The sequence below is a fragment of the Hyperolius riggenbachi genome, chromosome 12 (genome assembly GCF_040937935.1).
Source record: "Hyperolius riggenbachi isolate aHypRig1 chromosome 12, aHypRig1.pri, whole genome shotgun sequence".
Taxonomy (NCBI): domain Eukaryota; kingdom Metazoa; phylum Chordata; class Amphibia; order Anura; family Hyperoliidae; genus Hyperolius; species Hyperolius riggenbachi.
Genome location: NC_090657.1, coordinates 158,265,625 through 158,337,713, shown reverse-complemented (window position 1 = coordinate 158,337,713; position 72,089 = coordinate 158,265,625). Strand labels below are relative to the sequence as shown.

At 47.5% G+C, this 72,089-nt stretch overlaps 2 protein-coding genes across 4 annotated transcripts in view; both read right to left on the bottom strand.

The window, feature by feature from the left end:
• NPEPL1 (aminopeptidase like 1) overlaps positions 1-1,523 on the bottom strand; it is a 41,117-nt gene extending 39,594 nt beyond the window's left edge. The window contains exon 1 of the mRNA XM_068262157.1: positions 1,263-1,523. Coding sequence (XP_068118258.1) covers positions 1,263-1,412 — 150 coding nt within the window. The 5' untranslated portion in view covers positions 1,413-1,523. The remainder of the gene's footprint in view (positions 1-1,262) is intronic.
• Positions 1,524-26,126: 24,603 nt separating this feature from the next.
• Positions 26,127-54,126, bottom strand: STX16 (syntaxin 16). Of its 3 annotated transcripts, XM_068264266.1 has the most exons (9): positions 53,848-54,126; positions 45,142-45,153; positions 41,874-41,981; positions 36,460-36,600; positions 34,275-34,437; positions 31,524-31,615; positions 31,149-31,292; positions 30,986-31,066; positions 26,127-30,233 (listed from the first exon to the last, which is right to left on the bottom strand). In XM_068264266.1, exons 1-9 carry the CDS (start codon positions 53,926-53,928, stop codon positions 30,129-30,131), a joined length of 927 nt encoding a protein of 308 aa, XP_068120367.1. In that variant the 5' UTR covers positions 53,929-54,126; the 3' UTR covers positions 26,127-30,128. The 3 variants fall into 3 exon arrangements, with proteins under 3 accessions (XP_068120367.1, XP_068120366.1, XP_068120368.1); XM_068264265.1 differs by lacking the exon at positions 45,142-45,153 and having other exon boundaries at positions 53,809-54,126; XM_068264267.1 differs by lacking the exon at positions 45,142-45,153.
• Positions 54,127-72,089: the final 17,963 nt, after the last annotated feature.

The window sequence follows — 72,089 nt, the reverse complement described above, 5'->3', positions numbered from 1 at the left end:
AGCGCGCAATGTAACGCGTGTGAAGATTTACGTGCACGCAATCGCAGAGGTTTGCATGTTAATGCGCACACGTGAATCTTTACGCGCGTAAACCTTCACGCTCATCACATTGTGAGCTAAACACGTAGCACTGTCGTGCTATGCGTTAGCACGGCTTTGTGAATCAAGCCCCATATCTCTCTGTCTGGTATACCATACCACTCCATAATCAAACCAGCCGGTATACCACACCACGCCATATCTCACCATCCGGTATACTGTACAGATGCCATATCCCACCAGCCGGTATATTGCACCACGCCATATCTCTCCATCCTTTATACCGCACCACACCATATCACACCGGCCTGTATACTGCGCTACGCCATGTCTCACCATCCGGTATACTGCATGCCGTATCCCACCGGCCGATATATGGCACAATGCCATATCTCTCCATCTGGTATACCACACCACGCCATATCTCTCCGGATGGTACACCGTACCCCACCATATCTCTCCGGAAGGTATACCGCACCACGCCATATCTCACCAGCCGGTATACCGCATTACGTCATATCTCATTGGCGGGTTTACCTCACCACGTCATAGCTCACTGGCAGGTATACCTCACCACGCCATATATGACCAGCAGCTATTCCACACCATGCCATCTCGCTCCAGCCAGTATACCGCACCACGCCATATCTCACTGACGGGTATACCGCAGGAGTTGCATGGAGAGGACTGGAGGCTGCAGAGACCCCCTGGCAGGGAACTTGACAGCAATAACACCTAAGGGAGAGGAGACATGACAGCAATAACACATGAGGGGGAGGGGCATGACAGCAATAACACCTGAGGGAGAGGAGACATGACAGCATTAACACCTGAGGGAGAGGAGACATGACAGCAATAACACATAAGGGGGAGGGGACATGACAGCAATAACACCTAAGGGGGAGGGGCATGAGGGGGAGAGGACATGACAGCAATAACAACTGGGGAGGAGGGGCATGAGGGGGAGGACATGACAGCAATAACACCTAAGGGGGAGGGGCATGACGGGGAGGGGACATGACAGCAATAACAACTAAGAAGGAAAGGCATGAGGAGGGGACATGACAGCAATAACACCTGATGGGGAGGGGGATGGTACATGACAGCAATAACACATGGGGAGGGGCTGCCCTTCTGCAGGTCACAGAGGACAAGCAGTCACATGACAAGAGAGGAGATTAAGCCACTTCCTGTGGGGACCGAACGTGAAGGAAGTCCCTCACCTCCTCGGTGACTCTGGGCTGCAGCTTCCCCCGCACGTCGTTCCACACGAGCCGCAGCAGGTTGTTGAGCTGCCCCAGGATGAGGAGAGGCCGGCTCTGAGGGTCTCCATCCCCAGCACTGGCCGCAAACTCCAGCCTCACCCCCGCCATGTCAGACCGCGCTACTGAGCTGCCTAACCACTGATGCCTCGTCCCTTATCATGCGGGAAGCCCGCCCACACCTACTGCCATTGCTATGCCCCGCCCCTCTGTCCGCCCAGACCTCCTGCCAGGTTATGCCCCGCCCCTCTGCCCGCCCAGACCTACTGAACCCTCTGCCAGTTTATGCCCCTCCCCTCCGACCATTCTGCGTTCCACGCTCCGTTCTGCTATAACTTCCGGTGGAAACTAGTCACACAACTTCAGTTCCGTGTGGAAAGCGGCACACAGCGTTCATCTTCAGTACAGTATAGCGTTTAATGATGGGAGGTTTGGTCAATAGACGTTGAGAATAAGACACAAAAGGACAGGAGCCCAATATGGTGCAGTATGTTTAGCACTTGAACTGGCAATGTAAAGAAGAGAAATTGGGTACTCACAAGCAAGGGTTGCCAATCGAAACCACCTCCGTCCTGCGCATGTGGGGATTGGAATGCCCTCCCACACTTGGGTTGTATGTAGGTGGAGATAGAGATTTCAGTGGGCACTCTCTCCAAAAGATCAGTTAGGACCAGCGGCCCATCACTCCTGGGGATGGTCAAACAACAACACGGTTTATGAGTCACACACTCGCTTCCTCAGGTAAATAAAGTACCAAAAGGGCTAAGCTCAGTGATAAGAGGCGCCCAGAGTTTCTGAGCTTAGCCCTTTTGGCACTTTATTGACCTGAGGCAGTGAGCATATAAACTCACGAAACGCATTGTCTGAAATTGTGCAATAAACGAATCTTATCCTAACTGTGTTAGGCCCCGTTCACACTTGCGGTTGTTTGCCAAACGGACCGGATGACCTGACCGGATCCGGATCGGAACCGTACGGTTCTGATCCGGATCCGGTCAGGTTGCATCAGGTGTCCATCAGGATCCGATCCGGATCCGTTTGGCAAAAGTTACGTTAAAAACAAAAAAAATGTTGGGGTCTGGGAGGTCAGCAGAAGGGGGACCTGTGGAATCAGGCCCTCTGCTGTTTAGCACTCACCTCCACCTGCGACATGCTGCCAACATCTCCGGATCCGGATCCAGCTGTGCTGCTCCACTCCAAAATGCTTGCCCATGTGTCCCCATCCAATATCGCCGCAACAATCCCCATAGGAAGTGGGGTAGAACATCCGGATTTCTCAGCCAGTGTGTTGTGCGCTCTCCGGTTCCCATTGGTTTGTATTGGCCGGATGGTGCAGTCCGGCTCCGCCCCGGATACGGCTGCCGGAGGAGCCGGATGAAAAAATAGCGCATGTTGGAACGGAGGCCGGAGTCCGGATCCGGCCCGGCTCCGGTTCGGCAGAACGGACGCATGTGAACGGACGCATAGGCTTTCATTGCTATGCCGTGCGTCCGTTCCGTCCGTTCTGCAAGCGGTGCGGCTCCGGCACGGCGATTCCGGAGGGCCACCGCAAGTGTGAACCGGGCCTTTAGACATCTAATTGAGGTAAGATACCTTTCATTTTTTACATTGAGATATTAACGCTCACTACACATCACCCTGGGCACCTTTCATCTAGTCTAGAGAGATGGTCAATAAGATGCAAATAGTTCAGAGTTAATGGTAATTGTATGCAGCGTGTGATTGGACCCTTCATTAGATATGGTTTGTGCTGCCCAGGATACATACGAGTATCCTGCATGGACTTTTTTTATTTGGAGGGGGTGGCACGATGGCTGGGCTGGCTGGCACGGCCCTCTTGGGTGATCAAAACTGATGTTTGTATGGTGAGCTTTAGATTTTGCCTAACTCGGGTGATAAAATAAGGCTAACTTGTTGAGCAGTAGTAGATATCAATCAGAACTCAGGCTTTTGAGCTGAGCAGATTTTCAAAATGATGGTGCTTTTATTAAAGATAAGTTACCTGCAGATGTACTTGGCTAGTTTGCTGGCATGCTTTAATCCTTGGGTGCTAGCAAGCTGCTCCTGTGTAGACAGATCACAGACAAATCATTTCAGCCCCCATCCTGTGTCTGGCGACTTTACAAGCAAGAGAAGGAAGAAGAGGCAGGAGAGGGAGAAACACGGTGTGTGCAATTACTTATCTTAGTAGAAACACTGTGTGTAATTCCTTATCTTAGTAGCTAAGCATTGCTGCAGACTAGAGCTTGTATTTTACAGACAGGAAGTTTTGAATCAGGATAATACCATTTGTTTGCTAGTTTAAAAGAAAAACGGTAAGCTTTCAGCTAGTAGTAAGCCTACTTCAGACTCTATTCATGTTGACTGACAATGTTAGAACATACAATCAGGCGGTAGAGAGGGGTTTTTTTATTTGCAAATATAAGTTTCATCCAGATACATTAATTACGAGGGATCTTGCAATGATTGGGAGGGTTTTTTTATTTGCAAATATAAGTGTCATCCAGATACATTAATTACGAGGGACCTTGCAATGATTGGGAGGTATTTATGGCAAATAGATAAGGGTAACAAGCACCACTTTTTTTTCCTGGTTTCTAATAGCTATGGGAGCAGCCAAGTTCCCTCCTCCCCTGCTAGGTGCTTATTCTTTATCCACAGGGAAGGTGTGAAGATAGCATCTGTAAGGGCGCGATTCCACTAGAGCGGCGCGCGTCTGCGAGACGCGAGCCGGCTCTTCTGGGTCTGCGGGGAAAGCACACGAATCCCATCAGCCGTGCCATGCACGGCTATGGGATCCGCAGCCTCCCGCGCCGATTCGGATGGAAAAGCCGGCCGAATCGCTAGCGGTAGCGATTCGGCCGGCGTTACCATTGCACCCTATGGCAGAGTTTCCCCGCACTATCCGCCTGCATGGAAACTCTGCGGTTTCCGCTCAAGTGGAAATGCACCCTGACTGTAAACTTTTTGAAGCACAGTAACCAGTATCTTCCCCCCTCCCCTTCTCCCCATCCCTCCAATGTGTGCAGTAAAATAATTACAGCAGTCCTTATCGTGTACGAGAGGAATCAGCGCAGGAGACTTGGGCGCAGGATACAGCCAGTATGGCTGATCCTGCTCCTGCACAAATTCCCATCCACGTTAAATACTATTCCCCCTCCAGGCCGCCATGGATGGCGTGGAATGAAATAATTCCACTTCCAGCAATTGCTGGAGGCCGAATTATAGTGTTTTATACATAACTTCAGGTCCGTCTTCTGACGGCGCTGAAGTTACTCCCTGCTTCGTCCAAGTCTCCTGCGCTGGTATGAAAGTGTTTGGTCCTTATCTGCCTGAAATTTCTTTGGTCAGACAGGCCTGGGAAGTAGGAGGAAGTAGGGTAATAAAACGCCTCTGCTAAACTTTTACATGTAAAAAGAAGAGGAAAAATGTATGTTTTTGTTTTATTTTAATACAGAGACACTGTTTCCATGCATCTTTAATGTGCTATTGAGGTGCCCTGGATGCTATATAAAAAAAAAAGTTGTAGTAAAAAAAATGCGTAGTAACACCACTGCATAAAAGGCTTTCTCAGCCTTGTGTCTTGGAATTAGCTATATCTTATGTTCCTCATGATGTCACTGTAAAAACTGCCTACCAAATCTGTATTCTGTACAGCCTGCAACCCTGTATTGATCTGAGACATATCTACACGCTTTGAGTCCTGTGGGAGAAAAGAGCTTTGTATTGTTATTGTATATGAGTATTATATGATAATAGCATGTTATTATATTACGATATTGTATTTTATAATAATAATACTAACATTTGTATAGCGCTTTTCTCCTGTCGGACTAAAGAGCTGCAGCCACTGGGACGCTCTCAAGGGGCCACCCTGCAGTGTTAGGGAGTCTTGCCTTGAACTCCTTACTGAATAGGTGCTGACTCTAGCCATGATTCCAACCCTGGTCTCCTATGTCAAAGGTGGTACCCTTAAAGTGACACTGAAGCGAAAAAAACAAACCCTTATGATATAATGAATTTGTCCTGTAGTACACAGGGCCGGATTTACATCACAGGAGCCTATAGGCACAAATGTCCTGGCACCCTAGACTCCACCCTACATGAATCTACAAACCCCTGCTGAAGCGCACCAAAAGTGTGCTGGCTGTCACTTCTGCTTTACTTCCCTTATCTGTCATAGGTATCTACAGGTGTCCCTTAGCATTAGGTAGCCAGAGGTACCCTCACTATTAAGTAGCTAGAGGTGCCCCCACTGAAGGGAGATCTTATCAGTGAAATGCCGAGAGCAGGTTGAGTAACCTCATTTACGATCAACTCGAGACTCTGCATAAGGAAGGAGGGAGGCACTAGGGGAGGGGAATTAAACGCCTTTCCATCATCAGGCGCCTGTAGGCACGTGCCTACAATGCTTTATTCTGCGTGCGCACGCGGCCTATACTAGCCACCGTGGTGACGGACGTGGACGCTTAGAGGGAGGCACAGGAGACAGCGCAACGCAGCCGACCCGGCGGCCAACGTTTGGGGTAGAACCCATAAAAACTCTGTGCGAATACCCACGGCTTGGTTTGTAAGTGTGCATTTCTTTTATAATTAAATTGATTTTACATTTTCACGCTGTGGGAGCTTTGGTATGTCTTATTTGAGGTGAAGTGAACTAGTAATAGCGGCTTGGAAGCAGAGATCAAGTTATCCTTATATGGCAGGGGGCAGCCAGATGACCCCATAAGCGCTGAAGACTCATCTGGCAGAGGGTCATAGTATAACGGTGAATGGCCACTGCTTGGGGTGTGGTGGTGGTTCTCTCACTGAAGTGGACTATCCTTCCTCTGCGTTAGAACAGGATACTGATCTGTTTACCTGCTGTCTGGAAGGACTGTGTGCTAGGACATTTGAGCACAGCTTTGTTGTGTACACTTTAAAGGATGCCCAAGGTGCGACAGAAAAACTGGCATTTTTCTTACCTGAAGTTTCTTCCAGCTCCCATCCCCCACCTCCAACAGTCTATCGGGTCCTCCTGATCCCACCAGTGTGCCGCTGTCCATCTCCATTAGATCCAGGAGTCGCAGCTTCTCCAACGCACTTCCGTGGTCGGAACCGCTCTGGGTTCATAAAGAATTGCACTTGTGCAGAATACTCAGAAATGGGAACACAATCTTGCACACAAGAAACCAGGACCACACATGCACAGCCAGCGATCTTTCTGAGGGGTCAGTGGCATCCTGGAGGGGACCTGGTGGGCTCTGAAGTACCTGATAGACTGTGGGAGCTGGAAGAAGCCTCTGGGATGTGCAGCAGTAACTAGAGTCTGAAGCCATATAAATTACCTCTTTTTCGTGCCCAGTTATTTTAAGCATTAAGATCAAAGCTGATTTGCTGCATTCCCGAAGCAGAACGATATATTTATCCCCCCCCCCAAAAAAAAAAATCCCCAGGGCATTCTAGCTCTGGCTCTGCGCCAGTCAATCTTTGCCTCTCTCTGTCTTCTTTCACTGAAAGGGGCGGGGAGAGGTGGAGATTGACTGGACAGGAGGCAGAGCTACAGTGCAAAGCTCTGCCTGCCCCGGGCAGCAAAATCTATGACCTGGAAAGTCATGGAATTTTGCCCTGGGATTTTGGGGGTATAAATACCTTGTTCTGCCGCGTTAATGCAGCAAATCAGCATTGATCTTACCGTTTAAGATAACTTGGCAATTAAGAGGTCATTTATATGGCTTCAGACTCTCTTTAAATCTATTCAATTGTACACAGGAGATTATCCACACTAATCCAGGTATATGAGCAGGACTGACTGAGGTTCCTCTGAGGTGCACAGCATGAGATGCCCCACACACATGGCCTTTATTCATTAAAATCACTTTCTAATAAATGGAAAATGTTGTAACTTTTATTGGGTTAAGTTGCTAAATAGTGGACAATGCAGAAGAGATTGTAGTGAAGTATAACAGAATGCAGGATGATTGAGGATAGCCACTTTTACAGTAATTTTCCAGACTTCAACATCAGAAACGCTTTCTATTTCTATATATTGCTGTATGTATGTAGTTCCTCCCCCCAGGGATGCTTAGCCTAGGCTGTTTAGCTATGTGGAATTCTCACCCTAGAGAATTCTGGGAGACCAGGCATTATTTACACTGGCTTCAAAACTCTAAGTAAAAATTAATTGCCTCAGAGCTGCACCGGCCAGGACTATAGATGTCATCTGTGATCAGTTTCAAAATGTAACTCAGGGTGCGGAAAGAGATTACAAGGGGCGAATACAGCGGTGTTACTCGAGGGGAGCAGTACCTACGATCGCAGGGGGGGGGGGGCCAGAGCTGTTGGTGGCCTCAACTACTAACCTTCCTTCCTCGGATATAGGTTATTGTGCTGACCCCACTCCTGTTTATCCTTAACACCACAAATACAGGCACCCCACAAGGATGTGTACTGACTCTACTCCTGTTTATCCTTTACACCACAAATACAGGCGCCCCACAAGGATGTATACTGACTCCACTCCTGTTCTGCTTGTACACCAACAACTGTAACTCATCCACCGGCTCTGTTAAAATATAAGGGAAGATGCCGAGAGCCCAGTATAGTGTAGTATGTACTGTAAATTGGGTATGGAAGGTAAGTATAGGTAGGTTATACTCACAAACAAGGGTTACCGTCCAGGTATCCACTATGAAGGCAGGTGAGGAGATTAGACCTGTCCCCACTCAGGATTAAGAAGTCACTCTCTGTAGCTCGGGAAAAAAGAAGAATTACCCTCCACCAGGGGTGGAAACAACTGCAATAGTAGTACAGAGGCGCCAACAGGGTAAAAACAATATTTCTTTAAAATGGATAAAATAAAGTAGGTAGCGATGGACTTACCCCTCCAAAACAGACACAAAAAATTGCCATTTTAAGCAAAAATCAGTTTATTTTCATACTCCGAACAAGGTCCAACGCGTTTCGCAGGTATATCTCACTTCCTCAGGCAATAAATAGGAGCATATCAGTGTTGACAGAAGACAGGATGCCAAGTACTCATACAGACAGCCGAGATACAAAACAATTATATATAGAATATTTTCATAAAACGGGCTTTAAATTAAATATATATCTGTGCATATGCGTGCTCATATTTCTCTCTCTCAACACAGCTCTGTCAGGGGGGAACCTCTGATCTTCCAGTAGCGAGACACTGTAGATCAGGGGTCTCAAACTCGCGGCCCGCGGGCCATTTGCGTCCCTCGATACAATATTTTGTGGCCCTCGCCGCCAAAAGCTTCCTTATAGTTCGCTTCAGTGCTCCCAAGTAATCCGCCGCATCCCCGCTGCTAAACGGCTGCAGAGCCCCCAAATTGCCCGGGGGGCAATCCGCCGGCATTTCCTGGAAGGGGCAGAGCTTTCAGCTTCAGCTCTGCCCCTCCTGACGTCAATCGCCGCCTCTCCCCGCCCCTCTCTGTGAAGGAAGAGTGAGAGGGGCGGGCAGAGGCGGCGATGCGCCGCGATTGTGAAATTCCTTATGCGGCCCAGCCTCATCCTGACTTTGCCTCCTGCTGCCCCCAGGTAAATTGAGTTTGAGACCCCTGCTGTAGATCCATGGGCCACAGAGATGTGGATCTTAAGTTCATGGCTATAGACCATATACCCAAACCAAGGAGGGGGGGAGAGATCGGGTTCTGCTTCTTAAAAAGAGGGAGGTCATGTGGATCCATAAACTGGGGTCCCTACACCCACATGGGTTAATTAGGGACTTCGACCTGCACTTATACATATAATGTCATTTTTTTCAGATTGTACTTGGTCATTCATATGGATTGGATGACACGGCCTGGACACAGATACAGAAAATTGAATTATGGACTGATACTTATAAGATAAGTGTGAACCCAACACTTATTGCTTGATATTTACACTGCTGATTTGTTTGCTTTTTAGTTTATTGTTTACTCCCTTGTTAACTCTGATGGGTGGATACCTGTCATGTCATTTCCTGTGTGGGCAGGTATAAATTTGAATGTATTGCATTTATTCATTTGGCATTGAGGAAGGTTGGGAACAACTGAAACGTCTGCCTGTATCATATTGTTTGTTTGCTCAATAAAAGAGCCGTGTGCTGCAACTCCTCGGTTCGTTCTTATATGACCCAGAGGGATTGGGCTCCCTCAGTTGCGGGCACACACACAGAGATTAACCTGTGTGAGCTGTTGATCCCCCCTGAACTTGCCCTGGTTCAGCGTGCTTCACTTTTCCTTCATTACGGTGACTATACGTCCCGCTTTACCCGGGACGCGTCCCGCCTTCGGGGGGCGCTGTCCCAGGCTGCATGAGGTCCCGGGAAACGTCCCGCTGCTGCGTCCCGGCCTCGGGACTCTGGTCACCGTACATGAACTAGCCGCAGCGTCTCATAGACGCTCTGCTAGTTCATGCCCCGCTCCAGCAGCCTGCATTGTGCTCCGGCAGGCACAGGCAGAGCGGGGCTACGGGAAGATGGCGTCCGGAGGCGGAGCCCTGTACTGGAGACAATTTGTGTCTCCAGTACAGGGCTCCGCCTCCGGGCGCCATCTTGCCGTAGCCCCACTCTGCCTGTAAGAGGAGAGCGGGAGATTGAAGGAGAATCGTCCGGAGGAGCTGCACACACACCAGAGGCCAGCTGTGTGAGGGGACTTCTGTCAGGTGGGTACATGCTTTTTTTTTTTCCAGGTAAAATGTGCCCCCATTGCGTTTTTGTGCTGACATGTTTGCCCCAATTGCGTTTTTGTGCTGACAAGTTTGCCCTCATTGCGTTTAATTTGTGCTGACATGTTTGCCCCCATTGCGTTTAATTTGTGCTGACATGTTTGCCCCCATTGCGTTTTTGTGCTGACATGTTTGCCCCCATTGTGTTTGTGTGCTGACATGTTTGCCCCCACTGCGTTTGTGTGCTGACGTTTGCCCCAATTGCCTTTTTGTGCTGATATGTTTGCCCCCATTGCATTTATTTTGTACTGACATGTGTGCCCCCATTGCGTTTATTTTGTGCTGACATGTTTGCCCCCATTGCGTTTATTTTGTGCTGACATGTTTTCCCCCATTGCGTTTATTTTGTGCTGACATGTTGCCCTTCAATGCGTCTATTTTGTACTGACGTTTGCCCGCAATGCATTTATTTTGTACTGACATGTTTGCCCCCATTGCGTTCATTTTGTGCTGAAATGTTGCCCGCAATGCGTTTATTTTGTGCTGACATGTTTGCCCCCATTGCGTTCATTTTGTGCTGATATATTGCCCGCAATGCGTTTATTTTGTGCTGAATTAAATGTTGCCCGCAATGCGTTTATTTTGTGCTGACATGTTGCCTGCAATACGTTTATTTTGTGCTGACATGTTGCCCATTGCGTTTATTTTGTGGTGTCCGGGGTAACTGTTGCTGCATTTATTATTTAATGGTCATAGTAAGCTATGTTTGCTGCTTTGGGGTTATGGTATACTATTAAATAGCATCACACAGTTTCTGCACACCCATGATGCGAATCCTCGTTTGACCACATCACGGCGTAAACACTGCTTTCTCATGCCTCGCTGTTACATCATTAGGTTAGCTCCGCCCATAGAATGTCATGGCCACACCCATTTTTCGGCGGCACCACGTTAGTTGGGGCAGCAGTCCCCCCCAGACGCCCTGTCCCAGGTTGAGCCTACAAAAATCTAGTCACTCTACCTTCATGGAGCCTGCACCTACCGTTCCTGTCAGTGGTGTCTTTTCATATACTGAGGAAGAGACATCGAGGATCCATACAGAGGTTGCAGGATCACGTGACTTCCTTACGCAAAAGACATCATCTGTCAATACCCGCTCCTGGGAGAAGCTACTCAAGTGACAACTTGCACTAGAATTGCATTGTGTGACCCTGGCTGAGTACCACCGGGAACGCCGTATTCCACGTGGTTTACGAGTCAGATTGACTCCTACTCTGTTTGCAGACTCAGAGGACTTCAAAACTCTGTTCGCACAGATATTAACTAAGTGCTCCTTCGATTTAATCACGCTTACTATATCACAGATCCAGAAAGAACTGCAAGTGATTAAAACTAAAGCGGCAACTGTGGAGGCGGAGCTTCGCGGTACACTCACTCCAGAGGAGTTCACCGCCACTAAGCAACGCCTCTACAACACTTTGTCAGACCTCCGGGTCACCCTTCAAGAGCGCAAGTGCACTAAGTTTCATCGAGACCAGGAGGATTATCGTAGGAACCAAGTGTACTACTGGAACTCAACGGGCGGGCGCGGTTGGCGCACGGACCGCGCACCCTCTACTTCGTCCATACCCACTTCCAGTTCCTCCTCCTAACAAGCGGGCCGTTTTCTAGGACGTGGTCGTCAACAACAGCTACGTCGGCGCAAAACAAAAGACACCACCACAGAGCAGGGAGGAAACACCGCTGGACCCGCTTCAGTCGCATCAGCCTTGCGCGACCTCCCCCCCCCCCCCCCTCCAGAGCGCAGAGTAACATGAAGCCAATGCTGCTAGGAGCCATCATGAACCTCTCCTCCACTGAACTTTCCGGAGATGAGGTATGTGTGCTTAACAGGGGTCTGGGCTTTACCCCTAGAACTGCTATGGATACGTTTGTATTAAAGCAAGATGTCTATAGACTTTTTAGACAGATTAGACTTAAAGCACACTTTTTGATGAAACCTGCCATTACTAGATCTGTTGCCAGCTCAGCCTTGAATTATAAACAATTCCAGCTGTTTCCAAAGAGCCGCTTTGTGCCTCCAACCACTTATGTGGGGGTGGTGATGTTTGTAAACAAAGTGACTGCGGACATTGATCGATAGATTAATTCACACGGCAGAGACTATGCTGCTAACAATTTGACTATGGGAGAGAGGTCAGCTTTATTCCACCTCAGCCAACAAAGAGATATAATTTTAAAACCTGCTGATAAGGGCAGGGCCCTGGTAGTCATGGACTATGGAGACTATGAGGCAGATATACTACCCCAACTTTCTGATAAAGAAGTCTATAAACAACTACCAAGTAACCCCGCCCCCCACCTTAAAGAGAATCTGTACTCTAAAATTCTTACAATAAAAAGCATTCCATTCTATTCATTATGTTCTCCTGGGCCCTCTGTGCTGTTTCTGCCACTCCCTGCTGCAATCCTGGCTTGTAATTGCCTGTTTTAGGCAGTGTTTACAAACAAAAGACATGGCTGCTAACCAGAGTGTGATAGGCTGAGAGGAGAGCTTGGAGAGGGTGTGTAAAGCTTCTGCCTGTTACAAGCAGTGCTGCACATTCCAGCCTGAGCCCGACAGAGGAAAGAAGATTATTACAGAGACAGTGCAACTAGAAAAGGCTGCAGTATGCCAGAGCACATTAGAACAGGTATAGGAACTTATAGGATAGAAGAAAGAAGGCTCAACATTTTGTTACAGAGTCTCTTTAAGACTGTTTTACGCAGCATTTTGGACAGTGCTGTCCAACAGGTGATCACCAGGGACCTGAGTGACTATTTGTTACACATCCAATTACTCCAGTTTTATATACCCTGCCTAATAGGCCTGAACGATTTTATGAAAAGATTGAATTGCACGAGTTCTGTCAGAAATTGTGATTTCGATTTGATCCACGATTTTGTGCACTGTCCCGGGCCTGGCCACAAGGATCAGTTTGCGTGAGCAGCGCCAGCAATCTAGAGCCTTTCCCTTAGTTCTGTGAGAGTCCGCAGGGCAGGCTATGGCCAGTTATCAAGCCTGGTTGGTGTGGAACCACAGTTTGGCTTATGAATAATATCACCAGGGCCAGTTCTAGACTTTTTTTGCCGCCTGAAGCAAACTTGTGGGGATGCAAAGAATTGTCAGTTAAGAAGGCAATATCATATCAGACGCTGTGCACACTGCAGCTGCCATATAATTATTCGAAGTAAAAACAAACAAGTCCTGAAAGCTACCAACAATCCAAAGAAGCTTAGGACAACATAATCAACTAAAAACTAGACTTTTCACTTATCTGGACACCCCTGGCATAACCACCTTAACCAGGCAATCATCATACAATATAGATTGTACAATTTTGCCACAGAATATGAGCAATCAGATTGAATAAAACAGACAGTTTAGGCGAGATATATGGAAAAGGCAAGATTGTACAGTCGGGATCACTTGATATATGGGCAGTCATACACCAGCTTCTCACCCTCAGCGAGCTGTCCTCCCCTCCGCTGTTGCCCCTAGTTGAGCCGGTCCTTGTGACGTCATGGACTGTGTCTCCTCTGGGCAGGATTGGCAGGCGGCAGCTGGTGTCTGATAGGTGTCCCGGGGCTTAGTGTCACGTTGTGGGCATTCTCTCCCACAGGTAGACCATAAAGTCTCTGAAGCTTGGACTGGTGGGTGCTGGGCTGAGCGGAGTGACTTCGGGGGTCCAACGCGGTAGATAGAAGTGTGGGCGGAGCCGGGCACCTTCTCTTCTGTCACTTTACCACCCATCTGAGAACGGCTGTGGTCTAATAAGGCGGCAGCACTGTCACACAACACAGGGATGAGCGAGGAGGAGGTGGCTGCTTCTCCGTCTCTTCTTTTTTTTCCCATGTTACATTTCGCGCACTAGGTGGAAGGAGATGGTAAAAGCAGCTAAGCCATCGCTACTTAAACGGAGCGGCAAGCTTTAAATGGACTGTGTGGCTGAACTGTTACACTGTAGCACAGCGGGAGGGATATCGACAGAAATCGCCGCTCTGACGATCACGGACTCAAAATGATAAATCTTTCAGGCCTACTGCCTAAGGTCCACAAGAACTCTGAAAGACCCCCGGGACGTCCCATAGTGGCGGGCATAGAGTCGATTTTCAGCCCGTGTGCCACACTATTGGACAAAGTGCTGTCCCCACTGGTACAGACCATACCATCCTATATTCGATCCGAAGGTATCCGGGCATGTCTCGAATTGGCTGAATCGGCTGGGACATACACACAGCAGCAATTATCTTTCTTCAGTACTTTGTTACACTTTGTACTGGAGAACAACCATTTTCTTTTTAAGGAGACTTTATCTCCAGCTACGAGGGACAGCTATGGGATCCAATGTGGCACCATCCTTTGCAGCGGTATTCATGCACCACTTTGAGAGCCGTTACGTCTACACTAATGAATTGTACGCCAAGCACTGTGGCGCTTGGTGGCGTTTCATTGACGACATATTTGTGGTGTGGCAGGGCGACAATGGATCCCTTCTGTCCTTTCACGATGACCTCAACCGATTCCATGCCAACATAAAGTTTGAAATCACATGATCAGTTGGAGTTGAATTTTCTGGATACCACAATCAGACGACATGGAGACATCCTGGTATCAGACTTTTATCAGAAACCAACTGATCGCAATCAGTTACTCCACTTGAGAGTTTTCACCCACCTGCTGTCTACTGTTCAGTAGCAAGGAGCGAATTGCTCCGGGTGGATAGAATTATTACCGATCAAGGGGTTCTTCAAAGTAGGAAGCAGCAGATGGCTGATAAACTCTCAGAGCGGGGGTATCCACCTGAGCTCATCCGGGAGGTACGTGATGAGATTTCTTGCCCCCAGGGGGACATTGGAACAATGAAGGCCAACCGTGGAGCGACGCTGCCCTTTGTCTGCCAGTTTCACAGTCTCTCCAATAGTCATAGTGTGCATTAAGAAACACTGGCACATACTGGACAGCACATATAAAGAGATACCTGAATTTTGCTCACCGCCAATACCTGCCTACAGACGCAATGAGACTGTAGGGAGCAGATTGGTGAGGGCTGACATTCCTCCCATTGTGTTTGAGACTACCAGTTTTCTGGGTCCGAGACATAAAGGTTCATTCCCATGCCTCTCATGCAGTGGGTGCCAACATATGATTAAACATATGATTAAAGGATCTACTTTTGGGGACAACTTTCAGATCAGACATTTCCTCACCTGCCAGAGCTCCTTTGTTGTATTGTTGACTTGCCCTTGCGGCTTGAGATACATAGGGGAGACCACACAAATGGTGCGTGATCGCATCTGTCAACATAGGAGCTCTGTCAGGGGGGAACCTCTGATCTTCCAGTAGCGAGACACTGTAGATCCATGGGCCACAGAGATGTGGATCTCAAGTTCATGGCTATAGACCATATACCCAAACCAAGGAGGGGGGGGGAGAGAGATCGGGTTCTGCTTCTTAAAAAAGAGGGAGGTCATGTGGATCCATAAACTGGGGTCCCTACACCCACATGGGTTAATTAGGGACTTCGACCAGCACTTATACCTATGTCATTTTTTTCAGATTGTATTTGATGTGATTCATATGGATTGGATGACGCGGACTGGACACATATACAGAAAATTGAATTATGGACTGATACTTATAAGATAAGTGTGAAACCAACACTTATTGCTTGATATTTACACTGCTGATTTGTTTGCTTTTTAGTTTCTTGTTTGCTTCCTTGTTAACTCTGATGGGTGGATACCTGTCATGTGTGGGCAGGTATAAATTTGAATGTATTGCATCTGTTCATTTGGCACTGAGGAAGGTTGGGGGCAACCGAAACGTCTGCCTGTATCATATTGTTTGCTGAATAAAATAGCCGTGCGCTACAACTTCTCGCTTCGTTCTTATATGACCCTGAGGGATTGGGCTCCCTCACTCGCGGGCACATGTAAAAATACAATAAAAATACGCGTTACCGCATATCTACGCGTGCGGAATGCGCACCCACCCACTCAACAGGAGACGCTGGTCAAAATCTCCCCAACAAAATGTATATGACCTGCCAGTATGTCAGTTAGGACAGGCAGCATTTTGAGAGGAGGGGGGATTAATCATGGCTGTTTTATGCCTATTTAGGGAGATACCTCATTTTGAGCATAAAAAAATATAAAGGTTATAAAGGAAAAATCAACATAAAAGTAAACATTAAAAATCAATGTGATGAGAAAAATAATTAATAGACAATAGTACACTAGTAATAAAAGAGATAGAAATGATGAATAGTGTAAAACATAACATAAGACCATTAGACCAATAAAAATAGTAAATTAGTACATTCAATAGTAATTATAAAAATAACTCAAATGTGCAAAATGGCAAATGAATGATTTATACACTGCGAAGGATTGTTGGGCATGGCCCCATGTACAGTTTTAGACTGGGTGGTTTAAAAGTTTAAAAAGTCTAAAACTCAAATGGTCTAAAAGTTGGATGGGTCTAACAGAAAAAAAAGTGAAAACATGGCAAGGAATGGGTATAAAGCCATAATTATATAATAAAAGACACATTAAATATAAACACCACCACAAATATACATAAACATATGAATAAAAGAGAGGACCATAAAAAAGGAAAATCATTAATATAGTCTTTCTAGCTACTCGTTGAGGCCGCTAGGTGTGAGGGTATTTAGTAACTGGATCCAGTACATTTCGCGTTTTTTCAAATTGTCAAAGGCATCTGGGAGTGCATGGTTAATGGTTTCGATTAGGGTGATACAGAACAAATCTGGGTTGCTATTGTGCACGGTGGTGAAGTGTCTCGACAGGCTGTGTATTGGGAAGTTGTTGAGAAAGTTTCTTTTGTGCTGACCAACCCTACTCCGCACTTTTTGTGTGGTGCGGCCTACATATTGCAGCTGGCAGGGACAAGAAATAAGGTAAATGACATATGAAGAATCACAGGTAATGGGGTCTTTAATTTTAAATTCTACTTTGGTAGATGCAGATTTGAAGATAGTCGTGGTTGAGACAAATTGACATGCTTGGCATCTGCAGTTATGACAAGGGGCGGAGCCTGGTTGTTTCAATTTTAGTGTTTTTGCGATGGCGGTGGGGTGTGAGCGTAGTCAGCTCGGGGCCAAAATGTTCTTAAGATTGGGAGCCCTTCTGAATGTTAGGGCTGGGTGTTTGGTAGAAGAGGTCAAAGGTAGGGGTCCTGTAAGAGGATTTCCCATCTATTTTGGAGGATGTTACGGATCTCTTTATGTTGGGCACTGAATCTGGTGATGAATCTATGGGCTTGATTCACAAAGCGGTGCTAACAGTTCGCACGCTGGTGAAAAGCCCTTTATCACGCCTAAACTCAGTTTAGCTGTGATAAGTTTAGGCGTGATAAGTTTAGGCGTGATAAGTTTAGGCGTGATAAGTTTAGGCGTGATGAGTTTAGGCGTGATGAGTTTAGGCGTGATGAGTTTAGGCGTGATACGTTTAGGCGTGATACGTTTAGGCGTGATACGTTTAGGCGTGATACGTTTAGGCGTGATACGTTTAGGCGTGATACGTTTAGGCGTGATACGTTTAGGCGTGATACGTTTAGGCGTGATACGTTTAGGCGTGATACGTTTAGGCGTGATACGTTTAGGCGTGATAACTATAGCACCAACTGGGTTAGCACCGCAGTGCACAGCTGATCAAAAGTTTTGCGCTAGCAAAGTCTGGTGCACTTCGCATAGAGTTTAATGGCGCTGCTTTGCGTGCGGGACTTTGCGCGCAATCTAAACTTATCACGCCTAAACTGGCTTTTCACCAGCGTGGTGCAATGGTTATCACGCCTAAAGTCTCTAACTGGGTTAGCACCGCTTTGTGAATCGAGCACTTGGTGTTGTAGTACTGGTTGTGGACTGGTTTACTGAGTTAATCTGTGTATTTTTGGGTTGGGTGTAACAAAGGTCCCTAGAGTACCATCTGTGCGGTTCCTGGGCACAACTATAACTAATGACCTAATGGGGGCAGAACACCACCAACATTTAAAGGAAATATCAGCAGAGGTAGTTGTTCTTGCGCCAAATGAAAAAAAATTGGTATGCGGAAGAAGCTGCGGACTAGCTGCTACACCGCCACCATAGAGTCCATTCTTTGCTCCTCAATCATTGTCTGGTATGCTTGTGCGACGGCCAGCGACAGGTGTAAACTGCAGAGTCATTACTGATGTGGAGAGGATTATTGGATCTCTCATGCCACCTCTGACCAGCTTCTAAATCACCACCATAGAGTCCATTCTCTGCTCCTCAATCATTAAGCCATATCATCAAAATATAGAGCAAACTAAATTTATCCATCTCCATGGACAATACTAACACAGTTTCAAACAGAAAAAGCACCTATGGTTCATAATCCAAGCAATCACAACTGCATGTAGCAAAAAGTAAGTATAATTTTTATTTAAGACATATCCAATAATAAAAACAACTGAATCTCCAGCATAAGGTGAGAGGGGATACGTGAATAATAGACAATTGGGTAATAAATATACAGCGCTGATGAGGCAAGTGTCTAAACAGTATGTCACATTGCACAGTTTACTGAACAGCGTCTACTCCTAAATATGACTATCTCAGTAACGTACACAGTATGGCTGTCAGAAAAACAAAGTGAAATGAACTCCTCACCGTTCCAAAAGCACTGCCCCTCTGCACACTCGCCGGAGAAAAAAAGGACCTCACATGTATCGCACCACCTACGGTGCTTCTTCGGAGATAAAACATTAAAAAAAGACCCGTCTTAAATATAACGCTGACATCCGCCGAACAATCCAGGAGGCGTGGCCACACCCCCTATGCGTCACTCCGCTACGCAACCTCGAGGTCCCATAGACTGAGCGGCGCACACCCGATGATGCTGTATGCAGAGGGTCAGTGCCTACGTCCGGCCGGAAGAAAATATATAATAAATTAAACAGCTACATGCTGAAAGGCGATTGCTACGATAATAGTAATCATAACATGCAAAATTATTAATAAATACAGAAGCATGTGGGACTAACAATGAATATATATATATCCCACTAAGCGCCACCATGTGGCCAGAATTAATATGAACACACAAAGATCTATACACCGTCATCATTGAGCATTCAGGACATCTGGTGGTCAAAAATTATATAGCACCCATGATTCAAATGAAAATATACACATTATATAAAAATCTGTGTGTAATTATACCCACAAAGGGAGCAATAAATTACTCAATAAAGTGCAATAGTGCAATTAATAATGTAAATAATTATTGAAATATTTATCAAAAAAAAAAAAAAAATTATCATGCAAATTCATGAAGTGAAGAAAAGTGTCTTGTGCTTGAGCTTGATTGTAGATCCCGGTGATATCCCAACTGGATACTACAGCTAAATACCACGTGTAGAAAAATGTAGAAATCCTAAAACCTGATAAACAATACAAGCCTCAGTAAATCCAGTTGAAACCTTGAAAACTACAAGATACTGACAATATATGGTGATAATAAAGTGCCGACCTTCGTGCAAACTTAGCCTAAAGTGATATAGTGCAAATCAGTGCAAAATCAGACTCCAACAGTCGGTACTTACCTACCGACATATGGGAGAGCAAAAAAAGTGCAAGCTAATGTCAGTACTCACTTCTGACAATTGAAACCAAGTGTGAACACTAAAGTGATCAAGTGCTTAAAAAATTTTGCTCATGTCATACTCCCAAATGACATGGGCAAAGTGATAAAAATTGTGCAAGCCTCCACAAACGCAGTCAATCTACCATTAACCAATGTATCCTGCCAACGTGAACCACCACACATCTTACAAAAGAGCCCCTACTCCGAAGTGCAATTATGTCTTAAAAATACTCACTGATCATAAACTCCTATATAAACATACACATCAACATGGTGATACGTGGGCATCTCGACAATCAATTTTAATTATTAAATGGCAGTGTCATCAATTGAGATATACATATTAACCTGTAGATAACAAAAGAGAGTTAATTAGTATGATAACGCTATACACTCAAGTAGGAACACATGCCAGGAATGAACATATTCTATTGAGGCAAAAAACATGAAAAGCTGGCATCCTCATTAAGACCCTTAGGACTCTTGGTTTGTAATTTATATATCCAACGTAATTCAGCACGTAACAGCTTGTTAACCACATCACCACCTCTATTATCAATCCTAATTGTTTCAAGGCCACAAAATAACCAATCCCTGAGAAACCCTTGATGTACATTCAAAGCATGAGTAGCCAGTGTCGTGAGTGTTTTTCCTCGTTCTCTGTCCCTGGCAGCTAGTTTGACAACCGATTGATGCTTCTGTAATCGAGTCTTCAGGGCATTCTTTGTCTGGCCAATATACTGCCAGCCACAAGGGCACTGCATCATATAAATGACAGCTCGAGTTTTGCAATTAATGAAATTATTAATATAGAAACTTTTGCCGTTGTGGCGATTTTTAACTATCCTCGTAGTTCTCATATTGGGACAGACACTACATGAACCACACGGGTGACTACCCTTAGTTGTCTTACTCATACTTGGTTGTTGAAAATGACTGTGACACAATATTGTTTTTAAGGTTGGTGCTCTCTTAGCCGTGAGACTCGGATGGTCTGTCAAAAATGGTCTAATGTCAGAATCTAATTTTAGGACATGTACATCAAGGGTCTCTCAGGGATTGGTTATTTTGTGGCCTTGAAACAATTAGGATTGATAATAGAGGTGGTGATGTGGTTAACAAGCTGTTACGTGCTGAATTACGTTGGATATATAAATTACAAACCAAGAGTCCTAAGGGTCTTAATGAGGATGCCAGCTTTTCATGTTTTTTGCCTCAATAGAATATGTTCATTCCTGGCATGTGTTCCTACTTGAGTGTATAGCGTTATCATACTAATTAACTCTCTTTTGTTATCTACAGGTTAATATGTATATCTCAATTGATGACACTGCCATTTAATAATTAAAATTGGTTGTCGAGATGCCCACGTATCACCATGTTGATGTGTATGTTTATATAGGAGTTTATGATCAGTGAGTATTTTTAAGACATAATTGCACTTCGGAGTAGGGGCTCTTTTGTAAGATGTGTGGTGGTTCACGTTGGCAGGATACATTGGTTAATGGTAGATTGACTGCGTTTGTGGAGGCTTGCACAATTTTTATCACTTTGCCCATGTCATTTGGGAGTATGACATGAGCAAAATTTTTTAAGCACTTGATCACTTTAGTGTTCACACTTGGTTTCAATTGTCAGAAGTGAGTACTGACATTAGCTTGCACTTTTTTTGCTCTCCCATATGTCGGTAGGTAAGTACCGACTGTTGGAGTCTGATTTTGTACTGATTTGCACTATATCACTTTAGGCTAAGTTTGCACGAAGGTCGGCACTTTATTATCACCATATATTGTCAGTATCTTGTAGTTTTCAAGGTTTCAACTGGATTTACTGAGGCTTGTATTGTTTATCAGGTTTTAGGATTTCTACATTTTTCTACACGTGGTATTTAGCTGTAGTATCCAGTTGGGATATCACCGGGATCTACAATCAAGCTCAAGCACAAGACACTTTTCTTCACTTCATGAATTTGCATGATAATTTTTTTTTTTTGATAAATATTTCAATAATCATTCACATTATTAATTGCACTATTGCAATTATTGCTCCCTTTGTGGGTATAATTACACACAGATTTTTATATAATGTGTATATTTTCATTTGAATCATGGGTGCTATATAATTTTTGACCACCAGATGTCCTGAATGCTCAATGATGACGGTGTATAGATCTTTGTGTGTTCAAATTAATTCTGGCCACATGGTGGCGCTTAGTGGGATATATATATATATATATATATATATATATATATATATATATATTCATTGTTAGTCCCACATGCTTCTGTATTTATTAATAATTTTGCATGTTATGATTACTATTATCGTAGCAATCGCCTTTCAGCATGTAGCTGTTTAATTTATTATATATTTTCTTCCGGCCGGACGTAGGCACTGACCCTCTGCATACAGCATCATCGGGTGTGCGCCGCTCAGTCTATGCGACCTCGAGGTCGCGTAGCGGAGTGACGCATAGGGGGTGTGGCCACGCCTCCTGGATTGTTCGGCGGACGTCAGCGTTATATTTAAGACGGGTCATTTTTTTAATGTTTTATCTCCGAAGAAGCACCGTAGGTGGTGCGATACATGTGAGGTCCTTTTTTTCTCCGGCGAGTGTGCAGAGGGGCAGTGCTTTTGGAACGGTGAGGAGTTCATTTCACTTTGTTTTTCTGACAGCCATACTGTGTACGTTACTGAGATAGTCATATTTAGGAGTAGACGCTGTTCAGTAAACTGTGCAATGTGACATACTGTTTAGACACTTGCCTCATCAGCGCTGTATATTTATTACCCAATTGTCTATTATTCACGTATCCCCTCTCACCTTATGCTGGAGATTCAGTTGTTTTTATTATTGGATACGTCCTAAATAAAAATTATTACTGATGCGGAGAGGATCATTGGATCTCCCCTGCCACCTCTCAAACTCTACACGGGAAAGTGATGTGCAATCTTGCGCTAAGGAACAGTGGATAGGTGGCAATTTACACTACTTTAGCAGCTCCTCTACCCCGGTTGAAGGGTAGAAAGGTTGCTATAGAAATTAAAAAGAAAAAAAAAAAAAAGATGGAGGAGCGCTCAGTAATGTATTAACCTTTTATTATTTTAAAAGTGCAACATTAAAGACACTTACTAGACAGTAGTGTGTGATGAGCTTATAAGAATTGAAACCAATGTTATCTTCTCGGGGCAGCCTGTTCCTCCTGTGTGGCCAACAGGTGGTCAATCCAGATGTCAAATGGACCGCAGGTGCCTCCATCAGGAAATAACGTGTGCCTCAATAGGCTAACTGTTAACAAAGGTTAATGCGCTACAGAGAACTCCTAAAAATTTTTCTCTCAGAAGTGGCTGGATAATGTAATGGTTAAGGGCTCTGCCTCTGACACAGGAGACCAGGGTTCAAATCTCGGCTCTGCCTGTTCAGTAAGCCAGCACCTATTCAGTAGGAGACCTTAGGCAAGTCTCCCTAACACTGCTACTGCCTATAGAGCACGTCCTAGTCCATCGTTTGATAATTTCCAACATGTCCCATGTGCTTCTTTTGAGACGAGTACTGCACAAAATCGATCCCTTTATTGATCGGAAGCAGAAATTGAACGATAGGAAATTTCAAAGTGCGTACACAACATCCAATTTTGATTGTACATTTTTTCCAAGTTCATGTAGTATCAGGGCCAACAGATCTTGAATACTACGAGCAGATTGTGCAGGTAATCCCTCATACCACATGAAGGTGGTAAAATGAGCCAATCAAGACTTGCAGTCCGATTGGTTAAAGCCTCTTTCCCTCCTGTTTTCCCTTCCCACACCTCTGTTTCTCTCCAATTGGCCAATATTTCTCATGCTGAGACAATGCACTTTCTATAGTGAAGGGCAGGCAAATCAGGCAGAGGAGACTAAGGGAGGAAATTACATCAGAATTGGCTTCAAAATAGCCACACCTAAAATGGGAAATGCTTAGAAGGAATTTTTCTTTTTTTTACTGTAGAAAAATACTAAAATCAAAACGTGGACAGTGCAATACATATGTTATGTAAGTAGAGCAAGTAATATATAAGTAGATAAATACTTGCTCTACTTATATGTGTTTTTTTTCCTGAGATAGTATGGCTGACAGATCCTCTTTAACAGCCAGTCCCAGAGCCCCCCAGGTTAAAGGGCCCAGACACACTGCGGGTGATTTACTACCAGGTGAGGAGACTGGACTACATGTCCCAGCAAATCAGACACTTGGCAAACAGGCAATCACTTCAACAGTTTAATGACAAAACATGAGCAGTAAAAGAATGACAAGATAGACATTATCCCACAAACCAACCAAGAGAACAGCCACAGGAGACATGCTGGCCCAAGAGCAGTGCAGCCTGGGAAATGTTACCCAGCATGCACTGAGAACTCTCCAGTAATGTACATATGTTACAGAAGAGGCCACACAGAGCACAGCTCCTCCCATTAACAGATCTTCGCATACTCACAGGTACCTAAATTACAAATATACAAAAATCTTCATCTTTATTGTAAGTTACAGCAACCCCATGGAGGCAGCACAGAAGCATTACAGAAAGATGCCCCCCATTCTGGCTACGGCTTCTCCATACAGAAGGGTTACTACAGGAGACACACAGTGAAATATAGGAGAAAGCAGTCAATTATTCAAGATACCCACTTTTATAGTAATTTTCCTGGTTTCAGCATCAGAAATACTTTCTATCTCTATATATTGCTGTATATGGAATGTAGCCCCACCCTGCCAGTGATGTCACAGCCTAGGCTGATTAGCTATGCAGAATCTCATCCCAGAGCATTCTCCATTTAGTTTGGAATTCTCGGTAAACAAACGTTCCGCAGAGGTGCACCTGACAGGACTAAATGCGCCGACACCTGTGATAAATTTCTGAATGTAAATCTGGGAGAGGAAAGATTTTACAATGGGCAAACACTGACTAAATCTACAAATCAATACTGTAAACAATAAAAGCAATTTGTCATTTTCACTCCAGTCCCTGTTTAATGATCTCTGCTTCCCCTGGCCATACTGTCACTTCTACTGTAGTAAATCTCCTATTATCCTGTCTGCAGCCCTTATATATAATCAGCTGTACTGGAAACGATTGTTTACTGCAGCGATTGCTGCGTCTGTGGCTTGGCTAGATACGTTGCAATCTATTCACTCTTCTGTGCAGGGTGCGGTCCACCCAACACAATCTATACTGTTATATTCATAGCGTGGGATTGCACACAGATTGTACAGATATAGTCTAATGTATGGCCATCCCTGATCACCCGATACAGCTGACCTCACATAACGGCAGCAGATGCATACAGCGCCCCCTAGAGGTGAATGATCTTCATCCAACTGCTCGGGGGAAGGAATTCTCTGCGACTCTGAACTAGGGATGGACAATAAGATTCAAATAAATACATGTTGATGCAAATGTTTATGATAAGCGTATGGAAACATATGCAGCTTGAAAAAGGAGCAACCCAATACCACCCTTGTGAATGTGATTCATCTGTTTTCAAGCTGCATACATTTCATTAAATTATCCTAGAAATTTGCATCAACTCAGAATTACCCATCTGCAATCTCACTTGCCATATCTACTCTGAAATCAATTCCTTTATGTCACACGAGTTCAGAATGACTTCAGAGTAAGTGAGAAGTATCTGATTGCTTCCAGCAAGTTTTCTTGAAATATCACAATTCTTATTTAGGAAAATATCTGCCAGCTCCATACACACGTGTCTGCTGTCATCGGAAATGGTCAGGCGATAATCGTTTTTTAAAATGTCCAAACAGTAAAATACAGGGTTGACCGTCCATGCTGACCAATCTGTCATGGCAGATCTCGACGACAATTACTGTTAATTGTTTTTACCACACAAGGTCAAACAATCGAACCATTTAAAATACTCGTGTGTTGCGACATTCCAGATCCTCATTTTTGCACTTCAGGTAACGTGTGTCTACGATGAATTCAAATGCGCACCAACGTCATTGGCTTGTTGCTAACCATCAGGGGCACTCGTTTTCCAATGACCGCAGTTGCACGTGTGTACAGAGCTTAAAGGGATACTGTAGGGGGGGGGGGGGGGGGGAGGGGGGGTCGGGGGAAAATGAGCTGAACTTACCCGGGGCTTCTAATGGTCCCCCGCAGACATCCTGTGCCCGTGCAGGCACTCTCTAATGCTCCGGCCCCGCCTCCGGTTCACTTCTGGAATTTCTGACTTTAAAGTCAGAAAACCACTGCGCCTGCGTTGCCGTGTCCTCGATCCCGCTGATGTCATGAAGAGCGCACAGCGCAGGCCCAGTATGGTCTGTGTCTGCGCAGTACACTTCTGGTGACATCAGCGGGAACGAGGACATGGCAACGCAGGCGCAGTGGTTTTCTGACTTTAAAGTCAGAAATTCCAGAAGTGAACCAGAGGCGGGGCCGGAGCATTGGGGAGTGGCTGCGCCAACACAGGATGTCTGCGGGGGACCATTAGAAGCCCCGGGTAAGTTCAGCTCATTTTCCCCCGACCCCCCTACAGTATCCCTTTAAGGAGAAACGGTGATTGCCGCAGCCAGCCGTCCATTAGATCATCACCAGTACAGACCTGGATATACACGATTGTGACTAGTCAGTAATTCTGTCACCAGAACACACAAGCCCAGGGGCATAAAGGGCAATAACTCTGTGAAAGCAGCAAACCCCAGCTCCACACAAACCCTGCATGATAAATAATAGAAATCTGTCATTTATAACATTACTATTTACAATCTCATCTTCTGCATCAGAGGACGATCTCTGGAAAGTCAGACTGGAAACTGCTGGGAAACCTCACAGGGGAAGGCATTACCAGGATTTCACACACATTAGCTTCTGATTTGGAGTATTCATCTAAGTAGCACAGACTATAGAAATCTAATTTAGCAGCAATACCCATCTTCAACAGCAGCGGTAATCAGCAATGCATCATCTCACTGACATACAGTCACTGCAAGAGAGAAGGATCTCATCACACACCTGTTATTCATAGAATTGGATATACAATTATTTCCATCTTAGTACTTGGCAGTCACATGACCACTCTAGGACGACTCCTCCTATTCATGGATTTCCAATAGAAACACTGGGAAAGATGCACGTTTGAGATGAGCTCTCTCTCCAGGCTCTACAAGGGTAATTGGGTAGCCTTGTCACGATCCTCTAACTCATGCAGAGCCAGAAGCAGTCATGTGACAGCTTTCCTGGTGCAAACCACATTTTCATAGTTAATTGTATAGCAAGCTGGTAAGAGTCTGGAGATAGCAGCAGCAGCCACTGTTTCTGCACAATGGGCGTCATTTACTAAAAAAAACAGCTGAGAACATAAGGGACACTACAAACCTGGCCTGGGTTATAAAAGACCATAGAGAGAGTTATGCGAAACAAGTTGCAAAATAATAACTGTGCAACATCTCCCATAGTGAGAACGTGTCCAGGCTGTGCTAAATTTAACAAAACATTCTTGCGGTTTACATTTTATGCACATGACAGCACCCAGCTCTATAGTTCACTATGACCCAGACAAGGGATGCAAATCTACTTAAAAGCAGAGAATTTTAATATATCCAGTACAGGTTTGTTAGATCAATTCTTTCCTCTGGTCCGGCAGAATTTTAGCCGATAGGGCCCATTTCCACTAGGATATTACTTGTTGCATCCATTTTCCCATATGCCAATATTCCCATTTTGTATGCATCTAGCGTTACTGACAATCATTACATGGGAAGTGGGTGCGAGGATCTGCAGCATGCAGAACTGCATTGGTTTCAGTATTAAACTCCTTCATGGTAACCCCGAGTCAGGCTCGGAACCGGTAACCCCGAGCTGGATCCATCGCAGGTGTGTGAGGTGCAGGGCTGCCGCAGATCTATCTAACGGTATGATTTTTAGGGTTTTAAGGCAAGTCTGAAAATAATCATACCACCAGGGAGGTTAATGCAAATATTTACATTGCGAATTCACACTTTAATGGAAATGAACCATTAAAGTAGACCTGAACTCAGCACTTCCTCTCTGCTCTAAAAGATAACAGCATAATAACCTTTAAAGAAAAAAAAAACTCTTTCTTATAGCCGATACAAATCTGCAATACGTCTGCAGTGTGTCTACTTCCTGCATACACGGAAGCAGACATAGTGTTAACATCCTGTGTTTACATATTAGTTGCTCTGCAGAGGCAGCTGAGATTCCTGAGCTGACACAACTGAGAGATCAAATTACAGTTGTGATTAGTCATAACAGGCAAAACTCTCTAAATACAAAACGGGGTGCATCTCTTTCTGTTTACCTTTGGTCCTGTACAAGAGTTCAGGTCCGCTTTAAAGCCCAGTATTTTCTTATTGTCAATGCCTGATTTCACCACTAAGTGGCGCCATAGCATCATTTTTACATTGTAGGCCCTGCTCTGTGTGAGATCAGGAAGCAGAGGAAACACATTTAGCAGAAAGGAAATAACGGAAAAGTCTCAAATACCTGAAGCAGGAATCCATACAATGAACAACACAACTTAACCTATGCACACAGCTTACACTCCATTTTTCAGATGATAAAGTAGTCATGTGACTGTAGCAGACCACTTCCTTCCGCCTTTTCAAGAAAGGCCCTCACCATCAGGCCTGGGGTGTGTCGTGGACCTGAGCAGTCAGCCCCTTCTATGGAGGTCCAGGAACTGCCAAGACAGCACCCTGCATTTGGTCACATGATAGTCTATTTCAATGCATTTTTGGTTTAAGATTTCTATCCAAAAAGGGGAGACAATATTAGTTTTGTGGCTGGGATCTCTGTTGTAAGGTGAACCTGTAACTGAAAAGTTTGTGCTGGCAGAAGCTGCTGGTTTCCAGGCTGTACACGGATGCTACAACTAGTTAAGGACTCGGGTGTGAAACAGACAAAAAAAGTGTCCAAACCTCCCTGCTGTCTTAGGCGACCCCAACATAAGCTGAGGATGTCCAGGTGTCCGAACCTCCCCCCTGTCCCAGGCAACCCCAACATAAACGGAGGATGTCCAAGTGTCTGAACCTCACCCCTGTTCCAGGTCACCCCAACATAAACTGAGGATGTCCAAGTGTCCAAACCTTCCCCCTGCCCCAGGTCACCCCAACATAAACGGAGGATGCCCAAGTGTCCAAACCTCCCCCCTGTCCCAGGCCACCCCAACATAAACTGAGGATGTCCAAGTGTCCAAACCTTCCCCCTGCCCCAGGCCACCCCAACATAAACTGAGGATGTCCAAGTGTCTTAACCTCCCCGCTGTCCCAGGTTACCCCAACATAAACAGAGGATGTCCAAGTGTCCAAACCTCCCCCTTGTCCCAGGCCACCCCAACATAAACTGAGGATGTCCAAGTGTCAAAACCTCACCCCTGTCCTGGGCCAACTAAACAAACTGAGGATGTCCAAGTGTCCAAACCTCCCCCCTGTCCCAGGCCACCCCAACATAAACTGAGGATGTCCAAGTGTCCTAACCTCACCCCTGTCCCAGGCCACCCCAACATAAACTCAGGATGTCCAAGTGTCCAAACCTTCCCCCTGCCCCAGGCCACCCCAACATAAACTGAGGATGTCCAAGTGTCTTAACCTCCCCACTGTCCCAGGTTACCCCAACATAAACAGAGGATGTCCAAGTGTCAAAACCTCACCCCTGTCCTGGGCCAACTAAACATAAACTGAGGATGTCCAAGTGTCAAAACCTCACCCCTGTCCTGGGCCAACTAAACATAAACTGAGGATGTCCAAGTGTCCAAACCTCACCTCTGTCCCAGGTCAACTAAACATAAACTGAGGATTTCCAAGTGTGCGAACCTCACCCCTGTCCCAGGCCACTCCAACATAAACTGAGGATGTCCAAGTGACCTAACCTCACCCCTATCCCAGTCCACCCAAACATAAACTGAGGATATCCAAGTGTCCGAACCTCCCCCCTGTCCCAGGCCACCCCAACATAAACTGAGGATGTCCAAGTGTCCTACCCTCACCCCTGTCCCAGTCTACCCTAGTACAAAGCCAGAGGATCCGCATATCAGCCAAGGATCACGAGCAGAGTCATTTCTATCATTACAGGTCCACCTAAAATCTTACATCATTCTAAATATTGCCCAAACCCCCATAATTCCACAGACACACATTACATATAACTCTGTGGGTATGCTGTCGTCAGTCCAGGATTTCTAGAGCCATGAGCGTCCTCCGAGTCAACTCCAGAGACGGCTCTCTCCAGGGACTGTCCTCTCCAGGGACCGTTCTCTCCATGCAGGTGGTGCAGACTGCTAGGCTAGCACTGCTGTGGTTGTGCAAATACTGGGAGGAATCCATGGTAAATGAAATAATTATGCCCACAATGATGGCATGGCCTCGGACTGTGCCTTGGTGAAGCCTCTACCATCGTATGCCACCTTCCCTGGCTGTTACACAGTAATGTAAGATCTCTACAGCCCTGGGACAACAAGTCCGACTAAAAGAAAGAACATGACCTATTTAGACTTGACACCAATCAGCACGACAATCAGAACAAGCACAAGGACAAACAGGATTAAAATAACGAGCATCTTTCGGTTCTTCTTCTGGTACTGCTCGGCCTGTGGAAAGAGAGAGCGAGAGAGATGAGTGTACTGTGTGATCAGTGAGACATAAATACAACAAACACCAGACAGAGCGAGAGAGATGAGTGTGCCATGTGATCAGCAAGACACAAATACAACGAACACCAGAGGACGGAACTAAGGGTGCTCATACATCTAGCAATGCCACTACATGCCACACAAAAACTGTTTGAGATGCAAGGAAAAACCCCAAAATAACTTCAGGGGAAATTCAGGACTAACAGAAGTTTTTGGCGCTCCTTGCTCGGAAACCCGATTAAAAGACACTGTTTTATTTGATCTGAGGAAGCAGACTGTGCTCTGTGAAACGCGTTCTCTTTTAAGTGTCTGGTATTCGATAAAATAATTATTAATAATTTAATTGGGATTCCTCTTCTGTGAGGTAAGCCTCTTAAATATACGTTTATGTATGGTTGTTCCTGATAGCAGCATCACCATAAACTGGGGCACCTGCTCCCTACCTTATATAGATTGATGAGTAGACTATGCAGGAGGCAAGTATGATGCGTGTATGTTTATTTTTCAGTTCAGGTTTGTTGTAAAGTACACCTGAGGTGAGAGGGAATACGGTGGCTGCCATATTTGTATTCTTTTAAACAATACCAGTTGTCTGTCTGTCCTGCTGATCTCTTTGGCTTCAGTAGGTCCAAAAAGAGATCCAAACGTTCTATGATGAATTTGTAAAGAGCGACATGAGGATAGAAGCCGCACAACAACACATTACACACCTTCTGCAATTGTTTCAGCCCTTCCTCGGTCTTCACACAAGACTGTTCCACATTGTAGTCTATTCTGTCCAGAACCGTTCCCTGGAAGAACACAGAGGAAGATGATAAAGGTTACATCATTACCTGGAAACGTGGACAATAATGAAGGCCAGAACATGTGTACCTGCTCCACCACCATGGTTGCCAAGTCCCGAAACACCTCGTTCAGGTCAGAGATGGACTGTACAATCTGACGGATCTCCCTCTCCCGTTCTTCCACCATTAACGTGTTTTGCTGTACGAGAGCGAGCTGGTCATCGGAGAAACCCTGTAGAGAAAAGAAGATACCAGAGCATGGAAACAGAGCAAACATCCGGCGTGTGGGGCAGAGATGTCTCTGGCATAGGCAGCATTCCCCACCACTGGCAGCTTCACAAAGGTCCAGCATGTGGGGAAGAGATGTCATTGGAATAGGCAGCATTCCCCACCACTGGCAGCTTCACAATATGGCACAACTCAGAACCTATTGATTTACAGACAGTAGCTATCAGTTCCATACCCGATCATACAGTGTAGTGTCCTCGCCATCATCCATGAGTGGGACAGAAGTGTCAAAGAAGTGCTTAGATCTTTCCTCTCGATTCTTCATTCCTGCAAGTAATAAACAGATATTAGCAAAGTCAACAGATATAGCCAAAGCAAGAAGAACCAGAAAACCTGCTTAACGCTGGCGATACTACATGAAAACCTGGCAGAGACAGAGAGAAATCGCCAGAGAGCACAGCGTTACACATGAACCAGTATTAACCTCCTTTACTTCTACTACCAAAAAGGAAGCCAACCACCTACTGCAGACTTACCTCCCCCTTTGACACCGTCCTTTCTGACTTGCTCTGTCCTCACTTCCTGGCTTTTGCCCTAGTCCTCACTGCCCTGTTTAATCTATCCCTATCCACAGGTACCTTTCCCTGAGACTTCAAGCAGGCCATTGTACTACCCCTGCTCAAGAAACCCAACCCTCGACCCCTCAATACCATCCAACTACCGCCTCAAAACTCGAGCGTCTTGTTCACAAACACCTGACCCAGTACCTCAGTGCCAACTCCCTACTGAACCCACTGCAATCTGGATTTCAACCTGCCCACTCAACCGAAAAAAGCTCTCACCAAAGTGGTCAAAAGCTAAAGCTGAAGGCAAATACTCCATTCTCCTCCTCCTCGACCTTTCAGCAGCTTTGGACACAGTGTACCATCCTCTACTCCTCCAGTCTCTCAAGTCCACGGGCATTCATGACCTCGCCCCTGGCCTGCCTCTCATTCTACCTCTCCAACTGCTCCTTTTCGACCTCCTTTCAATGAGTTCTCATCCACACTTGGCCCTCATCCACCCTCATCCTTGGCCCCCTACTGTTCTCCCTATACATATCCTACATTGGCAATGTTATCTCCTCCATGAGTTTTAACCATCATCTGTATGCAGATGACACCCAGATCTACCTCCACACCCCTGACCTATCCACCACTACTATGAGCAAGGTCTCCTCCTGCCTATCAGCCATCTTATCCTCCATTGGCAAGGTTATCTCCTCCATAGGTTTTAAACATCATCTGTATGCAGATGACACCCAGATCTACCTCCACACCCCTGACCTATCCACCACTACCATGATCAAGGTCTCCTCCTGCCTATCAGCCATCTCCTCCTGGATGTCCGCTAGGTTCTTGAAACTAAATCTGGACAAAACAGAATTTATGATCTTCCCACCCCGTTCATCCCTGACCCTCCCAGATGTACATGTCACCGTTAACCACACTACCATTTTCCCTACCTCTCAAGCCTGCTGTCTGGGTGTCACCCTGGACTCCACACTTTCCTTTACCCCTCACATCCAAAACCTCACAAAGCCCTGCAACTTCCACCTCCGTAACATCTGCAAGATCCACCCTTTCCTGACCTCTGCCACCACCAAACTCCTCATCCATGCCCTCATAATTTTCTGCCTTGACTAGTGCAATGCCCTTCTGTCTGGTCTCCCTATGACCTTAATAGCCCCGCTGTAGTCCATCATGAATGCGGCAGCCAGAATTATCCACTCCTCCCATCGCTCCACCACGATGGCTCCCCTCTGTGAATCCTTCCACTGGCTTCCTATCCAGTCCAGCATCAGATTCAAGATACTGTGTCTGACCTACAAATCAGTCCACAAAACCTGTCCAACCTACATTTCCGATCTTACTCAGAGGTACACACCTAGCTGCTGACTCTGCTCCTTCAATGAACTTCGCCTGACCGCCCCCCGCATCACTCAGTCCCATGCTTCCTGGACTTCTCAAGAGCCGATCCAACACTATGGAACTCCCTACCTCCCCACATAAGGGTTTCCCCACTAACATCTTCAAGAAGTCCCTCAAAATGCACCTTTTCACTCTGGTCTACCACCACTCACTAGTGCTCTAAACCCACAGCTGAACTCTGGTCCCCTACCTCTCCCTCTAGATTGTATACTGGTTCACACAGCGTTACACATGAGCCCCTAATCAACACGGTGAACAGGGTGGATATTCAGTCCCACCATCATTGTCTGGTCAGCTCCCCGGTACATGGAGAGGCTGGTATATGGCACATAGCAGCTTCCGGTACAAACACAGTGCACCAGTGCAGAGCAAGTGCTGGTGAGCCAGTAATCACCATGGTGATCAGGAGGAAGATCCAATCTCCCATCATTGTCTGGACAGCTCTCCGGTATATGGAGAGGATAGTATGCTGTAATAAATCTCACCTGTCAGCCTGGCTCTATTTGGTACATTGTCATGAGGAGGAAGCTTGTCATCACTCCTCCCACATTCCTGCTCCTCATTGATTGATTGAGGGCAGTTGAGTGGGACATGAGGCTGAAAACTACGTTTACATTTACAAAGCAAGCTAGCAAAGACAGTGCCGATCCTAGGAGTAAAAAAGTAAGGGAGGAAATTACATCAGGATTGGCTTCATTCAGGGGAATCAAGATGGAAAATGCCAGGAACAGAATTCTATTTACTATATAAAACTCACTGAAATCAAAACGTGGACAGTACAATACTTGTGATATGTAAGTAGAACAAGTTATCTTTTTTTCCTGGCATAGTATGGCTGACCCTGCTGCTTTAAGGGATCACATGACTTAACTAACAGGAAAGGTGAACTATGGATTTATAAATTCAGCCACAACATCTGCGACATAATTAAAACAGTGAAATCAGCCCAACCATTGGCTGAGAGCAGAAGTAAATTACCCCAACCTTCTACTGCAGATAAACTGGAGGAAACCTACTCTTGAGGTACCCAGACTGGGTGTGTCTGAAGTTTGTGGAGAGATCCTGCAGAGACTGCGCCAGTGATGACACCACGTTGCGTAGCACACGCTCCTCCTGCTCTGTGCAGCTCCGGGCTCTGCTCTGCAGGGACTGTACAGCCCGCTGACAACGGTGAAACATCTGCAAGAGAGGCAGAGGCATAAGCTGCAGGACAGGTAGGGAAGACGGGGGCGGGAAAGGAAGGACAGGGTAGGACAGGGGCAGGGGAAGACAGTCTGGGATGGAGTGGACACAGAAAGGAGGAGTACAGGCAAGGAAAGAGGGCCAAGAGGGAGGATGGAGAAGGGGGACAGGGAGGGAAAATGAGCGGAGGGAGGGGGGGGGGAAAGAGGACAAAGATGAAGGACGGGAAAGGGGAGGACAGGCAGGGAAAATGGGGAGGGCAGACAGGGAAGAAGTGGACATGGGAGGGAGGACGGGAAAGGGGAGGATAGGGCAGAGAGGACAGGCAGAGAAGGCGGAGAGGAGAGCACAGGTAGGGAAGGCATTGAGGACAGGGTAGAGGAGGACAGACCGAGAAGGGATAGGGCGGAGAGAGGGAGGACAGTGCTGGGAGGACAGTCAGGGAAACAGAGGACAGGGAGGGAGAACCGGGGCAGAGGTGGAAAGGCAGGAAAGAGGTGACAGGGAGGAAGGATGGGGAGGACAGGCAGGAAGGGTGGGGAGGGGAGTGCGGGGAAGGGAGTATGGCGCGGGGAGAACAGGCAGGGAAGAGAGAACAGGGCGGGAAAGAGTGGGGCACGGGAGGAAAGGCAGGGAAGGAACGGGCAGACAGGGAAGGACTGAGCGGGGAGAAGGAGGGAGAGAGGACGGTGCTGGGAGGACAGTCAGGGAAAGTGGGGACAGGGAGGAAGAACGGGGGCAGGTGTGGAAAGGCAGGGAAGAGGCGACAGGGAGGGAGGATGGGGTCAGGAGAGGACAGGCAGGGAAGGTGGGGAGGGAAGTACAGGGAAGGGAGGATGGTGCTGGGAGGACAGGCAGGGAAGAGAGGACAGGGCGGGGAGGAGATGGCAGGAGAACACAGGCAGGGAAGGCGGAGAAGGGAGGACAGGCAGAGAGGGGAGGACAGGCAATTAAGGCAGGGAAAGGTAGGGAGGGAGGAGAGGCCAGAGCAGGGAGGGAGGAGAGGCCGGGGCAGGGAAGGAGGAGGGGCCGGGCAAGGAGGGGCCGGGCAAGGAGGGGTCGGGACAGGGAAAGGAGAGGGCAGGGAGGGAGGAGGGGCTGGAGTAGAGAGGAGGGGGAAAGGAGGCATTACCGGTGTGATCTCCTGAGTGGTGGTGATTTCTATAGCATGCTCATCCACTGGGGGTCGTGGGGCAGGGAAAAGAGGAGGGGGTGGGGCAGGTAGGGAGCGGAGCATTACCTGTGTGATCTCCTGGGTGGTGATTTCTATAGCATGCTCCTCCTCTGTGCTGTCATGGGGCAGGGAGGGAGGAGGGGGCGGGGGCAGATGGTGCAGGCAGGGAGGAGGGGGCGTGGCATTACCTGTGTGATCTGAGTGGTGATTTCTATAGCATGCTCCTCCTCTGTGCTGTCATGGGGCAGGGAGGGAGGAGAGGACGGGGCAGATGGTGCAGGGAGGGGGCTGGGAGGGGGTGGGACAGGGAAAGGAGGAGGCCAAGAAAGGGGGCGTGGCAATACCTGTGTGATCTGAGCGGTGAATTCTATAGCATGCTCCTCTTCTGTGCTGTCGTGGAGCAGGGAGGGAGGAGGGGGCGGGGCAGGGCGGGCAGTGCAGGGAGGGGCGTGGCATTACCTGTGTGATCTCCTGAGCGGTGATTTCTATAGCATGCTCCTCCTCTGTGCGGTTGTGGGATAGGGAGAGAGGAGGGGGCTGGGCAAGGCAGAGGGGGCATTACCTGTGTGATCTCCTGGGTGGTGATTTCTATAGCATGCTCCTCCTCTGTGCTGTGGTGGTGCAAGCAGTGAGGAGGGGGCGTGGCATTACATGTGTGATCTGAGTGATTTCTATAGCATGCTCCTCCTCTGTGTTGTCGTGGGGAAGGGAGGAGGGGGAGGGGAAGAGCATTACCTGTGTGAGCTCCTGGGTGGTGATTTCTATAGCATGCTCTTCCTCAGTGCTGTCGTGAGGCAGGGGGCGGGGCAGATGGTGCAGGCAGGGAGGAAGGGGCGTGGCATTACCTGTGTGATCTCCTGAGTGGTGATTTCTATAGCATGCTCCTCCTCTGTGCTGTCGTCTAAGGTTGGCCTGTTTAGGTGCTTGTCATGCAGGCTGGCCAGCTCCTTCATCTTCTGTTTAATCCGTGTCACATCATATTGGATCTGCAGCACAGACACGCGTCACTATCGCTCGGCTGGAGAACGCCACCATGTATCAGTTAACATTGTAATCATGAGACACAGGCTTGGCTCTCTACACACAGCCTGTATCCCAGGTCGGTGTAATGAAGGGATCTGCACAGCTCTACTGCCTGGTGAGAACAATGCACCTATAGCCACCCGCAGACACTTTACTCAATATACCTCAGTGAATACAATCATTATTTTATCACTGGTGCCAGCATCTTTACTGCTGGCAAGCTGAATCATCGTGAGACCACCCCTGTGTGACATGATAGCCTGGGCTGTGACATCACTGGGAGGGCGGGGCTACATACTAATATACTGCTAAATATAGCTATAAGAAGTATCCTGAATCATTATTTATGTTCGGTTGTGAGTTGTTACAGGTCCTCTTTAAACTCCCTATACACACCGGATGATCCTCGATCAGGACTATAATTTGGGTGGTCTTGGCTGAGGATCTAGTGAGTGTACAGCTGCCCCATGCTGGATCGCTATACGAGTAACAAGGAATGAGCAGAAGTCCTGTCCCTGGAGCTGCAGGACACCGCCTGCTCCTCCCCAGCCTGTCGCCCCTCCTCCCCTCTCCCTGGCACAGCTTTGTGCTCAGCCATAGCCAGACAGCATGCCTGTACAGCACTGCTACCTAATGAATCCTCGCAATTCCTCCATCACTGACCGACAGCTGCCCCTTCTCCCCTCTCCCAGCTCTGTGCTCAGTCATTGCCAGACAGCGTGTCTGTACAGCACTGCTTCCTAATGACTAACTGTAGAGGGGACAGGAAGTGAGGGGTAATCTGCACACCCTGACAGGCATTCCCCATTACCCCGCTACCTCTATCACTGACAGACAGCCTCCCCTCCCCCTTCTCCCTGGCACAGCTCTGTGCTCAGCCATAGCCAGACAGCATGCCTGTACAGCACTGCTACCTAATGAATCCTCGCAATTCCTCCATCACTGACCGACAGCCGCCCCTCCTCCCCTCTCCCAGCTCTGTGCTCAGTCATTGCCAGACAGCGTGTCTGTACAGCACTGCTTCCTAATGACTAACTGTAGAGGGGACAGGAAGTGAGGGGTAATCTGCACACCCTGACAGGCATTCCCCATTACCCAGATACCTCCATCACTGACCGACAGCCGCCCCTCCCTCATCTCCCTGGCACAGCTCTGTGCTCAGCTATAGCCAGACAGCATGTATGTACAGCACTGCTTCCCTAATGACTGACTGTAGAGGGAGACAGGAAGTGAGGGGTGATCTGCACACCCTGACAAGCATTCCCCATTACCCCGCTACCTCTATCACTGACAGACAGCCGCCCCTCCCCCCTCCCCCCCCCCTCTGTGCTCAGCCATTGCCAGACAGCGTGTCTGTACAGCACTGCTTCCCTAATGACTGACTGTAGAGGTGACAGGAAGTGAGGGGTGATCTGCACACCCTGACAGGCATTCCCCATTACCCTGCTACCTCTATCACTGACAGACAGCCGCCCCTCCCCCCTCTCCCTGGCACAGCTCTGTGCTCAGCTATAGCCAGACAGCGTGTATGTACAGCACCGCTTCCCTAATGACTGACTGTAGAGGGAGACAGGAAGTGAGGGGTGATCTGCACACCCTGACAGGCATTCCCCATTACCCCGCTACCTACATCACTGACAGACAGCCGCCCCTCCCCCCTCTCCCTGGCACAGCTCTGTGCCCAGCTATAGCCAGACAGCGTGTATGTACAGCACTGCTTCCCTAATGACTGACTGTAGAGGGAGACAGGAAGTGAGGGGTGATCTGCACACCCTGACAAGCATTCCCCATTACCCCGCTACCTCCATCACTGACTGACAGCCGCCCTTTCTCCCCTCTCCCAGCTCTGTGCTCAGCTATAGCCAGACAGTGTGTATGTACAGCACTGCTTCCCTAATGACTGACTGTAGAGGGTGACAGGAAGTGAGGGGTGATCTGCACACCCTGACAGGCATTCCCCATTACCCCGCTACCTACATCACTGACTGACAGCCGCCCTTTCTCCCCTCTCCCAGCTCTGTGCTCAGCTATAGCCAGACAGTGTGTATGTACAGCACTGCTTCCCTAATGACTGACTGTAGAGGTGACAGGAAGTGAGGGGTGATCTGCACACCCTGACAAGCATTCCCCATTACCCCGCTACCTCTATCACTGACTGACAGCCGCCCCTCCCCCCTCTGTGCTCAGCCATTGCCAGACAGCGTGTATGTACAGCACTGCTTCCCTAATGACTGACTGTAGAGGGTGACAGGAAGTGAGGGGTGATCTGCACACCCTGACAGGCATTCCCCATTGCCCTGCTACCTCTATCACTGACAGACAGCTGCCCCTCCCCCCCTCTGTGCTCAGCCATTGCCAGACAGCGTGTATGTACAGCACTGCTTCCCTAATGACTGACTGTAGAGGGTGACAGGAAGTGAGGGGTAATCTGCACACCCTGACAGGCATTCCCCATTACCCCGCTACCTCTATCACTGACAGACAGCCTCCCCTCCCCCTTCTCCCTGGCACAGCTCTGTGCTCAGCCATAGCCAGACAGCATGCCTGTACAGCACTGCTACCTAATGAATCCTCGCAATTCCTCCATCACTGACCGACAGCCGCCCCTCCTCCCCTCTCCCAGCTCTGTGCTCAGTCATTGCCAGACAGCGTGTCTGTACAGCACTGCTTCCTAATGACTAACTGTAGAGGGGACAGGAAGTGAGGGGTAATCTGCACACCCTGACAGGCATTCCCCATTACCCAGATACCTCCATCACTGACCGACAGCCGCCCCTCCCTCATCTCCCTGGCACAGCTCTGTGCTCAGCTATAGCCAGACAGCATGTATGTACAGCACTGCTTCCCTAATGACTGACTGTAGAGGGAGACAGGAAGTGAGGGGTGATCTGCACACCCTGACAAGCATTCCCCATTACCCCGCTACCTCTATCACTGACAGACAGCCGCCCCTCCCCCCCCCCCCCTCTGTGCTCAGCCATTGCCAGACAGCGTGTCTGTACAGCACTGCTTCCCTAATGACTGACTGTAGAGGTGACAGGAAGTGAGGGGTGATCTGCACACCCTGACAGGCATTCCCCATTACCCTGCTACCTCTATCACTGACAGACAGCCGCCCCTCCCCCCTCTCCCTGGCACAGCTCTGTGCTCAGCTATAGCCAGACAGCGTGTATGTACAGCACCGCTTCCCTAATGACTGACTGTAGAGGGAGACAGGAAGTGAGGGGTGATCTGCACACCCTGACAGGCATTCCCCATTACCCCGCTACCTACATCACTGACAGACAGCCGCCCCTCCCCCCTCTCCCTGGCACAGCTCTGTGCCCAGCTATAGCCAGACAGCGTGTATGTACAGCACTGCTTCCCTAATGACTGACTGTAGAGGGAGACAGGAAGTGAGGGGTGATCTGCACACCCTGACAAGCATTCCCCATTACCCCGCTACCTCCATCACTGACTGACAGCCGCCCTTTCTCCCCTCTCCCAGCTCTGTGCTCAGCTATAGCCAGACAGTGTGTATGTACAGCACTGCTTCCCTAATGACTGACTGTAGAGGTGACAGGAAGTGAGGGGTGATCTGCACACCCTGACAAGCATTCCCCATTACCCCGCTACCTCTATCACTGACTGACAGCCGCCCCTCCCCCCTCTGTGCTCAGCCATTGCCAGACAGCGTGTCTGTACAGCACTGCTTCCCTAATGACTGACTGTAGAGGGGACAGGAAGTGAGGGGTGATCTGCACACCCTGACAGGCATTCCCCATTGCCCTGCTACCTCTATCACTGACAGACAGCTGCCCCTCCCCCCCTCTGTGCTCAGCCATTGCCAGACAGCGTGTATGTACAGCACTGCTTCCCTAATGACTGACTGTAGAGGGTGACAGGAAGTGAGGGGTGATCTGCACACCCTGACAGGCATTCCCCATTGCCCTGCTACCTCTATCACTGACAGACAGCTGCCCCTCCCCCCCTCTGTGCTCAGCCATTGCCAGACAGCGTGTATGTACAGCACTGCTTCCCTAATGACTGACTGTAGAGGGTGACAGGAAGTGAGGGGTGATCTGCACACCCTGACAGGCATTCCCCATTGCCCTGCTACCTACATCACTGACAGACAGCCGCCCCTCCCCCCTCTCCCTGGCACAGCTCTGTGCCCAGCTATAGCCAGACAGCGTGTATGTACAGCACTGCTTCCCTAATGACTGACTGTAGAGGGTGACAGGAAGTGAGGGGTGATCTGCACACCCTGACAGGCATTCCCCATTGCCCTGCTACCTCTATCACTGACAGACAGCTGCCCTCCCCCCTCTCCCTGGCACAGCTCTGTGCTCAGCCATTGCCAGACATCTCCAGTATCTGCATAACAGTGTCCCTCACAGGGGATCCACAAAACTTAGCAATGAAACTCATTTTTAAGTGGGCCTGAACTCTCTGCTCTTAAAGATAAGCAACAGCATAATAACCTTTACAGAAAAAGATTTCTTTGTTACAGTTGATACACATCCTGCAATAAATCTGCAGTGTATCTACTTCATGCTTTCATGGAAGCAGACATAGGGTTAACAACCTGTGTTTACCAATTACCTCTCTGCCCTGGCAGAGGATTCCTGAGCTGACACAGCTGAGAGATCAAATTACAACTTGTGATTAGACACAGATGTGGGGGAATTAGACAGGCTAAACTCTCTAAATACATACAGGGTGCATTTCTCTATATTTTCCTTCAGTCCTGTGCAAGAGTTCAGGTCCACTTTAACAGAATTTTACTATGAATAGTTTTCTATTAAAAATAGTGTAATGTTTTAATGAACGCCTATGAATGAATGTGTGTTGAACACCAGAGAGCTGTGCTGGCAGGAAGAGAGAAACGTTATAGTGGACCTGAACTTTAGCACAGGAAAACCGCGAGAAATGCACCCTGTATTTAGAGAGTTTAGCCCGTCTAATTCCCCCTCATCTGTGACTAATCACAAGTTGTAATTTGATCCCTCTGCTGTGATAGCTCAGGCATCTCAGCTGCCTCGGCAGAGCAGCTAATTTGTAAACCCAAGATGTTAACCATATGTCTCCTTTCATGAAAGCAGAAAGTAGGCACACTGCAGATTTATTGCAGGATCAGCTGTAACAAAGAAATGTTTTTTGTTTAAAGGTTATTATGCTGCTGTGTATCTTTTAGAGCACAGAGGAAGTTCTGAGTTCAGGTGTGCTTTAATAAACAGACGCCGGATGCTCTCACCTCCTCTATTCCGTCCACCCACTTCGGTGACATGCGCTTTGTGACGCCGATAGCGGCCTCTGGATCCAAGCTGATGCCGGACACCAGGGCCATGCGGTCATCGGCCAGCTGCAAGTGAGAGAGAAAAAGTTAGAGACCGCACAGGAGCACAAGCGGATCATCCATTCCATAGTGTGCCAGTCACATGAGATACACTGAGCCATCACCACACAACTTCTACACATGCTGCAGTTACTGCTACATGAGGGAATGTATGCTCTACAAACACATAGTAAATAATGTATAAAGTGCCCAGCTGCCCATCTGTCAGACATCCATTCATTTGTATCCCTGAGGGGTCCGAGGGAACGATTACTATTCACTACTGTGTATAACTTAGTCTCTAAGCCCTTCTCCACCTTTGTGGAGGCACTCTGCTGCAGCGGGTGTGTGCCAGGACATGGGCTATAGCAGAACACAGTGTGAGAAATATGGAGGGCACACTGCTGTTACGTGGCTGCTCTGCTGATCATCTGCCTCTGCAGAAGTACTGCAGGTTATTCACATCTCCATAACTACAACAATATGTTACACTCATTTATAACATTTTGCCCATCACAGAAATATCTCTCCACAAGTCTAGTGCTGTCTGGGGAGAAGTCAATTAAAATCAACCAAAATCTGCCTTCAGCTGTGACCAGGAGAGGATCTGACATGTGACCTCTGCAGCTTCTCCTCGCTTTCATTGGGGAACACCTCCTGCAGACCCAGCATCAGTCAGACTTTCATTGCTGTGGGAACACCTCCTGCAAACTCAGCATCAGTAAGAACGACTCCAACTCCGGGTGCCTAAAATTGCCCTGACTCCAACTCCTCGACTCTGACTGCAACTCCACAGCCCTGAGTAAGCCATTCATTGCTGTGGGGACACCTCCTGCAGACTCAGCATCAGTCAGGCTTTCTTTGCTGTGGGAACACCTCCTGCAGACTCAGCATCAGTCAGGCTTTCATTGCTGCAGGAACACCTCCTGCAGACTCAGCATCAGTCAGACATTCATTGATGTGGGGACACCTCCTGCAGACCCAGCATCAGTCAGACATTCATTGCTGTGGGAACACCTCCTGCAGACTCAGGATTAGCCAGACTTTCATTGCTGAGGAAACACCTCCTGCAGACTCAGCATCAGTCAGGCATTCATTGCTGTGGGAACACCTCCTGCAGACTCAGCATCAGTCAGACTTTGATTGCTGTGGGAAAACCTCCTGCAGACTCAGGATTAGCCAGACTTTCATTGCTAAGGAAACACCTCCTGCAGACTCAGCATCAGTCAGACATTCATTGCTGTGGGAACACCTCCTGCAGACTCAGGATTAGCCAGACTTTCATTGCTGAGGAAACACCTCCTGCAGACTCAGCATCAGTCAGGCATTCATTGCTGTGGGAACACCTCCTGCAGACTCAGCATCAGTCAGACTTTGATTGCTGTGGGAAAACCTCCTGCAGACTCAGGATTAGCCAGACTTTCATTGCTAAGGAAACACCTCCTGCAGACTCAGCATCAGTCAGACATTCATTGCTGTGGGAACACCTCCTGCAGACTCAGCATCAGTCAGACTTTGATTGCTGTGGGAAAACCTCCTGCAGACTCAGGATTAGCCAGACTTTCATTGCTAAGGAAACACCTCCTGCAGACTCAGCATCAGTCAGACATTCATTGCTGTGGGGACACCTCCTGCAGACTCAGCATCAGTCAGACTTTCATTGCTGTGTGAACACCGCCTGCAGACTCAGGATCAGTCAGACATTCATTGCTGTGGGAACACCTCCTGCAGACTCAGGATCAGTCAGATTTTCATTGCTGTGGGAAAACCTCCTGCAAACTCATCATTTAGACTTTCAGTTCTATGGTCTATTTTCCAAGGGCAGTTGTTTGGCAGTGAATTGCCTCTCATACTCTCATAGCTGCTCGCTGCTGCCTGATAACTGCTCACTGCAGCCTGGTATCTACTCACTGAGTAACTGCTCACGCAGTTCAGCCGCCTGTGGAAAAGGGCCTTAAAGAGAACCTGTACTGTGTAAAAATATTTAAAATAAACACATGAGGTAACTTCAAATGAACATTGCATAGTTACCTTGCCATCAGTTCCTCTCAGAAGCTCACTATTTTCTTCTGACAATAATCCCTTCCAGTTCTGACAACATTTTGTCAGAACTGAAATATATCAGTTGCTGTCAGTTATAGCTGAGAGGAAAACTGATGTACCAGGTAATGTCCATGTTTCCCTATGGCTCAAGTGGGCAATGTTACATTTTAACTGTGTGCTGGCCAGAACGCTGTTATGGGTAATGGCCATTTTCAAGATGGAGGATGGAAAATCCCCTTGATCACAGTGAACAAACAGGACGCGGGAGAGGAGAAAGACACTGAGAAGTAGACTACATGGAAGGTAACTATGACTTATGTATGCTTATTCTGACTTTTAATTTTCAGTTCAGGTTTTCTTTAAGGCATGCAGCTCCACAGAAAGTAATGGTAGACCTAAGGCGAGGCAGAATTAGAATACACGCTTGTCTCTAGTGTTTATATACATTTTATGCCTCATCCATGTTCAGGCCCAGTTCTTACTACACACACTACACTCGTATGGCTTTGCAAGCATTTGTTGATCTCCAGGATACTATTCTATTCATGCAATTTGTAGTACTGCGTACCCACTAGCAGGGCTGTGGAGTTGGAGCCGGAGCAAATTTGGGTACCGGGAGTCGGTGGTTTCATAAACTGAGGAGTCGGATGATTTTTGTACCAAATCCACAGCCCTGCCCACTAGTGTGCGTTGATTATTGCAGATGTGCCAGTTCCCTGCATGCCGCATTTTTGTATGATTGCATTTCCCCCCATGCAGCTGAAGTAAACACACCAAGAGTTACATAGCAAACAACCTAAAAAAAGTGTGTGTATTTCCCTTGTGCGTTTTGCCATTGCTAGTGGCCTACTGTTGCATTGTGTGTATTTCTCTTGTGCATTTTGCCATTGCTAGTGGCCTAAGGCCTCTTTTCCATGAGCAGTTGATAGGCAGTGAAATGCCTCAAACTCTCACAACTGCTCGATGCTGCCTGGCAACTGCTTGCTGAGCACACAGCTCAACTGTCCATGGAAAAGAGGCCTAACTGCTGCATTGGCAGCTAAAGACGGACAAACACATAAAGCCAACAGTTACTAAAATCAATACCAATCATTATGAAAATCAAAGAAAGAGGATAGAAAAGTCAAGTGAGGTGTGACGTTACCTCATCGAGCTCCTGTGGTGCCGATCAGCAGATGAAGGCGGGGGGACAGAGGGGAGGAGAGAGAGAGAGAGAATATAGATTATCAATACTGATCAGAGGGTCCCCAACACCCATTCACATACACCGCGCATTGCTATTCATGATTTACTACACAAAAAAGCATTAGCAATTTAATACACTGGATTATCCAAAACACGTGCACCACAGCAGGAAGCATGACCATAGTGGAGGAGCACAGGAAGTGACATCAGTAAGCGACAACCGGACATAGTACAGGAAGTGACATCATGTATTAGTAGAGTGGGGAACAGACAAAACCTCTGCCAGGCTATTACTGCTCTCCATGGTCCCTGCTGGGCACAGACTCCTTCACTTCCTGTTGTCTGTGGCCCTGTTACTGGGGCTCCACGTGATCGTACTTCTTACTGGAAGAACATCTAAGTCTTTTTATAAATGTAGTTCATATTTTAATTTTTTTTTACAGATAAAGCTTATGAATTATAGGAAATTTTCAGCGTGACGCATTTATAAAAGTGCTGATCAGCTCCAAACATCACCATGTATGTGTATTGCCATTTATTACCCATTATTGATATTGTGCTGCGCACTATTCTGCATCTATGATAAGGTGGTAAGCTAGTGCCCTTTATAAATAGGGTGATCAGTACTTTATGGCAGAAAATGATCAGCAATAGAATCCATCACAGGAAGGACCCTTAACTGATTTCTGCAGATAATCACCCTAACAATTGTCAGATCACCCCTTATAACTCAGTGATGTATGTTTATGTCTCTCTCTCTTTCTCTCATATGAAGCTGAGAAAAGACAGCAATTCCAACCTGGCAGAGGTTCCAACCATTCCCCATTATACCCAAAACACAAATACAAACTTTCACCAAACTAATATTTATTTATGAATTATGCAGAGCTGCTGTGATCATTGTTATAATTTTTATTATTTATTGTATTTATAAAGTGCCAACATATTACACAGCGCTGGACAATAAACAGGGATACATACAATGTAAACAAGGGGTGACAGACAGAGAGGTAGCAAACGGTTGTACAACATACCACAAGGTTATACATGCAAACAGGGTATTAAAGGCATTTTACAGAGACCAAGAAATTCAAGTCCCAGTTATTCCATGAGAAGGGTGTCATTGCTAGGGGAAGCAAAATAAAGAAGGACACAGTAAGAGAGGGGGGGGGGGGGGGGGGGGGCAGGGTCTGCAACAGGCTTACAATCTAAAGGGTGGGGGAGGGACACATAAGGTAGGGCTGTGGAAAAGATGCTTGACTGAGAGAGGTGGGGGGTGGGCCATTTTGAAGAAATGTGTCTTGAGGGCTTGCTTGAAGGTGTTGAAGGAAGGAGCGAGTCTGAGGGGGAGTGGAAGGGAGTTCCATAGGGTGGGGGCAGCTCTTGAAAAGTCTTGTATGCGTGCATGGGAAAGAAAAATGCGTGGGGAGGTCAGGCAGAGATCATTGGAGGACCGGAGGGGGCGGGCAGGTATATATCTTTGTACGAGAGCTCAGAGATGTACGTTGGACAGGTCTTGAGCACAGATTTGTAGGTAAGGCACAGAATCTTAAAACTGATCCTGAAGCAGATGGAGAGCCAGTGTAGGGCTTCGCACTGTGGAGTTTAATCTTGATTCAGTGTTAGGCCCCAGCCATTCACACTTAGAAGCGCAAAACGCCAGCGATTTTTGCCAGCTTTAAGCGGGAGTGATTTTTCCGCGGAAAAATCACTGGACAGTGCAGCGTTTAGCGCTTCTATAGCACTGAAACGCGATTACCAGGAAATCGCCTGAAAATTGTGCAGGCTATGCGTTTGCGTTTCACGATTTTGGGCGATTTGCAGCGATTAGCACAAGTCGCCCAAGTAAGAACGGGCCCATAGGGTTTTATTACACTAGCACTTTCAAAAGTGCTAGCGTTTAAACGTTTTGCCGAAAATCACCGGCCAAACGCTAAAGTGTGAATGGGACCTTAAAGGGAACCTAAACTGAGAGAGATATGGATTTTTCCTGTTAAACAATACCAGTTGCCTGGCAGCCCTGCTGATCTCTTTAGTTGCAGTAGTGGCTGAATCACACACCTGAAACAAGCATGCAGCTAACCCAGTCTGACTTCAGTCAGAGCACCTGATCTGCATGCTTGTTCAGGGGCTGTGGCTAAAAGTATTAGAGACACAGGATCAGCAGGAGAGTCAGGCAACTGGTATTATTTTAAAAGGAAAAATCCATATCGTTCTCAGTTTAGGTTCCCTTTAAAGCAGGGGTCTCAAACTCGCAGCCCGCGGGCCATTTGCGGCCCTCGATACAATATTTTGTGGCCCGCGCCGGCAAAAGCTTCCTTATAGTTCGCTACAGTGCTCCCAAGTAATCCGCCGCATCTCCGCCACTAAACGAGGGCTGCAGAGCCCCCAAATCGCCCGGGGGGCAATCTGCCCCTTCCTGGAAATACCGTCGGATTGCCCCCCGGGCGATTTGGGGGCTCTGCAACCCTCGTTTTGCGGCGGGGACACGGCGGATTACTTTAATGGGAGCACTGAAGCGAACTATAAGGTAGTTGTAATGAATTGGTTGTGTAGTACGGAAAATTATTAGAACATTAGTAGCAAAGAAAATATTCTCATATTTTTATTTTCAGTTAAACACTCACCTAAAGGATTATTAGGAACACCTATTCCATTTCTCATTAATGCAATTATCTAATCAACCAATCACATGGCAGTTTCTTCAATGCATTTAGGGATGTGGTCCTGGTCAAGACAAACAATCTCCTAAACTCCATACCGAATGTCAGAATGGGAAAGAAAGGCGATTTAAGCAATTTTGAGCGTGGCATGGTTGATGGTGCCAGACAGGCAGATCTGAGTATTTCACAATCTGCTCAGTTACTGGGATTTTCACGCACAACCATTTTTAGGGTTTACAAAGAATGGTGTGAAAAGGGAACACCATCCAGTATGCGGCAGTCCTGTGGGCGAAAATGCCTTGTTAATACCAGAGGTCAGAGGAGAATGGGCCGACTGATTCAAGCTGATAGAAGAGCAACGTTGCCTGAAATAACCACTCGTTACAAACAAGGTATACAGCAAAGCATTTGTGAAGCCACAACATGCACAACCTTGAGGCAGATGGGCTACAACAGCAGAAGACCCCACTGGGTACCACTCATCTCCACTACAAATAAGAAAAAGAGGCTACAATTTACACGAGCTCACCAAAATTGGACAGTTGAAGACTGGAAAAATGTTGCCTGGTCTAATGAGTCTCGATAGTGTCAGAATTTGGCGTAAACAGAATGAGAACCTGGATCCATCATGCCTTGTTACCACTGTGCAGGCTGGTGGTGGTGCAATGGTGTGGACATTTTCTTGGCACACTTTAGGCCCCTTAGTGCCAATTGGGCATCGTTTAAACGCCACGGGCTACCTGAGCATTGTTTCTGACCATGTCAATCTCTTCATGACCACCATGTACCCATCCTCTGATGGCCACTTCCATCAGGATAATGCACCATGTCACAAAGCCCAAATCATTTCAAATTGGTTTCTTGAACATGACAATGAGTTCACTGTACTAAAATGGCCCCCACAGTCACCAGAGCTCAACCCAATAGAGCATCTTTGGGATGTGATGGAACGGGAGCCTCGTGCCCTGGATGTACATCCCACAAATCTCCATCAACTGCAAGATGCTATCCTATCAAAATGGGCCAACATTTCTAAAGAATGCTTTCAGCACCTTGTTGAATCAATGCCACGTAGAATTAAGGCAGTTCTGAAGGTGGAAGGGGGTCAAACACCGTATTGGTATGGTGTTCCTAATAATCCTTTAGGTGAGTGTATAGTGTTGTTTTTATAACATTGCATCATTCTCTAATATTTGCAGTTTACACACTACTCGGCATTCCAAATGATTTTACAGAGCAGGCTAGTGAACGTTTGAACTGTCCTCGGCAGCGAAAAATAAAATACAACGACTGACAGACAGTTGAGATAACAAGCTTCAGAAGACAGATCTCTGCGTAGAGATTAGTGGCTCTTTTGCATAGATAACTGGAGTTTCTTAACTCTTCCTGTACTGGAAACAATATGAGACTCATTACAAAAAATGTAGGATAAAGAAATGAGGGGAGTAGAGGCAATATGAGACTCATGTCTCTGCTCCTAATGTTTTATTTCATAGCTGTACTACACATACAAATTATTATATCATAAGTTTATTTTCATTTCAGATTCCCTTTAAGTCTGGAGTGTACAAAGCAGCCATGTCAGTGCAATGTAAAATCTGTTTCATTTGGCTTTCACACAGAGAAATAACAACCTTTAGGGCCCGTTTCCACTAGATGCTTTGCTATGCGGAAACTGCATGGCAACGCAAAGAAACTGCAACCAATTCACGTCAATGGAGTAGTTTCCATTGACGTGAATTGACCTACGCGATCCGACACGGGGGAATTTATGGAGAGCATCATGCAGTTTTCTGCAGCACACACCCAATTCCCCATAGCCGCCGGGGGGAGATGACTTTGGAAATGAACGCTAAGCTGACGTCGCTGCGTGTTCAATTAAAATATTAGTGCATGTTCAATTAAAATATTAGTGAACAATAATACGGTGTCTGTCTCCTGTAGGGGAAAATATCATGGGACAGCTGGAAGATGCTGTTGCGCGTCCGCTGAGCATGACACAGACTGAAGGTCGATGTCCAGTAGTGTTAACCAGGGCTGTGGAGTTGGAGTCGAAGAGTTGGAGCAATTTTGGGTACCTGGAGTCGGAGTTGGAGGTTTCATAAACTGAGGGGTCGGAGTCGGATGATTTTTGTACCAAATGCAAAGCCCTGGTAAGTAATATGCTGGGATTACACGTTACTTTTTTTGCGAAGAATCGTTCCGATAGATGCCTTTGATGATAAAATTCCGACATGTCCGATGTTCCGCTCGATTTCTCATAAAAGTGAATGGAAAAAAGATAAGAAAAACAAGTGGAAGATAAGAGAATTGAGCAGCAAATAGAATGGCTAATAGATTGCGCGCAGAATCGAATGCGAAAAACATAACGTGTAATCCCAGCATTAGACTAAGGAGTCAGAGTCGAGGATTCGGAACTATTTTGGGTATTTGGAGTCGGAAGTTTCATAAACTGAGGAGTTGGAGTCGGATGATTTTTGTACCGACTCCACAGCCCTGTTGTTAACGTCACCACTCTGTCTATTCATGTTGTCATTTACAACTAGTGTAAATCTACCCCAGACCTCAGGCCTGGTCACTTGTTCAGCACAGGCCGATGCTGAAGTTTAGGCCTATTTACTTGCTAACAGAAAGCGCACATCATGAGCATTTTCTGTACACTCCAGAGCATGAGGCCGCACATAACCATTCACCTGGGAAATACATTGATTCATTAATGCACCAAATGTGCTACAGTGTGTCAGTGCACACTACAAATACACTAGAATCAGCTTCTATAGTGTGTCAGTGCACACTGCACACTACAAATACACTAAAATCAGCTTCTATAGTGTGTCAGTGCACGCCACAAATACACTAGAATCAGCTTCTATAGTGTGTCAGTGCACACTGCACACTACAAATACACTAAAATCAGCTTCTATAGTGTGTCAGTGCACGCCACAAATACACTAGAATCAGCTTCTATAGTGTGTCAGTGCACACCACAAATACACTAGAATCAGCTTCTATAGTGTGTCAGTGCACACTACAAATACACTAGAATCAGCTTCTATAGTGTGTCAGTGCACGCCACAAATACACTAGAATCAGCTTCTATAGTGTGTCAGTGCACACCACAAATACACTAGAATCAGCTTCTATAGTGTGTCAGTGCACACCACAAATACACTAGAATCAGCTTCTATAGTGTGTCAGTGCACACCACAAATACACTAGAATCAGCTTCTATAGTGTGTCAGTGCACACCACAAATACACTAGAATCAGCTTCTATAGTGTGTCAGTGCACACCACAAATACACTAGAATCAGCTTCTATAGTGTGTCAGTGCACACTGCACACTACAAATACACTAAAATCAGCTTCTATAGTGTGTCAGTGCACGCCACAAATACACTAGAATCAGCTTCTATAGTGTGTCAGTGCACACCACAAATACACTAGAATTAGCTTCTATAGTGTGTCAGTGCACACCACAAATACACTAGAATCAGCTTCTATAGTGTGTCAGTGCACACCACAAATACACTAGAATTAGCTTCTATAGTGTATCAGTGCACACCACAAATACACTAGAATCAGCTTCTATAGTGTGTCAGTGCACACCACAAATACACTAGAATCAGCTTCTATAGTGTGTCAGTGCATGTCCCTAATACACTTGAATCAGCTTCTGTAGTGTGTCAGTTCACGCCACAAATACACTGGAGGTGTGAACAGGACTTTGTGGACAGTAAGTACGTCACTACAGAAAGGAAAGGTCCGAACACAGCACTAACATGTGACAGATTGCTATCTAATCAGCATGCGCAGTGAGGAGGCAGAGGTACAAAGCCAAGTCAGCATGTTTGCAAAGTCACAGCCTCAGTGATATGTAAAAATCATCTGTCACCTTTCGAAGGTACAGCCACTCACGTCATCTGTCAGCTCTGCAAGGTGTGCACACTCAACCACTCACACCATGCAGTGCTGCCCTGAGGACGATTAGTGTATTATTTGCACAGTGCACACTGTCATATCTTTCCACAGTCTGCCTGTCTCATAGAATGTGTTTGGGAAGGGAAGAAAGGAGATCGACTTTACAGTAAAGACAGCTTTGTACGGTGTTCGCTTCATTAGATAAACATGAGAAAATACAGAACCAGGCATATTACTGAGCCTAACTGAACTCCCTCTTTATTTTGTACATTCAAAGTGCATTTGCACTGTGTTTATCTATGCAAACGAGGTAGTCAAATGCAGGCTCAGCTGTCCTGCAGCGTAAACAAAAGCCAAAACACTTCTTCCTGGCTGAGGAAACACTGCTGATTATAGAACAGGGCTGTAAAGTTCAGACAGCTATTATTTCTGTTTATTTTATAGCTGAAGGAAGCAGAATCCATATTACACTGACGTGGCTGCTGCTTAGTAATCAGTCTTAGAAATTCAGCTCTGAAACTGAAAAGGAGAAGAGGAGACTACAGTATATATATATATATATATATATATATATATATGGATTTCAGGGTGAGGGATACACATATCAGCACACACAGTATGAAGAGTAGGGTACTGTATATGATATAGGGGATTTATACAGAGGGGTGTATACAGCGTACACAGTGGCAGCACACACTTAGGAGGCACACTGGGAATGTAGAGGACACGTGCAGGGTATATATGTGGAAGGTATATTATGCAGCATATGGAGGTAGAGGGGTGTACACAGCAGCACATGCAGGGTATAAATGGGATGACACATGGAAGGTATAATATTATGCAGCACACCTATAAGAGGTACACGGGAATGTAGGGGACACATGCAGGTTACATATGTGGAGAGTGCAGCACACATATGGGGGGAGGGGGTGTATACAGTACAGGGTACACAGCAGCAGCACATGCAGGGTACACATATGGAAGGTATATTATGCAGCACACATGTAGGGGACACATATAGGGGAGAATACAGTGCAGTGCACACAGCAGCACATACAGGGTATATACGTGGAAGGTGGAGGGTGCAGCACACATATAGGGGGGAGTATACAGTACAGGGTACACAGCAGCAGCACATGCAGGGTATATATGATGGAGCACACACAGTGTGGATGGTGCATATACAGGGCACACATATGGAAGGTATATTATGCAGCACACATGTAGGGGACACATATAGGGGTGTATACAGTGCAGTGCACACAGCAGCACATGCAGGGTATATATGTGGAAGGTGCAGCGCACATATGGGCCCGCATACATATGAAATTGGCGCCGGTAGACTTGGGTGTAAGACACAGCCAGTATATGGCTGATCCTGCTTCTGCACAAGTCCGGGCCGTGTTAATTTAACTATTCTCCCTCCAGGCCGCTATGGATAGTGGCTATGGATAGTGGGGGAATGATATAATTCGGCTTACGCCGATTGCTGGAGGCCGAATTATTGTGTTTTTAAGCAACTTCGGCTCCGTCTTCCGACGGAGCCGACATTACTCACTGAGCGCCACTGAAGAAGTGATTGCCATTATAGTCTATGGCTGCGCCCAAATCTAGCACCACTGAAAAGCACTGCTTGGGGGGGGGGGTGTATACAGTACAGCGTACACAGCAGCACCACATGCAGGGTATATATGATGCAGTACACACAGTGTGGAGGGTGCATATACAAGGCACACATATGGGAGGTATATTCTGCAGGACACATGTAGGGGTTTATACAGTACAGGGTACACAGCAGCACATGCAGGGTATATGTGGGGAGGGTGCATGCAGCACACATATGGGGGGGGGGTGTATACAGTACAGGGTACACAGCAGCACATGCAGGGTATATATCAGCACACACAGTATGGAGGGTATATAGGGTACGGTATCTAATATAGGGGGAGGGGAGTGTGTACAGTGCAGGGCACACAGCAGCACATGCAGGGTATGTATACAGTGTGGGGGGAGGGGTAGGTAAGGCGACACCCGGGGACTCACCGCTCCGCTAGGGGGCGCCCTGCCGCCGGCATTACTCACTTGCTCGGCCAGGATGTGGCGGCTGTGTGCGGCATTGTTCCGCAATAATAAAAAGGCGTCGGTCAGGCGGCGAGTGGCCATGTTCCTGGCCTGCGTTCCCCTCTCCTCCCCCGCTAGCCGCCGCTCACACCCCGAGGCCCCGCGGCCTACACCCCCCGGAGCCGCCGGCACCGCTCCGCATCCCTTCCGCCAGCAGCATGCACCGGGGAACCAGCGCCACTTCCGCCAGGCCGGGGGAGGGGCCAGCCGCGGTGGACGCCACTTCTGCCAGCCCGGACAGAGGACACTTCCGCCAGGGAGGGGGGGGGAAGGGCAGCCGTCACTTCCGCCAAGCCGGGGGCGGGGCCAACCGGGGGCGGCAACGCCCGCAGTAGTAAAGCACATCCGCCAGGCTTGGGCTCTAGCCAGCAGAGAAACCAGCGGTTCCGCCATGGACGGGGCGTTATGGGAGACGAAGCACACACGTCAGGCAGGGATTACGGTGTAATGTCTGATTGCGCTGCCCGGAAGCTCCCTTCCACACTGAGTAGCACGCATGCTCAGTGTGAAGTTAATTATGCTGCTGATGGTAAAATAATAAATATCTCCGCTTCCACACCTCTTACACTCCCCAAATTTTCAGGGTAGGGAGAGGATCCCCCGAACGACCTCTATGCCAAATTGCAGCCCCCTAGCCCCGCTGGTTCAGGAGATAGTTTACAGAAACATATCTCAGGAACCAGCGGGTCTCGGGGGCTGCAATTTGGCATAGAGGTAGTTCTGGGGGTCCCCTCCCTACCCTGAAAATTTGGCGAGTGTATGATGAGGTGTGGAAGCAGAGATATTTTGTATTTTACTACCAGCAGCATAATTACATAGGAACTGTGGCCGCACAGTCTCCTACTGCGCATGCGGGCCAGCGCAAATCCACAGGCAGCGTAATCCTGCACAACAACGGAATCATGGCCTCTGGCTTCATGCTCAGCAGTGATCACCTGACCTAAACCCTGACTGCTGACTGGCAGAAGGTGACAGCTTGACTCACTTGACCTCAGTTCGAATCCTGGCCAATGTATGTGAGGTTGCTTTTGACATCCTAAATCCCTAAGCAAGCTCATTTTTCTCTTGGGTATATCACAATGGTACATGCTAGGCTGGCTTCAGCATGTAGCGTTGGTGGTATAGTGGTGAGCATAGCTGCCTTCAAAGCAGTTGACCTGGGTTCAGTTCCCGGCCAATGTATGTAAGCTGGCTTTTGACATCCTACAAATCCCTGGAAGACAAGACAAGAGAGGAGAAGGAGGAGGGAGAGGGAAGGAAAGAGGGTGGAAGAATTACACTCCCTGATTGATGTATACACATTCAAGATGTTATAAAGTAGTTTAGGCCTACAATTTAGCATTGAATGTGATTTCCGCCCTTAAAACACTGCTTTGGGTCAAAATCAATTTTTTTTCCGGGACTTTTGACGTCTATCCCACTCAACCATGCCTCCCTCCAGGTGTTAGACCCCTTAAAACATCTTTTCCATCACTTTTCTGGCCAGCATAATTTTTTCTAATTTTACAAGTTCGCCTCCCCATTGAAGTCTATTGCGGTTCGCGCGAACTGAACTTTTGCGGTAGGTTCGCGAACCTAAAATCGGTAGAGATGCAAAGTTCGGATCTTTTCAATGATCCGGATGATTCGAATCGGATCATTGAAAAGATCCGGATCTTTGATCCGAATCTCTGATCATTTTACTACGGAAGCATTCGGGGGTGAAATGACTAGCAGGACAGGTCTTTCCCTGCGGTGGACAAAGAAGGGGAGGGGGGTGGACACACAGAGAAGGGGAGAAGATGGACAGAGGGCAGGGAGTGGACAGAGAAGGGACGAGCAGAGAGCAGAAATGTTTTTTTGCACACAATACCCACATGCTGCAATCATATGCTTTACATATATTTCACCTATATGTTCATCTGTATACTTTGAATGCAAACGTCACACAGTGAAAGAAAGCATTCCCCAAAGCATTCCCAGAAGTGAAGTGCAGCTGTTTAGAGCAGTGCAGGAGGATCATATTGCACAGCAATCACAGTGCCTGCCCTGTCCTAGCCCAGCACGCTGCCTGCAAAGTTACTGAGCTGAGCCAAAAGTTTCCAATTTGTTCACTGCACAACTACGGAACAGACAGCCGATGATGAGCAGCACATTAAAACAAACACAGAATATTTATATCGCACTTTTCTCCTGGCGGACTCAAAGCGCCAGAGCTGCAGCCACTAGGACGCGCTCTATAGGCAGTAGCAGTGTTAGGGAGTCTTGCCCAAGGTCTCCTACTGAATAGGTGCTGGCTTACTGAACAGGCAGAGCCGAGATTTGAACCCAGGTCGCCTGTGTCAGAGGCAGAGCCCTTAACCATTACACTATCCAGCCACCAGTATTATTATAGCCAGTATGTGTGCTCTACACACATCTGGCAGTGGCACCCATGTCCCCTCGCTCCCATCTACCTGTCCCTGCAAGGCTGGCTCCCCTCCAACAGAGTGATCCATCTCTGCTCTGCTTCCAGGACCCCGCTGCCCGCTGAGAGGGGGCGTGTCGCTCCTGGCCCCGCCCCCTTTGCGATCCGAATCACTCATTTTGATGATTTGGATGATTCGACTCACAAAAGAGATTTGGATCAAAGATCCGAATCGTTCATGATCCGGACAACACTAAAAATCGGAGGTTCGGGCCATCTCTAGTTCTGAGTTTAGTTCCACTTTTACAGGATAGCAGGATACAGGAACATTTATATATCAAAGTAATAATTTGCAGTTCCCTGAAGTTGTAGCCTTTTACAGCGCTTCTCTCCTCCACTGCCCCAGTTATAGTGCTTTTATACTCTGCTGCCCCCAGTTATAGTGCTTCTATACTCCGGTGCCCCAGTTATACGGTTTCTCTCCTCCGCTGCCTCAGTTATAGTCCTATCTTCAACTACCCTCAGTTATAGAGCTTCTATATTCTGCTGTCCCCCAGTTATAGTGATTCTCTCCTCCACTGCCCCCAGATGTAGTGCTTATATCCATCACTGCCCCCAGTTATTGTGCTTCTCGCCTCCACTGCCCCCAGTTACAGTACTTCTGTCTTTCGCTGCCTCCAGTTATAGAGCTTCTCTGCTATCCCAGTTATAGTTCTGCTATCCTCTGTGGCCCCCACTTATATTAATTCTCTCCTCCACTGCCTCCAGTTATAGTGCTTTTTTCCCTATGCTGCTCCTAGTTAAGTGCTGATCTTCTTCGCTGCCCCCAGTTATAGTTCTCTCCTCCGCTGCTCCCAGTTACAGTGCTGATCTTTTCTGCTGCCCCCAGTTATAGTTCTTCTCTTCTCTGCTGCTCCCAGTAATAATACTGCTCTCCTCCACTGCTTACAGTACTTTTCTTCTTTCCTCTGCTGTCCCTAGTTACAGTGCTTTTCTCCTATGCTACCCAAGTTACAGTGCTTCTTTCCTCTGCTGCCCCCAGTTACAATGTTTCTCTCCTCTGATGCCCTCAGTTATAGTGCTTCACTCCACTGCTGTCCCTTGTGATGCTATTTGTGACATATACAAGATATGGTAGTCATTTTAACTCTTTATCTTATGCGGAATCCATCTTGTCAACATTTGAAATGTCTACTGTGTATAACAATGTCAGTAAGCAGGTTGTGACACTCTCATACATGAAGTATATGCATTTGCATCTGCTTTGAAGAGTGCTGTAATGACATTTGAATATCATCAATATCATTCCTCTGCCACCAGCTATAGTGCTGCTCTCCTTCACTGTTCCCCTGTTATAGTGTTTTTCTTCTCTGCTGCCCCTAGTTATAGTGCTTCTTTCTTCCTCTGCCACCAGCTATAGTGCTGCTCTCCTTCACTGCCCCTAGTTATAGTGCTTCTCTCCTTCATAGTTCCCAGCTAAAGTGCTGTTCTCCTCCACTGCCCCCAGTTAAAATGCTTCTCTCTTATGCTACCTTCTGTTATAGTGCTTCTCTTCTCCATTGCCACAGTGCTGCTGTCCCCAGTTATAGTGTTTCTGTCCTCTGCTGCACTGCCCCCTGCTGTGCTGCTCCCCTCCACTGCCCCCAGTTATAGTGCTGCTCTCTTTCTCCTCCCCCAGTTATAGTGCTGATCTCCTTCACTGCTCCCAGTTATAGTGCTGCACTCCTTCACTGCCACCAGTTACGTATTTATTTGGGTTGAAAAAAGACACATGTCCATCAAGTTCAACCAGAAAATAAGGTACAGCAATACCCTGCACCCTCACATATCCAGTTGATCCAGAGGAAGGCGAAAAACCCTTACAAGGCATGTTATAGTGTGACCACCATGGCTCCTCCAACCCATAAGAAGTGTGACCACCATGGCTCCTCCCACCCATAAGAAGTGTGACCATCATAGCTCCTTCCACCCATAAGTGGGGTCACCATAATTCCCTCTACTCATAACATATTTGATAGAATATTTTTGTCATTTGCTTCCTCACAGGTGCAGTTAAAAGTCTTGCCTGCAGGTGGCAGTAGAAGGCCACACACTCCTATGACATAGCTACTTTCATACTTTTTTGACAAAATTGTAGAAACAAAATAGAGCCTATTCTCAGTCCTATTAAAAAAAAAAACTGCTGTAATTTTTTTTCACTGTGTATTTTGCATTCTTGATGAGAATCTGTCTTGTGACATACAGAATGATGAGAATTAAAAATCAAGGTGCTAGATTCATGAAAAACATTATTTACCGTAATCATATTTATTTATTTTTACTTACAGGTGTAAGGTTTGTTTGTGTGTGTTACATAGTGTGTGTGTGTGTGTGTGTTTTGCACAATGTGTGTGTGTGTTGCACAGTGTGTGTGTGTGCGTGTGTGTGTGTGTGTTGCACAATGTGGCCTAGTGCACACCGGAGCGTTTCCGCTGCGGTTTGCGATCTGCTTGCGGGTGCGGATCCGCTAGGGTAATGTATTTCAATGGGCTGGTGCACACCAGAGCGGGAGGCGTTTTGCAGAAACGCATACTCCCGGGCTGCTGCAGATTTTGAATTGCGGATGCGTTTCTGCCTCAATGTTAAGTATAGGAAAAACGCAAACCGCTCTGAAAAACGGCACTTCAGAGCGGTTTGCCAGGCGTTTTTTGTTACAGTAGCTGTTCAGTAACAGCTTTACTGTAACAATACATGAAATCTACTATACCAAAACCGCTACACAAAACCGCAAAACGCTAGCTGAAACGCTGCAGAAAAATAAGAAAAAGCGTTTCAAAATCTGCTAGCATTTTGCGGATCTGCTAGCGGTTTTTGGTGTGCACTAGGCCTACGTGCGTGTGTGTGTTAGGCCTGAACGATTTTAGGAAATTATTGAATTGCACGATTTCTGTCAGAAATTTTGATTCGATTCACGATTTTGTGCACTGTCCCGGGCCTGGCCACAAGGATCAGTTTGTGTAAACAGCACCAGCAATTTGGAGTCCTTCCCTTAGCTCTGTGAGAGTCCGCAGGGCAGGCTTTGGCCAGTTATCAATCCTGGCTGGAGTGGAACCACAATTTGGCTTATTAATAATAATAATGTTGCACAATGTGTGTGTGTGTTGCACAGTGTGTGTGTGTTTGTTGCATAGTGTTTGTGTTACACAGTGTGTGTGCGTGTTACAAATGTTGTGTGTGTTGCACATGTGAGTACGCGCATAGCACACAGTGTAATATAATTTATATAGGGCATTTATCTTCTGTTGCTCTTTTCAGAGTAAAAAACAAACACGAGTTGGGAGAAAATATAATTGTTACTGTGACAAGTATATTATTATTAACAAAATGTACAGCAACTTATAAGACACAGAAGGGTTGTATTGGTCGTAGCTGGGAGCCAGTCCTGTATGTAGAGCAGAAGCATATACATTACCTGCTGCCAGTGTTGGGTCTGATTACGCTGCCTGTTAATTTTCGCTGTCCCGCATGCGCAGTAGGAGACTGAGCGGCCACAGTTCCCATTTAATTATGCTGCTGGTGGTGGTAAAATACTCAATATCTCCGCTTACCCACATCCTACACTCCTCAAATTTTCAGGGTAGGGAAGGGACCCCCCGAATTACCTCTATGCCAAATTGCAGCCCCCGAGCCCCATTGGTTCCCGAGATAGGTTTCTCTAATCTATCTCCTGAATCAGCGGGGCTTGGGGGCTGCAATTTGGCATAGAGGTCGTTCAGGGGATCCTCTCCCTACCCTGAAAACTTGAGGAGTGTAGGTTGTGTGGAAGCGGAGATATTTATTATTTTACCATCAGCAGCATAATTAACTTCACACTGAGCATGCGTGCTACTCAGTGTGGAAGGGAGCTTCCGGGCAGCGCAATCAGACATTACACCGGCGCCTGCATCTCCTTCACTCACTTCCTGGTTAGTTTACAAGTGTAGCCAGCCAATCAGCATGCAGGGACTGGATCCGGGGACTGAACCTGCATGGTGATTGGCTGGCTGCACACAGTGCACGGTACTTAAAAACTTACCAGGAAATGACTGGAGGAAACGCTAGCGCCGGTAGCAGGTAATGTATACGCTTCTGCTGCCCATAATGCTCAGCATAGCAATGTACCGGACCGGCCCCCGAGCTCCGGGCCCTCGAACTGTCCACCGGGGGATTCCTGAGTGAATATTACTCATCCTGGGATAATACGCCAGATCCGAGTGTTCCTCCATTTTTGTGTCCACATATTCCTCCTGATCAGTGGTGTAGCAATAGGGAGTGCAGAGGTTGTGACTGCACTGGGGCCCCTGGACCAGAGGGGTTCACTAGGGACCCTCCTTCATCCATCCTATTAGCTTTGCTTTGGTGCTATGCTGGTAATGAACATTTCTATATGTGCATTGCATGGTGGTAATCCTTAACAAGCTATTTTCTCTGATTACACCTCTCTGACTCTGCAGCTGTCCTTGGAAGGTTTTGAGGCTCCATATCAATAGAGTGCTTGGGGCCCATGTGAAACTCGCACCGGGGCCTCAAGCTCCTTAGTTACGCCAAAGCTCCTGATGGTCCTATTGGAGTCTAATTCAGGCCTGGGCAAACTTTGCGTGGTCCAGGCTGCATTCTGCAGAGTTGCGAATGGGCGATTGGCGTGGTTAACTGACCTAAATAGTGCTTCCTGTGTCGCGTCTCCATAGTAACAGGCCGTCACATGGTACGCCAGCATATTACATTCGGGCTGCCAGCTTGTGGTAGGGGAGTAGGTCGGTGTAGGTGAGTTAACCCCCGCTAATCACCAGCTCCCAACACTGCAGGGAGGAAGGTCGGAAAGAGAGGAATCTATTGGCGGGCCAGATGTACAGCACACGTGGGCTGGATCCGGCCCGCAGGCGTAGTTTGCCCAGCGCTGGTCTAATTCCAGTATTAGAGGGGAGCCAATTATCTTATGAACATGTTTTTGGGATGTGGGACGAAACCAAAGTGCCCAGAGGAAACCCACACAGACACGGGGAGAATATACAAACTCTGTTCAGACAGAAAACTGAGGACTACAAGGCAAGTGTGCTAGTCACTAAGGCCTCATGCCCTCCACATGTGTTCCATACTGGTGTCTCTCTGCTGCTCAGAGGCCACACAGAGGTGGTTCCTGAGCTTGTGAAGTGATGTAACCATGGCACATGTGGTGACATCATCGGGCAGCCATGTGACCTCCTGTCTCCTGTTCTCTAAACTTCAGCCCAAGTTCTGGCCTAAGTTTCAGCAATGCTACAAATGAGTGATGCGCTGGTCACACAATCCATCAGGCTACATTCATAATACACCGGTGAGGTTTCATCAGCTTCTTTATAGATGCTTATTCCCGGCAGCACGCTACATATCTGACTTATCTCTCTGCTCTGTGTAATCCCTGCCCCGCCATCATCCGCTAACCTCACCTGGTTCTGCTTTATCGGCATCCTCCTGGCGCCAGGCGATCTTCCTCTGGCATTTCTATCAGATACGGAGAGAGCGGGGCAAGATGGATTCACTATGAAGCTTACACAAGGAACATATGGCAGAAAAGCCCCATCTCTACTCAAAACTTAACCCTCCATCCCAGAATTCCCAGCGTCCCACATTCCAGAGTCACTGGAAGCAGCTACCATCCGCCTACCGATTAATGCGTATCTCAGACCGTCGCCACCCACTACTGCAATATTGAAACCAGACGGTACTTATACACTTATAGTGTAGCTATATATATATATAAATACAGAGGGTGCTGCAGCACACTCACCAGATCGGGGACACTTTGGCGCAGTTGGTGAGCTTAAACGCGTTAAAGCGTAACCAAGAGCCCCTGTCACTGTTTTCCTGTTGTGTGCTGCAGCACACTCTGTATTTATATATTTCTTATGGAGTCTGGGGACCTCCAGTGCTGCGTGCATGCTTTGCATAGTATTGCATACAATTCGGTTTGTGCTGCCCATCCCTCGGCTTATATTATTTTCCCCTGTGAGCGTGCATAACCACACCCATCTCTAGCACAGTTAACCATATAAATGAGCGGTGCTCATAGTTCAGTTAGTAGCTAGTAGAAGGTGAGGTGTTTTTAATTTCCTTTCTCCCATTTAGCTGACCCCTGGGCTTTTGGCATGGTTCCCACTAGAACGCTGATTAAAACTAGCATTTTTGCCTGGTTAGAGTAGGACTCACCAGATTGGGGACACTTTGGCGCAGTTGGTGAGCTTAAATGCGTTAAAGCGTAACCAAGAGCCCCTGCCACTGCTTTCCTGTTGTGTGCTGCAGCCCCTCTGTATTGATATATTTCTTATGGAGACAGGAGATCTCCAGGCTGCGTGCATGCTTTGGTTTTGCATAGTATTGCATATAATTTGGTTTGTGCTGCTCATCCCTCGGGGTATATATATATATATATATATATATATATACAGGGCCGGATTTACCATTAAGTATTGTAGGCACGTGCCTACAGGCGCCTTATAAGGGAAAGGCGCCTCCCCTCCGTGAACGACTGCCTCCCGATGCAGAGATACTGCCGCCGCTGCTACACACTTCTTCCCAGTCCTGCACATGTACCCAGCCAGCTCCGCTCTGCCCCCCTTCTACCCATGGAGATCATATGCAGCAGGTACATGCTATGCAACTCACTCACGCTCTCACTGTGGCAATGGGGTGGGTGGGCCTGGCTGTGCTTGGGAGGGAATAGATTTCTTCCAGGCCACTTCCTCCAAATCTTTACAGCTCCGTGGCCGCTCGCGTCTAAGCCCTGCCCCTTTACCGGACCTGCAAAGCTCCGCCCCTTCCACTAAGCCCCGCCTCCACTTGGGTACCGGGACTCCCAGCTTCGGTCCTCCGGATATAGATCAGAGGGCAGAAGTACTCGGTCAGCTGTAAGTTTTGGCCTTCTTTGTACCTCCTTCCTCCTGCCTGTCTTAACATGCAAGCCTGTTCTCTGCATTTTGTGAACAGTTCTTACACATTTATTATGCTTTGAGCTTAGTTTTCGGGGTGTCGGGTCTGGTGGTTCTTGCACGACCTTGCATTGCATGCCATGTTTGACTGACTTGCAGCACTGGTCTTCCTGCAGTCTACACTGCAGCTATCAGTTTTGCATTCTCCTTATACTAGTGGTCTACTGCAGCCCACTGTAATTATGCACCCATGGGTGATTATTATCACCAGGGCACCACTCAGACTCATACATCAGGTGATGTGGTGTCCGATCGACCATCCAATTCGATTATTATAATCGAATTGGATGAAAATCTGTGCCGCCAAGTGCTTCGAATTGGATGAAAATCTGTGCAGCCAAGTGCTTCGAATTGGATGAAAATCTGTGCAGCCAAGTGCTTCGAATTGGATGAAAATCTGTGCAGCCAAGTGCTTCGAATTGGATGAAAATCTGTGCCGCCAAGTGCATGCCCGATCGACGTTGCAACCAATTTTCAAGCTGGAATGTGTCGCATGTATCAATCGGACATGCTGCAAGATGTAGGGCTGACATGCTCAATTGGGTGCGCGGCGGTAATGGCGTGCGATATCAGGACAAGCGACGGACCCCCTGGCACTGTTTCTCCAATGTATAAATGTACTTGTACATATACATTACCTATTCTGTGTCGCAGCGCCATCCGTCTTCCAAATCCGACACTTTTTCATTAGCCTCATACATGTTGCCGGCGCATAGCACACTGGCGTTTGACTTCACACGCCATGGCGGCAGCATGTATGGGGAATTGGGGATAATGGAATGGCAGCAGATTCGGAAGACGGATGGGCATCGCGACACAGGACAGGTAATGTATAAACGCACACGTACATTTATACACTAGGGAGGCAGCAGCGGACGCAGCTGATTCCCGGGAGATTTCATACTGAAATTAATCGAGAATCGGCCTGCAGTGAATGGGCAGCCAACAAATCTCTCTAATCAGACTCAATTATGAGAGGGATTTGTCTCTTGGTCGAATCTGCCCATCATTGCAAGATGTATGACTACCTTCAGGTTTTCTTGGTCATTTTAATGCGTCAGGTATTGCTCCCTGTTTACCTTGTTATCACTACAAATTCCCCATGGAGGCTTTTTGTGCCTTGTGCTGCACTTTGTACACTGGCTGCAGTACTGGATTTAGCATAATGCACTGTAGGCAGTAGGCACGCGCCTACAGGTGCCTTATGGAGCATAGGCAGCTTACTAAATGTCCCCCTTCACAATTGAAAAGCTGAAAGCGTGATCACTGACAGCCCCACATGCCATGCCCACTCAGATCACAATCCTGCCTTGTCCTCTGTAGCCAGCGTCACACACAGTGACAGCTAGGTTCAGTGTCGGACTGGGAGGTGGAAAACCTGAGGAAATCCACCTGCTGGCCAAGCAGCAGTAACCCTGTGTTATCACTCCCAATAGAAACCTGCAGCAAGTTTTCACTGTGAGCAACAACAGCTAATTACTGCTGCTTGGCCAGCAAGAGGATTTCCTCAGCTTTTCCAGCTCCCAGTCCGGCACTGGCTAGGTTAGTGTCCCACAGTCTACATCCCTGCTGCCTACAGACAGTACAACCATGATGAGCAATCACATCTGAGGACACTACAAGTACCAGTTGGTCAGCGAAAAATCTTACTGACCGTCTGGTAGTGTCCTCAGATTTGATGACTCATGGCTGCCTCTGTGCTGTCTCTAGGCATGCAATTTGATAGCCTGCATGCGTCCATAATTGTGGGTATCTCGCTGACCATCTACTGAGACTGAGTGGGGCGGACAAGCAAGTGTTAGTGTTAGCAGTTTGGGAGGTCGGAGTATGTCAACAAAGGGTGCCTGGAAATTTTAGCGCCCAGTTAGCCCGATAGTAAATATGAATATTGGTAAATTTACCAATATTTTACTATTAAACTGTAAAAATTTATAGTAATATACTGATATTTTATTATAGTGAAACCTAAGCCTCTTCTCACACTGAACCCTCGCACTACTGAAGGCTAACCTTAACCAACCCATGCCTAACCTAACCCATCCCTGCTGCCACATAACTCCCCCCGAACAGCAAACTTTAACCCTTCCTACCCCATGCCTAACCTTAACTATCCCCACCAACACAAAACCCTCCATGCATAACCTTAATTATTTCCTCCCCCATGCCTCACCTGAACCGTCCCCGCCAGTAGAAAAAAAAACAACCAAGTAAAAACAAAATGGGTGTGCATTGGGGGTGTGGCCTGTTATGGGCGGTGCTTAGGGCGCCAGAACCCCTATATACAGTGGCTTGCAAAAGTATTCGGCCCCCTTGAAGTTTTCCACATTTTGTCACATTACTGCCACAAGCATGAATCAATTTTATTGGAATTCAACGTGAAAGACCAATACAAAGTGGTGTACACGTGAGAAGTGGAACGAAAATCATACATGATTCCAAACATTTTTTACAAATCAATAACTGCAAAGTGAGATGTGCGTAATTATTCAGCCCCCTTTGGTCTGAGTGCAGTCAGTTGCCCATAGACATTGCCTGATGAGTGCTAATGACTAAATAGAGTGCACCTGTGTGTAATCTAATGTCAGTACAAATACAGCTGCTCTGTGATGGCCTCAGAGGTTGTTTAAGAGAATCTTAGGAGCACTAACACCATGAAGTCCAAAGAAGACACCAGACAGGTGATGGATAAAGTTATGGAGAAATTTAAAGCAGGCTTAGGCTACAAAAAGATTTCCAAAGCCTTGAACATCCCACGGAGCACTGTTCAAGCGATCATTCAGAAATGGAAGGAATATGGCACAACTGTAAACCTACCAAGACAAGGCCGTCCACCTAAACTCACAGGCCGAACAAAAAGAGCACTGATCAGAAATGCAGTCAAGAGGCCCATGGTGACTCTGGATGAGCTGCAGAGATCTACAGCTCAGGTGGGGGAATCTATTCATAGGACAACTATTAGTCGTGCACTGCACAAAGTTGGCCTTTATGGAAGAGTGGCAAGAAGCAGGGGCATCGCTAGCCCTATTTTGGGGGGGCACGTGCCCCCAATCTATCCTGGGGTGCCACGGATCTCCGCCCGGCCGCCCCCTCTAGCAGCGGCTCCCTCCAGCCGCCGCCGCGTCACTCAGACCTCAGGATCAGGCGGCGAGCCGGCGACCAATCGTGCGGGCGCTAGGACCCAGCGCCCGCACTGATATGCGGAAGTGACATCACTTCCGCATATCGAGCGGGTGCGTCCAGCGCACGCTCTTACTGGTCGGGTCGCCGCTGATCCTGAGGTCTGCTACGAGGTAAGGGGGGTGGGGGTGGGGGGAGCGGCGGCGGCGGGGGGGCCTCCCTGGCACTCACTCACTCCCTAAAGGGGTTCCCTGGCACTCACTCAGAATCAGAATCAGAATCAGTTTTATTTCGCCAAGTACAGCAAGAGCTGTAATCGGAATTATTTGTGGTACACATGGCATAGGCAGTGTAAAGACAGACAGAGAAGGACAGACACAAAACGCATACAAATACAAAGATAGAAATGCAGTGGTCAGGACCGTACTGGCCATTTCACTGCTGTGCAGGGCAGTCAGGTAATAATAAGGTGCATTAAAACGTCCACAGTCCCTTTACGGATAAAGAACCTGGGCAGGCAGAGGCAGGAATCGGCTGACTGACCCGGCAGTTAGAGATTCAGGCCGGGCCGGGGAAGGTTAGAGTTCAGTAGCCGAACAGCCTGGGGGAAGAAGGTGTTCTTCCGCCTAGTAGTTTTGGATGGTAAAGTCCTGTAGCGGCGGCCCAATGGGAGGAGCCTGAAGTAGTGGCTGCCTGGGTGGGAGGGGTCGCGGGAGATCATGGTTGCCCTCTTTCTCATCCTAGAAGAGTGGAGGAGATCAAGAGGAGGAAGAGGAGAGCCGATGATCTTCTCTGCGTCAGTTATGACTCTCTGCAGTTTCTGTTTGTCGCTGGCCTTAGCGCCCGCATACCAGACAATTACAGAGGAGCAGAGGATAGATTCTGTGGTGGCGGTATAAAGGGGCTCCCTGGCACTCACTCGCTCCCTAAAGGGGCTCCCTGGCACTCACTCACTCCCAAAAGGGGCTCCCTGTCACTCACTCACTCCCTAAAGGGGCTCCCTGGCACTCACTCACTCCCTAAAGGGGCTCCCTGGCACTCACTCGCTCCCTAAAGGGGCTCCCTGGCACTCACTCGCTCCCTAAAGGGGCTCCCTGTCACTCACTCCCTAAAGGGGCTCCCTGGCACTCACTCACTCCCTAAAGGGGCTCCCTGGCACTCACTCACTCCCTAAAGGGGCTCCCTGGCACTCACTCGCTCCCTAAAGGGGCTCCCTGGCACTCACTCGCTCCCTAAAGGGGCTCCCTGGCACTCACTCACTCCCTAAAGGGGCTCCCTGTCACTCACTCCCTAAAGGGGCTCCCTGGCACTCACTCGCTCCCTAAAGGGGCTCCCTGGCACTCACTCGCTCCCTAAAGGGGCTCCCTGGCACTCACTCGCTCCCTAAAGGGGCTCCCTGGCACTCACTCACTCCCTAAAGGGGCTCCCTGGCACTCACTCGCTCCCTAAAGGGGCTCCCTGGCACTCACTCGCTCCCTAAAGGGGCTCCCTGGCACTCACTCGCTCCCTAAAGGGGCTCCCTGGCACTCACTCGCTCCCTAAAGGGGCTCCCTGGCACTCACTCACTCCCTAAAGGGGCTCCCTGGCACTCACTCACTCCCTAAAGGGGCTCCCTGGCACTCACTCGCTCCCTAAAGGGGCTCCCTGGCACTCACTCGCTCCCTAAAGGGGCTCCATGGCACTCACTCACTGCCTGAAGGGGCTCCCTGGCACTTACTCACTGCCTGAAGGGGCTCCCTGGCACTCACTCACTGCCTGAAGGGGCTCCCTGGCACTCACTCACTGCCTGAAGGGGCTCCCTGGCACTCACTCACTGCCTGAAGGGGCTCCCTGGCACTCACTCATTGCCTGAAGGGGCTCCCTGGCACTCACTCACTGCCTGAAGGGGCTCCCTGGCACTCACTCACTACCTGAAGGGGCTCCCTGGCACTCACTCACTGCCTGAAGGGGCTCCCTGGCACTCACTCACTGCCTGAAGGGGCTCCCTGGCACTCACTCACTGCCTGAAGGGGCTCCCTGGCACTCACTCACTGCCTGAAGGGGCTCCCTGGCACTCACTCACTGCCTGAAGGGGCTCCCTGGCACTCACTCACTGCCTGAAGGGGCTCCCTGGCACTCACTCACTGCCTGAAGGGGCTCCCTGGCACTCACTCACTGCCTGAAGGGGCTCCCTGGCACTCACTCACTGCCTGAAGGGGCTCCCTGGCACTCACTCACTGCCTGATGGGGCTCCCTGGCACTCACTCACTACCTAAAGGGGCTCCCTGGCACTCACTCACTACCTAAAGGGGCTCCCTGTCACTCACTAGCGGGGTCCCTGTCACTCACTAGCTAACCTGGGGGTCCCTGTCACTCACTACCTAACTTGGGGGGCTACCATATTAAGGGGGCATTCTGCCTATTTATGTGAAATGCTGTCTATTTATGTGCCTCATGACTGCTGAATTTGTCTTGTTGGGAGCCTTATGATTTGTTGGGGGCCTCAAGATTGCTGAATTTGTCTTGTTGGGGGCCTCATGATTTGTTGGGGGCCTCATGATTGCTGAATTTGTCTTGTTGGGGGCCTCATGATTTGTTGGGGGCCTCATGATTGCTGAATTTGTCTTGTTGGGGGCCTCATGATTTGTTGGGGGCCTCATGATTGCTGAATTTGTCTTGTTGGGGGCCTCATGATTTGTTGGGGGCCTCATGATTGCTGAATTTGTCTTGTTGGGGGCCTCATGATTGCTAAATGCGAGACTATGGGAAAAGCTGAAGCCTTATCATATGAGACAATAGCATTAAACCTACTTTTTTAGCTTTTTAAAACAGAAAATAAAACTGGGAGGTTCTAAAAAAAATGAATACATTTTTCAGGAGTAGGATGGATGAAATTGTTTATCTTCAAAGTTTATTTTCAACTTGGATTTTCCATAATGTTCATGTATGAGTTAAAACGTTTGTACAGTATTTAGTTTAAATTGCGGTTGCCACTTTGCGATAGATAAGTGACTTTTGGATTGTAAATTATCCAAATAAAGGACAGGGGGCTCCATCCAATATTTCGATGGGCAGGCCCGTTATCTGTAGCTTACACCGCTGCTAAGTTCATGTACATTTGGCCCCACCCATAGCCACGCCCACTCACCACAAGGCCACGCCCATTTTACCTCCCCGCCTGGTGCCCACAGGTGCCCCCGATCTCCAAGGACCCTAGAAACGCCCCAGGCAAGAAGAAAGCAATTGTGAACAGAAAAGCATAGGAAATCCCGTTTGCAGTTTGCCACAAGCCATGTGGGGGACACAGCAAACGTGGAAAAGGGTGCTCTGGTCAGATGAGACCAAAATGGAACTTTTTGGCCAAAATGCAAAAAACGCTATGTGTGGTGGAAAACTAACACTGCACATCACTCAGAACACACTATCCCCACTGTCAAATATGGTGGTGCCAGCATCATGCTCTGGGGGTGCTTCTCTTCAGCAGGGACAGGGAAGCTGTTCAGAGTTGATGGGAAGATGTATGGAGCCAAATACAGGGCAATCTTGGAAGAAAACCAGGGCAACAATGGAATGGTGTAAAACTAAACATATCCATGTGTTAGAATGGCCCAGTCAAAGTCCAGATATAAATACAATTGAGAATATGTGGCAAGATCTAAAAACTGCTGTTCACAAACGCTGTCCATTTAATCTGACTGAGCTGGAGCTGTTTTGCAAAGAAGAATGGGCAAGGATTTCAGTCTCTAGATGTGCAAAGCTGGTAGAGACATACCCTAAAAGACTGGCAGCTGTAATTGCAGCAAAAGGTGGTTCTACAAAGTATCGACTCAGGGGGCTGAATAATTACGCACACCCCACTTTGCAGTTATTGATTTGTAAAAAATGTTTGGAATCATGTATGATTTTCGTTCCACTTCTTACATGTACACCACTTTGTATTGGTCTTTCACGTGGAATTCCAATAAAATTGATTCATGTTTATGGCAGTAATGTGACAAAATGTGGAAAACTTCAAGGGGGCTGAATACTTTTGCAAGCCACTGTATATCCTAAACTGGGCATTCCACCTAAGGGTGCATACACACGTCCATTTTGATTGGTCAATAATTGGCCAATGTTACCACTTCCATCATGTAGTATGAGAGCTTACCTACACGATCTGTCCATATTATTCAAAATGTATCGGCTCTAAATGAAAATGGTAAAATTCGCCATGATCGTCACGATCAAAATTGGATGTGTGTATGCACCTTTGAGGTGCCCATACAATACTCAATTTTCCTGCTCAATAAACCATTTGTTTCGATCATTTTATCGGATCAGGGGAGAATCGATTATGTTTCAGTCTGTTTGATCCATGGAAATTGGTTGATATCTGGTCGATTTGACCAATTTACTCAGTCGGGCATGATGCAAAATATTGACCGATCATGAAAGAATCAGCTACTGCTCACGTGATTTCGATCTACCCATAATTGATGTTTGGTGTCAGAGCATGTAGGCACAACGTCGCTCAGATTGATTAGTGAAAGAGAATCGCCAGGATCTCACTTGTAGTGTGGGGCCACTAGTCTATTGACTTTCCATCGACCACACTTGTTGATCACCCAATAAAGTTTTCCCTTGGATGATATTTTCACACCTTATAAATAAAATGCCTTTTAAGCCACCAGCAAGCCAGAAAATGCTCGGAATAATGAAAGGACTTTTTCACCTACTTTTGGTTCTTACTCAATGACAGAGTGCTGAAAAGTTTTTTTAAGGGCCTGTCCACACTTGTCCGGTTCCTGTTTTCTGAAAAACTGATCTGTTTGACATTTGATCTGGATGTAGGGCACGTTCCGCGTCCGTGCGTCTATTGCACCGGTACATACACGTCGGCTGCTCACCTGTCTCGCCGCCATTGCTCGTCCCGCCATTTGGTCCCTTCCACAGCCTGGAGGCCAGCAGAAGCGTGGCTCTCCATTGGCTGCAACAGGCCAATTCTGCCTAGCATCAGGGATAATTTTCATTGGTTCAACATGAACCACTGAGAATTCTCCTTGTTGTTGAGGATTCCCATTGGTCTGTTGCAGCCCAATGGAGAATCCCCATGCTTCTGTCCTCCGGGCTCTTTAGAACGGACCGAGCGGCAGTGATGGGCGGCGGGATGTGTGATTATGATGTCACGACGGCGACGGGATGCGGCAGAAATGGGCGATGCGGATGCGGTGACTAGCCTAGTGGGAGCGAACAGTGTCCATTCTCATAGACTTGCAGTGGACATGTTTTCCCATCCAGTCTAGTCTAGGAAAAATGTAAAATCTGGACCCTCAGCGATGTTTTCTTTCCGTGCAACACGTACCTGTGTGCGATCCGTGTTTCTGCACAAGTGGGAGCAAAGAAAGATTATCTCCCAACAGAAAACTTAGGAGAAAAAGTTGAAGATCTTGAAGAAGTTGTGGCTTACACTCCGGCCTGATGTGCTAAAGTTTATAAGGTCTTGAAGACTAGAGTTGGACTAAACAGCTGAAGACAGAGCTATTGCTGCTGTATATTAGATTTCTGTAATCTCATGCACAGGAAAATGGCTGCAAATATGAATGCCTAAAGTGCATTAAAAACACCCCAGTGATGATCTGAGTGTGCCACTACTCTTCACAGTCCAATCGGTCATTTTGGAGTGACCATGTCCATTCTTTGTTTGCTTGTATTAAGGTGATGATCTGAGTGTGCTGCTACTCTTTACAGTCCAATCA

Coding starts and splice junctions, on each gene's coding strand:
- STX16 (XM_068264265.1), bottom strand. CDS start 53,928: ATGGCCACTCGCCGCCTGACCGACGCCTTTTTATTATTGCGGAACAAT. Junction 34,438..36,459: donor CCACTCAGGAGATCACACAG/GTAATGCCACGC, acceptor CCTCTCTTGCAG/ATGTTTCACCGTTGTCAGCG. Junction 31,616..34,274: donor CCAGTCTGGGTACCTCAAGA/GTAGGTTTCCTC, acceptor TATTACTTGCAG/GAATGAAGAATCGAGAGGAA.